A 72,089-nucleotide genomic window follows, 5' to 3' on the forward strand; every position below is an offset into this window, starting at 1 on the left:
GGGGCCAGATCGCCCTGCGCCCCCCCCAGGATCCCGGAGCCCGCCCGCGCCGCCTTGTCCCGCCGGTAAGGTAGGTGGTTTAATTTACGCCGGCGGGACAAGCATTTTAGCGGCGGGACTTCGGCCTATCCGGGCCGGAGAATCGAGCGGGGGGGCCCGCCAACCGGCGCGCCACTATTCCCGCCCCCGCCGAATATCCGGTGCCGGAGACTTCGGCAACCGGCGGGGGCGGGATTCACGCCAGCCCCTGGCGATTCTCCGACGCGGCGGGGGGTCGGAGAATCTTGCCCATTAACTCTGTTTCTCTCCTCAGATGCTGCTGCTGGGCCTGCTGAGTATTTCCAGCATTTATTGGGGGTTTTTTGCCTACAAACTTGTCGACTGATATTCGGGTAAATATTTATTTGACTACACACATGCTGACAATACAGCTACATTCCCACATGATTCCTTTCCACAATCTATCTCTCAAATTGCTAAACAAAAGAGCCCCCCCACTGTTGCGTGGAGAATTAGAAAATCAAAGTTAAAGGAGAAGGTTAAAGTGCAGGTTAATGATGAGGACTTAAAACTAATTAAAGGGGGTGAGGGCTCAGGAGAGGTTAGTAAAGTTTCCAGAACATGTGATAGAACAGATAATACAGAAGGTGGCAGGAATCACTTCAGGTAGAGCACAAAAGGGGATATATATGAGAAGGGATGCTGTCAATGCAGGACTGAGGATGTTGTACCCAAATGCACGCAGTATATGAAACAAGGTAAATGAGCTTGTTGTGCACATTAAATTGGCCGGTACGATGTTGTGGGCATCACAGAGATATGGCTGCAAGGGGACCAAAGCTGGGATCTAAATATCCAAGGATATGTCCTATTGAAAGTTGGGCAAGGGGGTGGGATTGCATTGTTAGTGAGGAATGAAATTAAATCAAAAGCAAGTATAGGATCGGAAGGCATAGAATCTGTGCGGGCAAAGTTGAGGAATGGCAGAGGAAAGAAGACCCTGATGGGAGTCATGTATAGACCCCCGAGTAGTAGACAGAATGTGGGGCAGAAAAGAAATCAGGAGATAGAAACGGCATATAAGAAAGGCAATGTTACAATAATCATGGGGGACTTCATTATGCAGGTGGACTGGGAAAATCAGATTGGTAGCGGACCTCAAGAAAAGGAATTTGTGGAATGCCTACGAGATAGTTTTTTGGAGCAGCTCGTGGTAGAGCGCACGAGGGAACAAGCAATTCTGGATTCAGTGATGTGTAATGAGGAAGACCTGGGGCCGGATTCTCCAATAATGGGGCTATGTCCCCACGCCGCATGAAAACTGGTGCCAACCACTCCAGCGTCAACGGCCTCTGAATGTGAGGAATTCTCCCCTTTCTAGGGAAGTAGGTTGCCACCGGAGTGGTTCCCACAGCTCCAGCCAGTGCCGAACGGCCTGCGCGAGTTTGCACATGCGCCGAACGGCCGGCGTATTTCCGCGCATGCACGGGGGTTTTCCGCGCTGGCCCCCAGGCACTATGGCGGAGCCCAATGGGGCCCGGCACGGAGTAAAGTAGGCCCCCACAGAACCAGCCCGCCATAATATGGTAGAAGTGACCACAATATGGTAGAATTTACCCTGTAGTTTGAGAGGGAGAAGCTGCAATCAGATGTAACGGTTTTACAATTGAATAAAGGAAACTTCAAAGACATGAGGGAGGAGCTGGCCAGAGTTGAATGGAAAGGACGCTTAGCAGGGAAGACAGTGGAACAGCAATGGCAGGGTTTCTGGGGGGTATTTGGGAGGCACAAGAGAAATTCATCCCAAGGAGGAGGAAACATGATAAGGGGAGGACAAGACAACCAAGGCTGACGAGCGAAGTCAGCGGCAGCATAAAAGAAAAAGAAAAAGCACACAAGATGGCGAGGATTAGTGTGAAGCCAGAGGATTGGGAAGCCTTTAAAAGTGAGCAGAAGACAATTAAAAAGCAATAAGGATGGAGAAGGTTGTGATGTTCTTTGTGTTTTTTATTTCAGGATAGTTGGCGTAGTGTTCACAAAGGCCACAAAATAGCTTTCACTTAAATAAAGCTATGATTTTATTTTACACTACTAAACTGGGATTCAACACTCAGTCCTTAAGAAATCACAATTGATCAATAACATCTAACAACACTCATTTACTGCTAATCTCACTACTGGTATAAACTATAATCTAACCTTACTCGCACTATCTGCTCTTATGACCTTCACTAGTTATCTCCTGCATACACATAAAGAAGATAGCAATCATTTTTTTCAATATGTAAAAGGTAAGAGAGAGGCAAGAGTAGACATTGGACCACTGGAAAATGAGGCTGGAGAAGTAGTAATAGAAAACACAAAAATGACAGAAGAACTGAAAATTTACTTTGCATCAGTCTTCAAGGTGGAAGACACCAGTGGGATACCGGAACTTCAGGAGAATCAGGAGGCAGAGTTGAGTGTAGTGACCATCATTAAGGAGACGATTCTGGGGAAACTGTAAGGTCTGAAGGTGGATAACTCACCTGGACCAGATGGACTACACCTCAGGATTCTAAAGGAAGTAGCTGAGGAGATTGTGGCAGCATTGGTGGTGATCTTTCAAGATTCACTGAAGGCAGGGAGGGTCCCAGAGGACTGGAAAATGGCTAATGTAACATCCCTGTTCAAGAAGGGAGGGAGGCAGAAGACAGGAAATTATAGGCCAGTTCCCCAGACTTTGGTCATTGGTAAGATTTTAGAGTCCATTATTAAAGATGAAATCGCGGAGTACTTGGAAGTGCATGATAAAATAGGACTGAGTCAGCACGGCTTCATCAAGGGGAGGTTATAACTGGCAAATTTGTCAGAGTTATTTGAGGAGGTAACAAGGAAGTTAGACAAAGGAGAACCTGTGGACATGATCTATTTAGATTTCCATAAGGCATTTGACAAGGTGCCGTATAGGAGGCTGTTAAATAAGTTAAGAGCCCATGGTGTTAAGGGTAAGAGACTGGCATGGATAGAGGATTGACTGACTGCAGAAGGCAGAGAGTGGGGTAAAGGTGTCTTGTTCAGGATGACAGCCGGTGACTAGTGATTCAGGGGTGGAGTTGGGACCACACTTTTCACAATATACATTAACGATCAGGAAGAAGGAAGTGAGGACACTGTTGCTAAGTTTGCAGATTATACAAAGATATGCAGAGGAAGTATTAAGGAAGCAGGAGGACTGCAGAAGTACTTGGACATGCTAGGAGAGTGGGACAAAGAAGTGGCAGATGGAATACAATGTGGAGGTTATGCACTTTGGTAAGAAAAATGGATGCATAGACTATTTTCTAAATGGGAAAAGGCTTTAGTTAATCAGATGCACAAAGGGACTTAGGAGTCCCAGTTCAAGATTCTCTTCAGGTTAATTTGCAGGTTCAGTCGGCAGTTAGGAAGGCAAATGCAGTATTAGCATTCATGTCGAGAAGGCTAGAATTTAAGAGCAGGGATGTACTGTTGAGGCTGTGTAAGGCTCTGGTCAAACCCCATTTAGAGTATTGTGAGCAGCTTTGGGGCCCGTTTGTCAGGACGGATGTGCTGGCCTTGGAAAGGGTCCAGAGGACGTTTACAAGAATGATCCCTGGGATGAAGAGCTTGTCATATGAGGAACGGTTGAGGACTCTGGGTCTGTACTTATTGAATTTTTGGAAGGGTGAGAGGGGATCTTATTGAAACTTACAGGATACCGAGAATCGTAGATAGAATGGACATGGAGAGGATGTTTCCACTTCTGGGAAAAACTAGAACCCGAGGGCACAGCCTCAGACTGAAGTGAAATGCTTTAAAACTGAGATCAGGAGGAATTTCTTCATTGAGAGGGTGGTGAATCTGTGGAACTCTTTGCCGTCGAAGGCTGTGGAAGACAAATCATTGAGTGTCTTTAAGACAGAGATAGATAGGTTCTTGATTAATAAAGGGATCAGGGGTTATGACGAGAAGGCAGGAGAGTGGGATGAGAACCAAAATTGAATGGCGGAGCAGACTCGATGGGCTGAATGGCCTAATTCTGCTCCTGGTCTTATGGTTCCAAAATTTCACAGAGTGTTGGATCAGACGAAAAATGTTGTGTGAAACGCATCGTCTTTAAAGCCACCTTTTCCCGGCTTATTTAACAGCAATTTCAAAGTGCTTGCGAGGCTCCCTTCGCCAGCTGGAGGGATGTGGCCTAAAGAAGCCGGGAATACCGGGAATCTGAAATTGGGCTATTTAAAGGGCTGAAAGTTTAATTAAAAGACACCATCCCATTGACATCGACCCCCCCATCCCCCTGGCAGAAAAGGGGAACAACCCCCACCCCCCAAACGCAGAAGGGGAACCACACCACCCACACGGCTCCCCCCCTCCCCCATGGATGGGGGGAGGCCCCGACATGCAAAATGGGCACCCTACCTTTCCAATGGAGGAGGGTATCCCCCACCACAACTGCACCTGCCCAGATGGCACTGTCAGGTTGCCAGGGGGAAATGCCCAAGCACGTCTGTCAACCGCTAAGAGCTACAGGAACCTCCGCACCCTCGGCGTGGTCATCACGAGTGGTTTTTGTTTTTGAAAACCAGTTGTGATTTGCGTTGGTGGGGGTCAGGATACATCATGGGCCGCGCCATGGCATCAAGCCTGGTAGTTAGATGTTAATGTTTGCAATTTATGGGAAGCAGGCTCACACCGAGAAAGGGTGAAAACAGTGATATGTCACTGGCGGGGGACGGGAGGTGTGCATCTCAAACTCAGATCGCGCTGGTGCAAATCTCGTTTTTGGCCGCACGCGAGATTTAGCAGTCAGAAAGGGATTTGTGCCCGGTTGGACGGTTGATTCCACCCATTGTAACAAAACTACTCTATCTTTTATATTCTGGTCTGAACACATGGCCAACCGATAGGACTGTTTGTGGCAATAAAAGTGAGAATTGATTGACATCCTCACTTCTAGATCCTGCAATTGGCTATAGTGGCTGGGACTCAGTGGGTGCGATTCAACGGAAAAAAGTAAAAGTGCTGTTTTGGGAGCGTTTGGCGGAGTGTTTCTTGGCGGCTGCAAAACCGAGAATAACCCGACTATAACGGCACTTTACCATTTTTGGGGGCCACGGGGAGTTTCTCCCCATTGAGGCCACTCTTAGGCTGCTGTCCTAAACTGGGGAGCTGAGCTTGGCAGCAGGACTGGCTCCTCGCAGATCGGGATGCCATTTTGGAGACTGTACCGATCTTTAGACCCTCCCACTTCAGTCCTCCCTCCCCCACCAGGTTTGTAGGACCACTCCCCCAACCTTTTCTGGGGTCCTTGAATCACCTTCACCCCCCCGTTCATATAGGCAAGACCCTCAAATCCAACCCCTGGCACTGCCAATCTGGCACCTGGGCACCTTACACTGCCTGGAACACTGGCAGTGCTACCCGAGCACCCTGGAACTGCCAAGTTGGCACTGCCAGGGTACCAAGCTAGCAGTGCCAGGGGAAGTCACCAGGGTGCCACCCTGCCCTGTCCCTGACCACCCGCGGGCCTCTAATCACTCGCCAGACCACCCATGGTGCTATCATGCCTGGTTCAGGATTGTGTGAACAAGTACTGAACGGTGCACGGTTGAGGTTACGCAGGCGCAGTTGTTGTATCTCGGGCGTTGGCTGAATCCAGCAAATGCATGTTTAGATGAGGTTAATAATTGATTTAAATATGCATTTCTGGATCTCGCCCAGCGAAGGCGAGATCCAGATTGCTCCAGGCCTCGCGAGTCCGGTAACTGTTGCGAGGTTTTTCGCATGCCACGAAGGCCGATATTGGCCTCTCCCGGGATTCAACCGACGCCTCCCGACTTCAAGTTGGGCGCAATGAGGATGTGGGATCGCACCCCATATGTTATGCACCACAGTTTCAGGGAACTTGTTAATGCTTTATTTTGTGACACAGCAGCCTCCTTGTCTCATTCACCAACGATTGTCAGCAGCAAATTAGAGATATACTTGAATGACAGAATATTCAACGTCACCAGAGCTTAGGCACAATAGACAACAAAAATGTATTCATTTTAGTCCCCAACGTACTTTATCATTGCCAAACCTCAATAGAAAGGACTTATAGCATAGGATCACATCTCAGAAAAATGCACCTGGATGGATGTATTGCTAGCAATGTTTGAACCAAAGGGACCTGCCTTTAACTCACTTTCAGATTGGGAGATGCAAAGTCCATGCTCCCGATAGCTCATGTGCAGACTTCATCCTATGCTGAGCTGTCTTCATGGTGCTACTTCCTGTCTGATGTTGCGTTAGATCATTCAGTGATGAAGTCAAGTCATAGATCTTAGCGCCCATCAGAAACTAAGGGCTTGAGTTTGAAAATTACGAACATATTTTTTGATTAGAAACAGTTGCTGTTGGAACCATGGGCACACAGGTGAGTAAAGTCGGTTTGATTGTTTATGGAACCAGAGCTTGACAGGATCAGCAGCTGTGGTAAAATGGCCAACGGCCTGAATCTTAGGCCCAAAAAAGAATTGGGCCCTTTAAATTAAAACCACAGTCAGAACCACAAACAGGCCTGATAGAAAGTCAAACAACCAAACTCGAATATACTGGAAAGAGACAGACAGCCGGGCAAACCTGGGCTGGTCTTGTAAACAGGAGATCGGAAGGTAATCCACCTTATGCAAATGGCTTGATTGTTGTGGATTGCCCAGATGAAGCCAGACTTTGTAGCACTTAGATTTCCCGCTGTTACCTTATATGGAATAAGGTTACATGTGGACAATGCACCTGAGGATGGACTCCTGGAGGAGTTCCTGGTGTCCTGCAGAGTTGCCCAGTGACCTCATTGGCTGAAGGTCAGAGAATCTTCTGGAAGGGTGCGAAGAGGGGGATAAGAACAAGACACCTAAGGACCCACCCCAGCGAAGACGCGACACAGTGACAGTGGAGAATACTCAGCAGCAGACCAGAGAACGAACGGAAGAGGCGTATAAGACCCACTTTCGCAGAAGAGGGCGCTGAGATGACTTAGGCTCAGAGGATTGGACCCACAGTGCATCAATGTCGTCGGCACAGATGATATTAGAATCTTGGGCAGATAATATTTGGGATCATTTGGGAGAATTATTGTTTTATTGTGCTGGTGAATAAATTTGGGTTGAATCGTGAACCTGTGTTTGTCCTTTGTTCATCTCGCAAATAAAGGCACCTGGGTAAAACATTTTAATAAACTGGGCGAAGTATCTGATAATTTACAAACACAGCCTAAAGGGGAGGTCAGACCCATTACCTCGGAGGAGAGAGGAGGGCAGAGGGAGGGACGGGAGCGAGTGGGGGAGCATGGGACCATGGTTTAGGATGGAGATTAAGGATAGAAGGGTGTAATTTGGAAGCTAGCGTGGTAGTGGAGCCAGGGGGCAGGGAGGGGGATTGTGGGTTGGCAGCACTGTCGCATCTGGGTCAGGGGAGAAATCCCAGTGGTGGGGGAGGAGTGGAGAGGGTGGAGAAGGTGGAGGGATGAATGCGTGGGGGGGGGGGGGGGGGGGGGGGGGGGGGGAAGGGGGGGGGGGGTGGAGAAGGTGCGGGAGCTCAGAGGGAGGGAAAACCTGAGTGAGTGAATGGAGGCTGAGGAAGAGAGGAAAGAGAGCAAAAGTGAGTGAGTGGGGCAGTGGGACTAATAATTATTTTTTATGCTTCAACTGTATTTGATGTCAGAAGATGGCAATGAGCACTGATGACTAATTCAAAACACATTATAAATAATCTATTTTAGTGCCAACTGATTAGTGATTGTACTTGAGTGCAAAATGTTTTGTGATAAGGTTGGGGAGAAATCAGCTATGTCCTCTTATAATCTATATGAAGTCTATTTCACCTATGGAATGAGTTAGTTTATATTAGTACAATTTAATCCAATGGATGTGTATATCTTTTTAAAATTAAGTTATCAAAATGGATTGCTGTTCACAAGTTAAAAGGATCAAGTTCCAAGGACATTTCTTTCTATAATGTAATCTGACAATTAATGTAAGATGATGAAAGTTGACCTTCATTTTAATTTTCTAATAAAAATCTTTACTGTCACAAGTAGGCTTACATTAACATGGCAATGAAGTTACTGTGAAAAGCCCCTAGCCCCTTTTAACAAGCATAATAGGGTTAATGTGCATAGAGCTTGTTTTTAATGCTTTTTGTTGAGTAGTCTATGGCGGAATACACTTATTCAATTATATGTGAATGTATGACAGTGGAGCATTGTCAGTTTTCCTTCATATTTGGCAAAGAGCACTAAGTTTTTTTTCTGAACCCACTGGTAAAGACAACACTCAGGTCTTAATATTCTTTCACCACTGAGAGTAGGCCAAATGGCCAATCAAGTTTCCTCCACCATTCAAAAAGATCATACCTGAACTTTAACATCAACTCCATTTTGCAGTGTCACATCCCATGATTCAGAGTGCCCAAAGATCTGTCAAACTTAGTCTTGAATATATTTATTGACAGAACAAGCATAGCCCTCTAGTATATATATTTTCAAAGATTCACAACAATCTAAGTGAAGATAGTTCTCACCAATTCAGTTCAAAATAGCCAATCCCTTATTCTGAGACTAAGAAATCTAGTTCTGGAATCTCCAGGCAGAGAGAACCAGCTTCTCAGTATCTACCCCAGCAAAGAAGTTTCAACAAGATTAATTCTAATTCTCCTAAACTTTAGTCATAGACGCATTCCATCAATCTCTCCTCACAGTACAGACCTCTCACATCCAATTAATTTTGTGAACCATTGTTGGATCCCCTCTGTATATCCTTCCAATGTGTGGAATGGACCCCCAGTTATTGAAAAAGAGGCGGTGAAAACACTGGATTTGTCCTGGAAGCAATTAGATACTTGGAGCGGGGGTGGGGGTTGGTGGGGAGATGAACAATGCAGACATTTTCTGGATGGATGATCGAAGCGGGGTTAAAATATCTTTTGTGATCTGATGCAAATTGAGAAGAATGAGGCCTGGTTTTATTTTCAATCTCCTGTGGGGATAAGATCAGTTCAGGCATGTCTGAAAATAGTGCCCTTGGATGGCACCTCAGTGTCCTCGTGCCTCTGGGACACGATGCTCTGTTCAAAACTAGAGCAGCAGTGTTGAGTTGGGAGCCCACTCACCTCCAATTAACTGGCAGTTAAGCTTCTTCAGAAGCTTTTTAACGGGGCTGAGGAGGGAATTCTAAAATCACAAATTGGTGAACCTAAACATGGTGGACATCAGAACACAGCTGCCAGGTGCAATGCCAGAGCCAACAAGTCATGTTAATGCTGAAGAATCCTTTGGGGCAAAAAGAGTTACTCTATTTGAGTGAGTTACTTCTGCTTCACTGGCCATTTGTCTATTTCTCTGTGAGGCTGCGAGTGATTTGGTCATCTGCTCCTTCTGTTTTACAAGGGAGCAGCCACCCCAGCCATGGCTGCCATCTGCCTTTGAGAATCATACTCCAAAGTCAGTTCTCACTAGTTGGGTCCGAACCCACCCCAATCAGGGTATCTCCATTTGAAGATAGCATTGTCGATAGCAATTGGGGTTGGGGGGTTGGTGGGGGCGGTGGTCAGAAGATGGTATTGATCCTGCCGTTGGGTTTCCAAACCCAGAATGAAATTCAAACCCACGATATTTAGAGTTAAGTTGTAGAACCATTTACACCCTGGCTTTTTAATTTTTGTGTATTCTTTCAATGTCGGAGGAGATGGAGGAGGGGGGGAAAGTAAAGAAAGAGGATCAAAGGAGAAGTGAAGAGGAAGGGAGGACAGAAGGAAAAAAGAAAGGTTCAAAGAAGCAATTTCTTATTGGACTGGAGCAGCGAAAGGCACTCATCACGGACTCAACTGTCATTTGAAATGGATTGGGTGGAAAGAAACATCTCCCAGTCCATGAAATATATGCTCCACTTATTCTCCTGCATCTCCCTTTCAAGTTTTAAACATAAACATGGTGAAAACAATTCTAGTCGACAGTATGAATATATCAACATCCTTGCCAGTGGAAAAGTGTCCTCTGACTCTCCATCATCTACCTAGAGAAATATATAATCCAATGAGCTATCCTTTGGGATCAGATTTAGTTCTTGATGCACGATCAATTGCACAAAGACTAAAGTTGGGTACAACTGCGGCTTTATTACAGTTAGATGCGTGGCCTCCTGCTGCAGCTGGTGAAATGGCAGGGCACTGGAGATCATGCATATTTATACAATTCTCTGTGGGCAGAGCCAGCCGGCTGGAGCTACCGGCGAACCTGTAGTGCAGGTCCTACCTTACATCTCCTATTACAGTGGTTCACCACATTCACCCCCTGTTAAAAATGAGTCCGGCGGGGGTGACGTGAAACTACATACAATCAGTGCAATTATGTACAGTGGTAGGGAAAGAAAAGTCCATGTTGACGGTCCGGAGTCCGTCAAAGGTTCAGCCGGTCCGGTGCTTTGGTTCTTCGTTGGGAGTGGCGTAACGGTGGCGGCGAAGTCGGTGCTGGCAGTGGTGAAGGTGGCACCAATGGCGGTGGTGGCGGTGCTGATGCTGGCCAGTCATCGGGGTGCTCCGGGAGCGTGCAGAAGTCCTCTTCGTCCTCTTGTGCGGAAAGGGGGAGGGGGGGTCAATATTGGTGGCGCCGTGGGAGGTGGGGCGCATTGGTGGGGGTTTGCGTTGGGGTGGAACCTGATGGTGCCAGGTCCCTGAGTGAGACAGTATCTTGACGGCTGTCGGGGAACTCAACGCAGGCATATTGAGGGTTGGCGTGGAGCAGGTGAACCCTGTCCACCAAGGGGTCCGCCTTGTGGAGTCGGACGTGCCTACGGAGAAGTGCTGAGGTGGCCTTGATGGTGCTGAGGGCCTTGATGACGGTGGCAGATGTCATATCGGGGCATGGGATGGCGAAGGGGAATCTGGAGTACTCATCGACCACACTGAGAATGTACGTGTTACGATCAGTGGAGGGGAGGGGCCCTTTGAAATCCATGCTGAGGCATTCAAAGGGGCGGGAAGCCTTCACCAGGCGCACACGGTCTGGCCGGTAGAAGTGCGGCTTGCACTCCGCACAGACCTGGCAGTCCCTGGTGACTCTCCTTACTTCCTCGACGGAGTAGGGCAGATTGCGAGCTTTGACCAGATGGTACAACCGAGTGACCCCCGGGTGACAAAGGCTGTCGTGTAGGGCCCGGAGTTGGTCCACTTGTGCACTGGCACATGTACCTCGGGAGAGGGCATCTGGGGGCTCGTTGAGTTTACCGGGGCGATACACATGGGTGGGATTCTCCGACCCCCCGCCGGGTCGGAGAATCGCCGGGGGCTGGCGTGAATCCCGCCGTGTCCCGACGTCTCCGCCACCAGAAATTCGGCAGGGGTGGGAATCGCGTGGCACCGGTCGGCGGGCCCACCCCCACCGATTCTCCGGCCCGCGATGGGCCGAAGTCCCGCTGTCGGAATGCCTGTCCCGCCAGCGTGAATTAAACCACCTTTTGAACGGCGGGACAAGGCGGCGCGGGGCGGGCTCCGGGGTCCTGGGGGGGGGGCGATCTGCCCCAACGGTGGCCTGGCTCGCGATCGGAGCCCACCGATCCGCAGGCAGGCCTGTGTGTTGGGGGGGGCACTCGTTTTCTTCCGCCTTCGCCATGGTCTTCACTATGGCGGAGGCGGAAGAGACCCCCTCCCCTGCACATGCGCGGGGATGACGTCAGCTGCCGCTGACGCTCCCGCCCATGCGCGGACCCGCGTCGCCCGGCGAAGGTCTTTCGGCCCAGGCTGGCGTGGCGCCAAAGGCCTTTCCCGCCAGCCGGTGGAGCGTAAACCGCTCCAGCGCGGGCCTAGCCTCTCAAGGTGAGGGTTTGGTCCCTAAAGGTGTGGAGACGTCCGCATCTTTGGGGCGGCGCGACGCCGGAGTGGTTCCCACCACTCCATTACGCTGGGACCCCCCGCCCCGCCGGGTGACATGAGATTCATCACGGTGCAAACATACATACATACTGATGGACAGATCAATGGACCAATCAATACACACACAACACCACAGCCAATCACAGGCAAGAGCATACACACTATAAAACAGGGAACACGACACTTCCCATTCATTCCAGCAGGAGACAGCTCAGGGCACAGAGCTCACAGCAAGCCACTCAGACATCCACCATGTGCTGAGTGTCTCTCCAAGATAGTGTTAGGGCTGGGTCCACAGATTCTAGGGTTATGATCGAACCTCAGTAACCAGTTTACCACTGTAAATATATGTTAGTAATAAAACTGAGTTGTACCATTCGCAACCGTGTTGGTTCGCGTGTGTAGCAGAGCACCCAACTCATCACCGGGTAGGGGTGAATCCCGCCCAAGATCTTGTAATTATAGGTGGAGAGCTCGATTCGCCACGGCAAGATTTTATCATTTTTGATCTTGCCCCGCTGTGTGTTATTGAACATGAAGGCTACCGACCGTTGGTCCGTAAGGAGAGTGAATCTCTTACTGGACAGGTAATGCCTCCAATGCCGCACAGCATCAACGATAGCTTGGGCATCCTTTTCGACGGCTGAGTGTCGAATTTCAGAGGCATGAAGGATGCGGGAAAAGAATGCCATGGCTCTGCCTGCCTGGTTTAGAGTGGCGGCAAGGGCGACGTCTGAAGCGTCGCTTTCTACTTGGAAAGGCAGTGACTCGTCCACTGCGCGCATCCCAGCCTTGGCGATGTCTGCTCTGATGCGGGCGAAAGCGTGTTGTGCCTCGGCCGTGAGGGGGAATTGAGAGGACTGAATGAGTGGGCGGGCCTTGTCCGCATTGTTTGGGACCCACTGAGCGTAGTAGGAAAAGAATCCCAGGCAGCTTTTGAGGGCCTTGGGGCAGTGGGGGAGGGGAAGTTCCATGAGGGGGCGCATGCGGTCGATGTCGTGTCCGAGAAGTCCGTTTTGGACTACATAGCCGAGAATGGCTAACCGGATCGTGCTGAACACACACTTCTCTTTGTTGTAGGTCAGGTTGAGAAGAGTGGCAGTGCGGAGGAATTTATCGAGGTTGGCATCATGGTCCTGCTGGTCATGGCCGCAGATGGTGACAGTATCTAAGTACGGAAAGGTGGCCCGCAAACCGTACTGGTCAACCATTCGGTCCATCTCCCTTTGGAAGACCAAGACCCCATTTGTGACACCGAAAGGGACCCTAAGGAAGTGGTAGAGGCGACCGTCCGCCTCAAAGGCAGTGTATGGACGGTCCGACTTCCGGACGGGGAGCTGGTGGTAGGCGGGTTTCAGGTCAATTGTTGAGAAGACCCAGTACTGCGCAATCTGATTGACCATATCAGATATGCGTGGGAGGGGGTACGTGTCGAGCTGCGTGTACTGATTGATGGTCTGGCTGTAGTCCATGACCATCCTGTGTTTCTCCCCAGATTTAATCACTACCACTTGGGCTCTCCAGGGGCTGTTGCTGGGCTCGATAATACCCTCCTTAAGCAGCCGCTGGAATTCAGACCTGTTGAAGGTCTTGACCTGGGTGCTGTACCGTCTGCTCCTAGTGGCAACGGGCTTGCAATCCGCAGTTAGATTGGCAAAAAGGGAGGGGGGATCGACCTTGAGGGTCACGAGGCCGCAAACGGTAAGGAAGGGTAAGGGCCCGCCGAATTTGAGGGTGAGGCTCTGGAGGTTGCACTGGATGTCCAGGCCCAACAGGAGTGCAGCGCAGAGATTAGGAAGGACATAGAGGCGGAAGTTACTAAATTCTACGCCCTGGACCGTGAGGGTGACTGTACAAAAACCTCGGATCAGAACGGAGTGGGATCCGAATGCTAGGGAGATCCTTTGATTGGCAGGGTGGACCGCGAGGGAGCAACGCCTTACCGTATCTGGGCGAATAAAGCTTTCAGTGCTCCCGGAGTCCAGCAGGCACGAGGTTGCGTGGGCCTTGATTTTAACCGTCGTCGATGCGGTGGGCAGGTTGTGCGGGCGAGATTGGTCCAGCGTCATCGAAGAGAGCTGCGGGTAGCCATTGGATGCTTCGGGTGGCGAGCGTGTGCGATTCCGATGTCGGGATGTCCAGAGACCCTGTGGGGGACAAGATGGCGGCGCCCATGGTGCGCACATTGCGGGGTCGGGACAAGATGGCGGCACCCATGGTGCGCACATTGCAGGTTCGGGACAAGATGGCGGCACCCATGGGGCGCATGTGGCCGAAGGGAGACAAGATGGCGGCGCCCATTGGTCGCAGATGGACCCGGGAGGAGAAGATGGCGGCTCCCATTGTGCGTCTGGTGTGGGGGAGGGGGCGATAGCGGGCGCGATCGCAGCGACTGCGCAGGCCTGGCACACAGCCGCGAAGTGGCCCTTTTTACTGCAGACTTTACAAACAGTGCAGCGGGCCGGGCAGTGTTGGCGGGGGTGCTTCTGCTGACCGCAGAAGTAGTAGCGGGGACCCCCGGGGTGAGCGGATCGGCGTGCGGTGCAGGCGTATTGGGAAGGCAGGGCCCTGGCTGAGGACGTCATCGGCAGTGTCCAGGAGGGGTAGGAAGGAGTAGAAGGGCGGGCAGCGCGGCGGGATGGGTACGATTGTACGTTACAGGATGCGACCGTCATGTAGAGTGCCAAGGTTTTCGTCTCCGCCAGTTCGAGCGTGGCCCCTTCCAGGAATCGTTCTCGGATGCGGTCCGACGCAATCCCCGTCACGAAGGCATCGCGCATGAGGAGATTCGCGTGTTCGGTGGCCATAACGGCCTGATAGTCACAGTCCCGGATGAGTTGAATTAGGGCCCGCCGGAAGTCTTCGATGGACTCACCAGGTAGTTGCGAGCGGGTGGCAAGTACATGCCTGGCGAAGAGCGTGTTCGCCTCCTGCGCGTAGTGTTCCTTAAGGAGTTCCATTGCTTTTGTGTAATTCGTGGCGTCTTGGATCAACGGGAACACGCTGGAGCTCAGTCTGGAGTACAGGACATTTATCTTCTGAGCCTCCGTTGACTCGAGGACCAGAGCCTTGATGTAGGCCTCAAAACATGCTAGCCAGTGAGTAAAGTCTTTTCTGGCGTCGGGCGAGTACGGATCCAGCTGCAGGCGATCGGGTTTAATTTGGTTATCCATTCTGTGGAAAATCTGACTGTAATAAATTGATGCACGATCAATTGCACAAAGACTAAAGTTGGGTACAACTGTGGCTTTATTACAGTCAGATGCGTGGCCTCCCTGCTGCAGCTGGCGAAATGGCAGGGCACTGGAGGTCATGCATATTTATACAGTTCTCCGTGGGCGGAGCCAGCCGGCAGGAGCTACCGGCGAACCTGTAGTGCAGGTCCTACCTTACATCTCCTATTACAGTGGTTCACCACAGTTCTCAAATCTTTTAAATCCTCAAAGGCATGATTTCCCCTCAGCATAGGCAGATTCTTACTTTCCAGTCAGATCCTTGCTTTCCAGTCAAATTAAATTAGCCAATAAAATGTCATTTGTTCAAATGAGTTGAATCACTACAGCAAGCTGCTTGATGTATCCAATTAAACCCATGTTGTTAACTCTGGATGAAATGGTGTCAAATCAGTGGTGTCACTCAGAGAGCCAGAGCTTCAACAGAAAATTGTGACTATTCCCCTGATTTAATGAAAGAGTTCAAGATATTTTACAGAAGCAAGAGTGTGTCCTGGAACTCAGGTTCTGTATTAGTTCAAGCTACAACATTTCTATATCACATATAGTGGTAACCCTCCTGGTTTGAGTTAGGAGGTTATCAATTCAAGCCGTCATTCAGGGGCTTGAGCCCATAATCCAGACAAACGTGTCAGGGCAGGGAGTGCTGCTCTGTTGGAAGTGCTATCTTTTGAATGCAACATTAAAAAGAGCATAATTTATTCAGGTGGTCATAAAAGATCCAGTGATTATTCAAAGAGGAGCCTTATGATGTCCAAGACAGCATCCTGGAACTGAATTGGACTAGCCATATTAATACTGTGGCTACCAGATCAAGTCAAATTCTAGGTTTCCTAGGACGAGTAACTCACCTCCTGAGCCACCCCCCCTCCCCCTCCCCCACAAAGCCTGTCCACCATCTACAAGGCAAAAGTCAGGAATGTCATGGAATACTCTCCACTTGCCTGGATGGGTATAGCTCCAACAACACTCAAGAAGCTCGACTCCATCCAGGACAAAGCAGCCTGTTTGATTGTTCCCCTTCCACAAACAGTCAATCCCTCTACAACCGATGAACAGTGGCAGCCGTGTATATCATCTACAAGATACACTGCAGAAACTCACTAAGGTTCCTTAGGCAACACCTTCCAAACCCATGACCACTACCATCTAGAAGGGCAAGAGCAGCATATAGCTGGGAACCCTACCACCTGGGGGCTCTCCTCCATGTCACTCACCATCCCGACTTGGGAATATATCGTTGTTCCTTCACTGTTGCTGGGCCAAAATCCTAGAACTTCCTCCCTAACAGCACTTAGGGTGTACCTACACCTCAGGGACTACAGCGGTTCAAGAAGGCAGCTCACCACCACCTTCTGAAGAGCAACTAGGGATGGGCAATAAATGCTGGACTAACCAGCGATGCCCACATTCTGTAAAAGAACTTTAAAATTCTTGTGTCAATCTACAGCAGATAGTTTTGGCTGAAAGTTTAAACAAGGCCTAATCTGCCCTCTCAAGTAGAATTTAAAGAAAGCAGAAGAGTTCTCTTGGTGCAGCAACATGGCTCCTTCAACCAATATCACTGAAATAGATTATCCACGATTGAGATGTATAAAATTATGCGGAGCATAGATAGAGTAGATAGGAAGAATCTTTTCCCCTTGGTGTAGGGATCAATGACTAGAGGGCATAGGTTTAAGGTAAGGGACGGGAAGTTTAGAGGGCATGTGAGGAAAAACCTTTTCACACCGAGTGTGATGGGAGTCTGGAACTCGCTGCCTGAAAGGGTGCCGGAGGCAGAGACCCTCATAACATTTAAGAAGTATTTAGATGTGCACTTGTGATGCCAAGCCATACAAGGCTATTGGTCAAGTGCTGGAAAATTGGATTAGAATAGTTAGGTGGTTGTTTTTGACTGGCACAGACATGATGGGTCGAAGGGCTTTTTCTGTGCGGTAGACTTCAATGACTCTATGACTGTGTCAATGCTGTTTGTGTGGCTTTGCCATGTGCAATTGCATTCATCGCAACAATGACAATACTTTTAACGTTTTCTCTGGCTATTTTCTGCTAACTAACCTCCAGTACAGATTTATTCTGCTGATGACAGCGACGGTTGAGGCAAAATGTAAAATTGTACCTGGGGCATTATACATGAATAGGAAGAAGACTTCTCGCCTGGTTGTAAACATTTCATTGAGTTCCTGGCCTTGAAATTGTGACAAATTAAATTCTTTATCCTTCGACGGAAAATCTGAGCTTTTATGTTGGGGCGAGGTAGGCAGCTCTCTGGAATGCGTACACACATTCACCTTTAGCATCTGGGATACTTAAAAAAAAATAGGCTCAGCGGGACATGAGCCAGGTGCTTTGATATGAAAATCAGCCTGGGACAGAATGATGCTCCCAGGGCTAAGTCAATTATGCCTCTTCAAGACATTAATTGCTTATGTAAAATCTGGAGGACGTGTGAACAATTATTCCATCAAATGCTACTATATTTTAAGATGATGTATATTTGCCTCAAAAAAAATTGGACCGGTCTCTGTTCTATAGATTATGATAAATATAAGAAGTCATTGACCAAATCATTCATTCACTTAGGATAATCATGGGCTGCATTCTCCGCACCCCGACGCCAAAATCTCGTTCGGCGACGGGGCGGAGAATCCAGTTTCACGCATGAAATGAGGACCGGCGCTGGTTCCATTATTCTCTGCCCCCCAAAAAGCGGTATCCGCCACCTGAGGCCTTTGCTTGAGGCCCGCGCCGCTATTCTCCGTCCCCGACCGGCCAAATTCACAACGGCATATTTTGAATGTGGTCCTGCCGTTCGGGAAACTCGCGAGGTGGCTGCGGACTCAGTCCGGGGCCACCACAGTCGGGGTGGGCTGATCGGAAGGCAGGGGGCGGAGTCTCATTCGGGAGTGGGGATATTTTGTGCAGGTGATCCGGGTCGGGCGAGCGGCCAATCGGGGGCACTATTTCCGCGGTCCAGGTCCGCAATCTGAGTCCGCCATGGCACACGGTGCGGGCCGCTGAAGGCCGCCGCCGTACGCATGCGCGGCCTCTGACCCGGAAGTGCGGGGGGCTGTATCGGCAGCTGGAACTGCGATCTCCATGACAGATGCCTGCTAGCCCCCTGCAAGGCTGTGAATCTGTGGCCAGTTTTCCTGGCGTAAAAGACCACAGTTTTCACGACGGCGGAAGAAAGACAAAATACCATGAGCACCAAAGCTCCTGAGCCATCATGAAAAAAAAATCGAAGGATTGGTCAGTGCAGACTTGATGGGCCGAATGGCCTCCTTCTGCACTGTAGGGATTCTAGCGACTATTTTCAAGAATTAAGGTCAGAATCCGCCGCTCCCATTCGCGGTGGGTGCATTTGGTGACATGAGTGGGCAATATGGCAGGAACGCCAAAACTTGGTCTCACACTGGTGTGAAAGAACAGCGGGATGAAGCAATAAATGGTGGATCACTGCTGAAGGCTGGCATGAACCCGATTTGCAACCTGCTAATGGGATGAAAACGAAGTACTGCCCGGTATTTTGTCCCTTCCCCCCATGCCCGATATACCTTTACACTGGTGAGAAAACACATCAACCGAGGACATGCATGCACATGTGTGTCGTGCAAAAGTCAGGGTCTACCTTTTGGGCATTTCTCAGCTCACGAGATTCCAGGAAAGGAAGATGATGGAGGCCTACCACTGACGGTCCCTGGACAAACATGCATCACATGGTAAGTGGAGCCGTAGCCACATGGCTCCTCCTTGAAGCAGATTTCAGAAGGTGGGAGCGTTCCATACAGCTACAATGGCTTCAGGTCTGCTGCAGAAGTTCAGTCACTTCACCATGAACAGGTAGGGGTGACCAGTGAGGGTGGGGGAGAGGAAAAGGTGAACTGAGAGGGCCGGGTTTCTTGGGTAGGGGTGGGAGCAAGCTTAGAGGGGGGGGGGGGGGGGGGAGATGTAAGGAGCGTTCAATGGGGAAGCATAGATATGAGGGTGGAGGAAGGGGTGAAGGAAGGGTAAAGGTGGGAGTACGGAGGGGAAGGGTGTGCAGGTAGAGGAAGGAGTAAGCGAGGGAGTACAGTGGCGGAGGGTGTACAGGTAGATGAAGAAGTCAGGGGAGGTAAGAGTAAGGGGGGAGCAAGGTGTATGTAAGGGAGGGAACGGGTGAGGGGCAAGGAAGGAGTAAAGGGGGAGGTGGAATGTTCAGGTGAACACTGTAGCCATTTAAATTGGCCAACTCCCGATTTAAAACTAGACAACATCGATACCAGCGGCCATCAGCATAACAAAGTGAACAGCCATCTGCATACTGATGAGCAATCCCCGGGAATAATAAGTAACATTTTGACACACAAAGCAAAGCCAGACTCCTCAGCGCCAGCAGGAGCCAAAACAAAGGAGGTGAACGAGCACCTCAAGACCGCCCATCGATCAGGGAACCGCTCCAGTATTAGAGAAAATCGAACCAAGCGATTGGGACAAAGTCCAATCACTTGGGACCAGGTACAGGGTCCGCCCCGAAAGGCGGGAAGCCCCTGGGGACTATAAGAATTGAGCCCCAAGGTCAAATCGCTCTCTTCTTCACTCGTCACCTCTCTTCACCGCTCTCTTGTTCCTGCCCGGGTCACCCAGGAAAAGGAACCAACATTGACCGTAACCGGCGCAGTGACTCCAGTGATCATCGAAGCCAGTAAGTCTTAATTCAATGCTCGCTATGAGATAGGCGCTCCTAGCTACCAATCCGTACCAGCTTCGAATCCCGCAGACTCAGAACCCGAACGAAAGGCCATTTGTTCCCCTGACCTGGTGGGTCAGTTCCAAGTTAAGTATAGGCCTGTTAGTTGCAGAAGTAGCTTAGACGTAGAATTTGTGCATGAGTAGCGATTACTGTGTATAATAAATGTGCTTTGATTTAAATCTTACTAATCGGTGTATTAGATTATTGATCATTACTCGGACTTGAACCTCGTGGCGGTATCATAAATATACCTGGCGACTCAAGAGCAAAGGTAATAAAACAGAGCAATTGAACCAAGGAGAAAATCAGCAACAGCATGCAATGGATATGACTGTCTTGTGAGGAGTGAAGGCAGGGTGGATACGGAAGGAAGAAATGGTGAGGGGCAGAGGAGGCCAGTAGGGTGGGGGGTTGAGAGTTTGGCGATATTGGTAGAAGGCAGCAAGTGTGGTTGGTGGGGACTCTAAGGCAGACCTAGACTCTGGGGTTGGGAAGGAGGAGCTGGAGGAGGTAAATATGGATTGGGGGTGGGATTTTCAGGAAGGTAAGTTCACCTGGACAGTGGAGAAGGAGAAGGCTTTGGGCTGCAGGGTAACAGAGGGTTGAAGGTTATGCCAGAGGTGGGGGCATTATTGGGAAAAAGCACATGAGTGACTGGGGGTTAGGAACAGAGGGGGGAAACAGATGAAAAATGAAACTACCACCATGGTTTCCAGATGGAAAGTGAGCAGAGCCTTGTGTTGGATGGACAGAGGTGCTGCATGAGAGTGGGCGGGTGGGCAAAGAGGTGGGTCAGTTGAGATGGACAACTGAAAAGGAATCCCCACAGGCAGCATTGGAAATGTTTGGAACAGTGAGACAAGTGTGATGGGCGAATGTTCTGCGTGTGCGGGGGAGTGCCTGCATGTGGCTCCAAAAGGCTTTGCCACACACACAGGTCTCCCTCCATATTCACTTGCGATCTGGCTGTGTACATCTGGATTGCTAGTTGGGTGTAAGGGTGTTGGAGACAGGACAGTCGCCGAGGCAGAGGTTAGCATTGTGGAACCAAGTGAGACCCCGCTGAGTTGTGATGTCCCTATGGCACACATGGCACAACCTCCACATCACTCTGTCGCCCTACACAACCCCACCACACCCACCCCAACCATCACCTCCCCACATCACCCCAACCCCACCAGCAACCACTCCCAGACCACCCCACCCGACCACCAACCACCCCCAGACCACCCCAACCCCACCACCAACCACCCCCAGACCACCCCAACCCCACCACCAACCACCCCCAGACCACCCCAACCCCATCACCAACTACCCCCAGCCCACCCCAACCCCACCACCAACCACCCCCAGACCACCCCAACCCCACCACCAACCACCCCCAGACCACCCCAACCCCACCACCAACCACCCCCAGACCACCCCAACCCCACCACCAACCACTCCCAGCCCACCCCAACCCCACCACCAACCACCCCCAGCCCACCCCAACCCCATCACCAACTACCCCCAGCCCACCCCAACCCCACCACCAACCACCCCCAGACCACCCCAACCCCACCACCAACCACTCCCAGACCACACAACCCCCCCCACCCTACCTCCCCCATACCACCACAACCCTACCTTCCCCACACCATCCCACCTCTCCCACACCACCAACCCAACCCACGATCCAACCATGCATCATGAATTGTATCTTGCAGGATCACCTGGCGACAAGGCGGGCCCTTATGGTGTCCCCCACCCCCGGCCTCAATCTCAGGACATGTCCAGCCAGGAGGTGACAACGGACAGCAATGCGATCCCCTTAACGCCAGCCCGCCACACCCCGGAGCATTGGTCCCACAAGGCCTCTGGGCTATGCCCCCAAGATCCCCAGCCACCTCTTCAGGCCTTCGATTCCCCCCAAAGCCACACCCTATTGAGGACTCCAAACTCCCCCTCCACCTCTAATTTCTATCCCAATGACCCGAGGGTCACAGATGACCTAATTGAGTCCCCTCTCCCACTAATGAACACGACCCCCTCTGAGATTCCCCCCCACCCCCCCGTCATAATATACACCAGGATATCATGGTGCAGATACACACACACTGATGGACACACAGCAAGACCAATCAACACACACAACACCGCAGCCAATCACCAGTTAGAGCACACTCACTATAAAGACCGGGGGCATCAGAGTTCCCGCTCTTTTCAGCATGCAGCCTCCTAGAAGGACAGAGCTTACAGCTTACAGCACAGATCCTCACCATGTGCTGAGTGCATAGACAGGTTAGGACAGGCATAGGTCTTTAGTTTAATCTAACATCGTGTTAACCCACAGTGAAAATATGTCCAACAGTTTCTAACTTAATAAAATAGTGTTGCACTGTTTTAAGTGTTGGTGGCCTGCATGTGTTCCACGGATCCAGAGCACCCAATACATCATGGTACCAGGAGTTCAGGGATATTAGAACTTCTTAGACCTACCTGCAAGTGATCTGCCTTCCACCAGCATACAGTCATCCCACAATATGGACAGCATCTGCCCGCGGCCGCCGCTCTGCATCACCGGTAACCTGGGGGCCAACTGGAAGATATTCAAACAACGCTTCCAGCTCTACCTTGAAGCCACAGACTGGGACGATGCCTCAGACACCAGGAAGATCGCTCTCTTCCTCTCCACGGCCGGGGAACATGCCATCCACATTTTAAATTCTCTCACCTTTGCTGATGATGAAGATAAATCAAAATTCAAGACGGTCCTCCTCAAGTTTGACACTCACTGCAGCATAGAGGTGAATGAAAGTTTCGAGCGCGATGTATTCCAACAGCGTTTACAGGGTAAGGACGAACCTTTCCAGTCCTTTCTCACCCACCTCCGCATCCTTGCGCAGTCCTGTAATTACGGGCCCACCTCCGACTCCATGATACGCGACCAGATCGTTTTCGGTATTCAGTCGGACCCCCTACGCCAGCAGCTTCTCAAGGTAAAGCAGCTCACCCTAGCGACCGCCATCGAGACCTGCGTGCTACATGAACACGCCACTAGTCGGAATTCCCACATCCAAGCGGCTGAAACAGCGCGGCAAGGTCCCCATGAGGCAGAACGGGTGCAAGCAATCGAGCAACTCCAGGGCCTCAGCCTGGATGAGGGCGACCATTTCACGTGCTTTTTGCACTTGTGCTCACCGAACGAGGGGACGGCGACGTCGACGAACGTCCTGCGCAGGCGCACACTACGTCCGACCGCACCATGCATGCGCGGTGGCGCAGCGAACGTACTGAAGCTACAACGTGCGGCAACTGTGGCTCCGCCCATTTAAAGCGACAATGCCCTGCCAAATCCCGACGATGCCTGAGATGTGGCAAACTTGGTCACTAAGCTGCTTAATGCAGATCAGCTCAGCCTGCCAACTCTTGTAGCTCCAGCCAGTCTCGCAGGAATGTCCGGGCCATTCAACCCACGGTCACTGAGTCTGATGCGGACCTACTACCCGATATTGACACCGAGGACCCGAAGGCGCATTTTCGAGTCAGTATCGTTACAAAAAACAGGGTGTCCCCGAAGCAAAGAATCCAGCCTCTATCGGTATACAGCATCGATCCGGACGATGAGTGGTGTGCCACCCTGACGGTCAAATACGATTCCGCCTGGACACTGGTGCCTCCGCCAATCTCATTGCGCGGTCTGACCTCCAAAGCCTTCGTGTCAAACCAGCCATCCTCCCATTAGCCTGCCAGCTATTAGATTAGAATGGCAATGCCATTGCTGCCAGCGGTTTGTGCCAACTTGAAGTGACGCATAGGTCACGCAAAGCCATCCTTCCCTTTGAAATCGTGGGCTCCTCGAAAGCCTCCCTGCTTGGCACGCAGGCATGCAAGCTGCTGAACCTAGTTCAGAGAGTTCACTCTCTCTCTCCTGCTGACGCGTCTGCCTTTCAGGACACCGACTTAAGGGCGCAGCTCGACGCCATTATCAACCAGTACCACGACGTCTTCGAGGGCATGGGCACGCTCCCGTACACCTACAAGATTTTATTAAAACCGAATGCCACGCCTGTGGTGCACGCACCTTGCAGGGTCCCAGCACCCCTCAAGGACCGCCTTAAGCAGCAGCTGCAGGACCTCCAGAACCAAGGAGTGATTTCCAAAGTCATGGAACCAACCGATTGGGTCAGTTCCATGGTATGTGTAAAAAAGCCTTCCGGCGAATTGAGAATTTGCATTGATCCCAAGGATCTAAATCGCAATATCATGTGGGAGAATTATCCAATTCCCAAGCGCGAAGAGCTCACATGTGAGATGGCTCGCGCCAAGCTCTTCACCAAACTCAACGCCTCAAAAGGTTTCTGGCAAATCCAGCTCGATAAATCCAGCAGGAAACTTTGCATATTTAATACCCCTTTGGCAGATATTGTTACAACAGGATGCCGTTTAGGATCATATCTGCATCAGAAGTGTTCCATAGGATTATGGAACAAATGATGGAAGGCATTGAAGGTGTTGCGTCTCTGTCAATGACATAATCATTTGGTCCACCACCCCGCAGGAGCATGTTAGTCGCCTCCAGTGTGTATTCAGACGTATACATGAGCATGGCCTCCGCCTCACCGGGGCCAAATGCTCTTTTGGTCAGACAGAACTCAAGTTCCTCGGGGACCACATCTCCCAATTGGGTGTGCAGCCGGATGCGGACAAGGTAGCTGCCATCACAGCTATGAAAACACCAGAGGACAGGAAGGCGATTTCTGGGCATGGTCAATTTTTTAGGGAAACTTATCCCTAACCTCGCCTCTCATACCACGGCTCTCAGGACCCTGGTCAGGAAGATGACAGACTTTGAATGGCTCCCTGCCCACGAGCGCGAATGGAGAGAACTCAAAATAAAACTGACCACCGCCCCGGTCTTAGCTTTCTTTGATCCAGCAAAGGATACCAAAATTTCGACCGATGCCAGTCAATCCGGCATTGGGGCAGTGCTCCTTCAATGTGATGAGGCCTCATCATGGGCCCCCGTTGCATATGCGTCACGTGCGATGACCCCCACGGAGCAGCGCTACGCGCAGATAGAAAAGGAGTACCTGGGCCTTCTGACCGGTGTGGTTAAATTTCACGATTATGTCTACGGACCTCCTCAATTCACCGTCGAGACCGACCATCGCCCGCTGGTCAATATAATACAGAAAGACTTGAACGACATGACGCCTCGCCTCCAGCGTATTCTTCTCAAGCTCCGGCGATATGACTTCCAGCTGGTATACACCCCAGGGAAAGACCTCATCATTGCAGACGCTCTCAGGGCAGTCAACACTCCATGTGACCCAGCGGGATTTGTCTGCCAGGTTGACGCCCATGTGGCATTCGCGGCCTCCAATCTACCTGCCACGGATGAATGCCTCGTCCAAATTCGCCGCGAGACGGCGGCTGACCCCTTGCTACAGCGTGTCATGCGCCACCTAACGGACGGGTGGCTCAAGGGCCAATGCCCTCAGTTCTCTAATGTCAGAGATGATCTGGCGGTAGTAGACGGGGTTCTTCTAAAACTGGACCGCATTGTCATCCCGCATAGCACGCGCCAGCTTGTCCTGGAACAACTACACGAGCGCCACCTTGGCGTGGAAAAGAACCGCCGATGGGCCTGAGAGGCAGTGTACTGGCCCGGCATTAATGAGGACATAGCCAACACAGTGCTCAACTGCCCCACTTGTCAGAGCTTCCAGCCGGCCCAACCACGTGAGACCCTGCAGCCCCATGAGTTGGTCACGTCACCATGGACCAAGGTGGGCATCAACCTGTTCCATGCGCTGGGTAGAGACTATGTCCTGACCGTGGACTACTTTTCGAATTACCCGGAGGTAATACGGTTGCACGACATCACCTCGTCTGCAGTCATTCGTGCATGTAAAGAAACCTTTGCTTGACACTCCATCCCACTCACGGTTATGTCGGATAATGGCCCCTGCTTCGCCAGCCAGGAATGGTCCAACTTTGCCAGGTGGTACAATTTTGCCCATGTGACATCCAGTCCCCTGTACTCCCAATCCAACGGCAAAGCGGAGAAGGGAGTACATATAGTCAAACAGCTCCTATGCAAGGCTGCCGATGCGGGGTTCGATTTCTACCTTGCCTTGCTGGCCTATCGCTCTACCCCACTGTCCACTGGCCTGTCGCCAGCCCAATTACTCATGGGTCGTACCCTGAGGACGACGGAGGTGTCTATCCATGTCCCAGACCTCAACCACGTTCCGGTGCTTCGCCGCATGCAGCTGTCTCGTGCACAGCACAAGGCGGTTCATGACGCCCGTGCAGCTGATCTCCCTGCTCTGGCTCCAGATGACAACGTCCGCGTCCATCTTCCAGATGGTGGCTGGTCTGAAACCGCTGTTGTCCTTCGGCAGGTGGCACCCTGCTCGTTCCTGGTTCGTCTACCGGATGGCTCTATTCTGCGCCGCAATCGACGCGCCTTTCGATTCGTTCCACGCTCGCCACGTGATCCTCCACTGTCGCCTTGCCCTCCTGCTGACCCTGCCACGGACTATGCAGAGCTCCCTGTCACTCTGCATCCCCCTGACTCTGACGCAGTCCAGCCCTCTCCTGAACCGGCGGCTCTCGACCCACCCTTGAGGTGGTCTACTAGAATTCGTCGCCCACCTCAGAGACTTAATATATGAACTTTGCGGACTTATAGACTCTCTGAATTATTTTGTTGCTTTGTTTGATCGTTTCCCTGGTTTGTATATAGTGTTTATCTCGTTATTCTTGTTGCATACTGCTTCTCTGTACCAGGCACCTTCCCATGTAAATAGCTTAGTTCTCATGTACGTAGTCCTGTAAATATGTCTTCGCACACCACAGATAGTTAGAAACATTCTCACCACACATTATTTATTGCCACACACATACATTATTTTATAAAAGGGGGGATGTCATAATATACACCAGTATATCATGGTGCAGATACACACACACTGATGGACACACAGTCGGACCAATCAACATACACAACACCGCAGCCAATCACCAGTTAGAACACACTCACTATAAAGACAGCGGGGAATCAGAGTTCCCGCTCTTTTTGTGATGCAGCCTCCCAGAAGGACAGAGCTTATAGCTTACAGCACAGATATTCACCATGTGCTGAGTGCATAGACTGGTTAGGACAGGCATAGGTCTTTAGTTTAATCTAACATCGTGTTAACCCACAGTGAAAGTATGTACAACAGTTTCTAACTTAATAAAATAGTGTTGCACTATTTTAAGTGTTGGTGGCCTGTATGTGTTCCACGGATCCAGAGCACCCAACACATCATCCCCCTCACCCCCCCCTCCCCCCCCCCCCACAGGAGCTAACCGGTCCTGCAGCCTTCACCGACCAGTCCTCTATCCTAATGGAAGGTTAAAACGTCACAGCGCAAGGGGGAATGGTAACTTGGGTGCCTTGCAACATTCACGACCTCTCACTCCCCTAAGGTTATTTAGCCTGCTGATTCCAAATCATTTTAATCTTCAAACATTTCTGCAGAATCTGCTAAAGCAGATTCACAATATTACACTCTTCACAGCCCAAAGGGCCTCGTCCCCAACCAGCTCCCAGGCCGAGGTTTTTATCCTAGAGAGCTGAGCTCTCAGTTAAGGGGGGGAACTCATATTCAGAGGAGGTCACCTGGAATCTAATTGTCCTTATCTTGTGACCTCCGTGTGGGTTATAACAATTTCCTTGCTCTTTTAACTCTTCATGAAGTCCTGTATACACTTCTGCATTCTTTAATCTGAAAACTCTGAGCTGTTGAGTATTTTTCTCGTCTTCACCACATCATTGGTGGAAGACCATAGTTTAAAAAAAAAAATTTAGAGTACCCAATTATATATTTTCCAATTAAGGGGCAATTTAGCATGGCCAATCCAACTAACCTGCACATCTTTGGGTTGTGGGGGTGAGACCCACGCAGACATGGGGAAAATGTGCAAACTCCACACGGACAGTGACCCTGGGCCGGTATTCGAACCCGGGTCCTCAGCGCCGTAGTCCTAGTGCTAACCACTGCGCCACATGCCGCCCTGTGGAAGAGCATAGCTGTCTCATCCCTAGTCTTTGTAATTGCTTCCCCATATGTTTTTGTGGAATACCCTTCACATTACCCTACCACAGACAGCAGTACCTTCAATCACTTTGGCCCTACTCTGGGAGCATGGCCCTTTTAAGGGGTGATCCTTCGTGGGCCACGTGACCCACCTGGAACATATGGGGAGGGAGTGCTAACATCAGCCATCAGATATTTGTGCTCAGACCTGGCTATTGGGGTATGGTCAGAGTAAGCTTGGGACTCGAGGGGACTAGATTTGTGTTGTAGCTGTACTGTTCTGTATATAAAGGTCTTCTTAGTTCAATAAATCACCATTGTGATTTAACATGCCTCGTCGCTTGTCTCACATGACAATATTGGCGATGAGAATAAATCAATCCAGTCGAAGGAAAGTCATTGACAATTGGAAAGGGGGGGTTGAAGATTGGCTTCTGACTCCTGGAAAGGTAAAAGGCCGTCAGCAGTCGAATCGCTGTGCAACTATTCGCAAAACTGATCACTTGATCTGGAGGCTGGAAGATGGGAGCGATAAGTCGAAAGGCTTTGATACTTTTTCACTGCCAATGAAATCACGGCAAAAGACGAACAGAAAGTAATATTACTCACAAACATGTAACCTTGTACGAAGCCTAACAATCTCCGGAGGCTCCGGACTCTTAAGTCCTTTGATCAATTTGCACAACTAGTGAGGGACCCTGACAATCCCTAGCCTGTACTATTATGCAATGCTATAATAGCCATTAGAGGCCCTGGGAAAACAGTGTCCGTTTCTGTCGCCAGAATTCAACAAATGTTGGAACATTGTGAATTTATATTTTTATCAGTGATATGCTACGTGACTCCGATGAACAAGCTTGAGGAAGACTCTGAGGAGAAATTCAAAGTATATAAGATCAACATGGTGAGATTAAATAAAATATCCTCCCCCCATTGAGATTGTCATTGTCATCAATGACCGTCTACTTAAAATGGAGGTCAATACAGGAGCAGCTCCCACAATAGTGAGTAAGCAAATGATTAGGTTTCTACAGGGAGGGCTGCAACCTATGAATCTCAGCAGTATATCAGCCACCATAGCCACCTATACTGGGACCTCTGTCTTTAACCGTAGTGAAAGAACAAAGGTCTAGCCTCATGGGACGAGACTGTCGAAAGAAAATCAAGTATACTGACTCGAAATATTCAGCATAAAAACTTCTGCATAAATTGTGGTAAACCACTGTTGCACCTGTATTAGGTGATGTAAGGTAGGACCTGTACTATAGGTTCGCCGGTAGTCCCTGCCTGCTGGCTCTGCCCAGTATGCGGAGTATAAATATGCATGTCCTCCATTCAGCAGCCATTTCACCAGCTGCTGTGGGAGGCCACACGTCTCAGAGCAATAAAGCCTCAGTTGTATCCAACTCTAGTCTTTGTTGAATTGATCGTGCCTCAATTTATTGTTCTAAGATTATCTAAAAGATGGACCTCCGAATCAAACCAGATGGCCTGCAGCTGGATCCGTAATCAAGCGACGCCAAAAAGGACTTTAATCACTGGCTACATCAACTCAGCGACCACCCCTGTTCCGGAGGCTCAGAAGATACTGTTCCTGTACTCAAGGTTGAGCGCCAACGTGTTTCCGCTGATCCAGGACGCCCCGAACTATGCCGACGCCATGGCACTTCTCAAAGAAAACTACGCACAGAAAACGAACACGCTCTTCGCCAGGCGCGTACTCGCCACTCGCTCTCAACTCCCTGGTGAGTCCATAGACGACTTCTGGCGGGCCCTAATCCCACTCGTCCGGGACTGTGACTGTCAGGCCGTTACGGCTACCGAACATTCCAACCTTCTTATGCGGGACGCGTTTGTAACGGGGATTGGGTCGGACCTCATACGCCAAAGACTGTTAGAAGGGGCCACGCTCGACCTAGCTGAAACAAAGAAGCTAGCGCTCTCCATGACGGTTGCCTCACATAACATTCAGGCGTTCCCCACCAGCCAAGCGGCCCACCCCTCCTACCGCTCGCGGACCCCACAGACGGCTGCCCCAGTGGGGGCCTTACCCAGCAAGTACGCCTGCACCACACACCAGCCCGCGCACCCCGGGGGTCCCCGATGTTACTTCTGCGGCCAGTAGAAGCACCCTCGCCAACGCTGCCCAGCCCGTGCTGCCCTGTGCAAGGCTAGTGGCAAAAAGGGGCACGTTGCTGCGGTGCGCCAGGCCTGCGCAGTCGCCGCTATCGCTCCCCCCCCCGAGCCCACACACAATGGGCGCCGCCGACGTCATCTCCCCGGATCACGCGCGGCCAGTGGGCGCCGCGATCTTCACCTCCCAGGGACACATGCGGCCAGTGGACTCTGCCATCTTCACCTCCCGGGACCACGCGTGGCCAGTGGGCACTGCCATCTTCTCCCCCTCAGTCCAAGTGCGGCCCATGGGTGCCGCCATCTTGTCCAACCCCCGCAACGTGCGGCCCATGGACGCCGCCATTTTGTCCCCCGCAGGATCTTCAGGCGCCGCCATCTTGTCTCCCCCACGGGACTTGGACACCGACAGCATTCCAGGATCTGGGCCCCCCAGGCTCCCCATCATCCCCAGCGATGACCGACCACGACTCACCTCAGTGAAGACCGACCAGTCTCATCCGCACAACCTGGCCAATGTGAAAATCAACGACCACGTGACCTCTTGCCTGCTGGACTCCGGGAGCACCGAAAGCTTCATACACCTGGATACGGTAAGGCGCTGCTCCCTCGCGGTACACCCCGCCAACGAAAGAATTTCCCTGGCCTCCGGATCCCATTCCTTTGCGATCCAAGGGTTCTGCACGGTCACACTCACGGTCCAGAGCGTAGAATTCAGCGGCTTCCACCTCTCCATCCTCCCTAACCTCTGCACTGCCCTACTACTCGGCCTGGACTTCCAATGTAACCTCCAGAGCCTACCCTCAAATTCGGCGGGCCCCTACCACCCCTCACTGTGTGTGGCCTCGCGACCCTAAAGGTCGATCCGCCTTCCCTCTTCGCCAATCTAACCCCGGATTGCAAACCCGTCGCCACCAGGAGCAGACGGTACAGCACCCAGGACAGGACCTTCATCAGGTCCGAGGTCCAGCGGATGCTTCGGGGGGGCATTATCGAGGCCAGCAACAGCCCCTGGAGAGCCCAAGTGGTAGTCGTTAAAACTGGGGAGAAACACAGAATGGTCGTGGACTACAGCCAGACCATCAATCGGTACACGCAGCTCGACGCGTACCCCCTCCCACGCATATCTGATATGGTCAATCAGATTGCACAGTACCGGGTCTTCTCAACGGTAGACCTCAACTCTGCCTACCACCAGCTCCCCATTCGTACATCAGACCATCCATACACCGCTTTCGAGGCAGACGGTCATCTCTATCACTTCCTCAGGGTTCCCTTCGGCGTCACTAACGGGGTCTCGGTCTTCCAAAAGGAGATGGACTGAATGGTCGACCGGTACGGTTTGCGGGCCACCTTCCCGTACTTAGACAATGTCACCATCTGCGGCCATGACCAGCAGGACCACGATGCCAACCTTGCCAAATTTCTCCACACCGCCACTCTCCTCAACCTCACCTACAACAAGGAGAATTTGTGTTTAGCCACAGAAAGAGTTGAAGCAGCAGTTAGCACTGCCCTTACTTTAGATTCTACCAGTTTGCCTGCCCTCGCTGTGGTCTCGAGTCTGGAGAAGCCAGTTGCTAATTTGAGACACTTAGCAAGAGTTATGAAGTCACCTGACAGACTTACCTTCTGAACTTTACTTGTGCTCCATTACTGTAACTCTCTTTATGTGTATATAATTGTTAATTAGAGTTCTTTGTATTGCAGAGATCTGTAAGGGAACCTAAGGGGGAGGAATGTGGTAGCGTGGCCCCTTTAAGGGGTATCTTTCATGGGCCACACGGGAGCCAATGGGGACAGAGCGCACAAGCATCAGCCTATCGGGCGTTTAGGCATAGACTTGGCTATTGGGTGTGGTCTGAGTAAGCTTGGGAGTCAAGGGGACTAGACCTGTGTTGGAGTTGTACAGTTCAGTACATAAAGTTCTTCTGAGTTCAATAAATCACCATTGCGATTAAACAGTGCCTTGTCACTTGCTTCGTACTACAACACCTACATTACCAAATTCTTTCACTCCACCCGTCTGCCTCATCATTCTTTTCTCTTCACTTAAGACCCTCCTTCAAACCCACCTCTTCGAACAACCTTTTGATCATCACTCCTCATTTCACTTTCTTTGTCTCAGTATCCATTTTGGGTTTATATACACAGACATTATATAAAAACAAGTTGCTGCCTCTCTACTATTCTTACCATCTTTACAAACCTACTTCAAATACATCTTTTTGACAAAGCCTCCAATTGCCACTCTCTCCATGACACAGTATCTAATCATTATGTTCCTCCTCTCCTTGGTAATATTCATTGGGACATCTACTATGTCAGAGATAATAATTAAATGGAACGTATTTTATTTATATGGTAAGCATCCTGTACTATTACTTATAGAAGCCAGTTGTAAAAATGTTGATTCTTAGGGAGGGATTTTCAGATCCCACCTTCCGTAGGACTCATCGGGAGCAGAACGGAATATCTGACTTCCAGCAAAAGTCCGTTGACTTCGGGCGAGTATTTCTGGTCCTGTGATGGGCAGACCCAGAAAATCCGACCCTCAGTGTAGTATGTAGACCCTGGGGCAGCACGGTAGCATAGTAGTTGACACAGTTGCTTCACAGCTTCAGGGTCCCAGGTTCGATTCCCGGCTGGGCCACAGTCTGTGCGGAATTTGCACATTCTCCCCGTGTGTGCGTGGGTTTCCTCCGGGTGCTCCGGTTTCCTCCCACAGTCCAAAGATGTACGGGTTAGGTGGATTGGCCATGCTAAATTCCCTTCGTGTCCAAAAAATATTAAGTGGGGGTTACGGGGATAGGGTAGATATGTGAGCTTCAGTAGGGTGCTCTTTGTAAGGGCCAGTGTAGGCTCGATGGACCGAATGGCCTCCTTCTGCACTGCAAATTCGATGTTCATGTCACACATCAAGTTGAGTTCTGAAAGGCCACCAAACTGAAGTAATAATTTTGTCTCTCTTTCTCTCCACAAGTGCTCCCTAACCTCCTGAGTATTTCCAGCAATTATTTTAATTTGAACTTCATATCTCCAGCATCTGCACTATTTTGCTTTTAAACAGGAAATAGCTTTGTTCAACATGGAATTCCATGTCTGAACTGTAGGAAGTTATGCAGACTGGTCCCACACCGAGGAATGTGACGCTCCACTGAGGAAAGCTGGTTTCGTCAATGTGACTGATCTGGCCATGTTCCAGATTCCTTTCTCCAGACAGCTGTTATGGGCCGGGGTTTAGAGAACCCCAAAGTGTATCATGGAGTTCACCTGACCCACAACTTTTAATAGATTGTGGTATGGGGAGCACACTCCCACTCTACAGGTGTGGTACAACAGAAATGGAAAAGTATGTTTTAAAAGCAAAACAATGTTTATTCTATGAACTCAAGTTAACCATTTTAAAGCATACAGTGAACATCTTAGCAACCATCAATTCAAATATAACCCCCAAAGAATACAACACTAAGTAATCCTTAATAACTTCCCAAACAACATCCAGAAGACAGACGAAACACCTTTCAACAGAAGCACATTGCGTTTACATTCACTACTGAGAACATTTATAATTCTGAATTCACCAAATGATCAAGAGATAGTCTTTTCATGGCAGAGAGATCAACATTGCACCTGCTCTGTCTGGTTTCAGCTCCAACACTGAAAACGAAACTAAAACACACCCTGCAGCAAACAGCTTAAAACGAAAGTAAAAAGCTGACAGAGAACCCAGCTCCACCCACTCTCTGACATCACTGCAGTAGTAAACATCCATTTCTTAAAGGTACTCTCACTACAGATATTTATAGACACACCCATTTATAAACACCCATTTCTTAAAGATACTCTCACATGACACAGCTCAGAACTAAAAATTGTCCGGCCTTTTCTACAATGGCAGGTGGGCAGACAGAAGGAAATATATAACTGTTTCAAACATCACAGACATAAAATACGGATTCCTGGCTTTCAACTCTCACCATAGAGTGTTGCACTGACCAGCATAAATTTTGTTTGAAGATAAAACAAATTATTTGGCCTGCGTGCACAAAATAGATAGCACTTAAGAAATCACAATTAGGCATTAAAAAAAACACTTTTCTCCTCATAATATTCAGCGTGACTTCTGACTCCAATTTAAATTTTGCCTGATAATTGGTAGGATTTCCAATCTTGATAGCGACACAAGATTGCAAGGTGATCTGTGGGTGTTTGATCATGTTGTATATATTATGCCGGTCTGCACAAATATTGATTGTCAAATGTTTTGTCAGCAACACATGGGGATAAGGCAGAATTCTCTTCAATGCTATTGAATGTTGAGAGAAGTTTAATTAAATTGGACAACACTGCCCTAACTGAAGAAAGACCTTGACCTCCACACAGGGTGAGAACACCCAATATCATTCCAATACTGAGTGAATCTTTCATTATGTAAATAATGGCCTAGATATTTCCTCCCTTACCTCCTCCCATATTTGAATTATTATGCTTTCTAGTCCAAAGGTTTTCTTAGTTCCTACTCCTTGCAACTGATCGAGTGTTTTGTGCTCACTTGATATGTTATGCAATCGCACTGGATAACAAACCACTACTTATCTCACTGTTAACCACTTCTAGGAAATAAATAATGACATAATTTGACTTCCATCTTACATTATGTTGATGTTACCTTTAAAAGATCTAGCTTCCTCCTTGTCAGTATTTCCAGCAATTACTTTGATTTTAACTTCAGATCTCCAGCATCTGCACCATTTTGCTTTTATCGCTATGTTACAGAAGTAGATTGTATTACTTTTGTTATGGGCCAGGGTTTAGAAAACCCCAAAGTGTAGCATGGAGTTCACCTGACCCCCAACTTTTAATAGATAGTGGTATAGGGCCCACTCTACAGCTGTGGTACAGCAGAAATGGAAAAGTAATTTTTAAACCAAAACAACGTTTATTCTATGAACTCAAGTTAACCTTTTTGAAACACACAGTGAACATCTTAGCAACCATTAATTCAAATACAACCCCCAAAGAATACAACACTAAGTAATCCATAATAACTTCCCAAACAACATCCAGAAGACAGAAGAAACACCTTTTAACAGAAGCACATTAGGTTTACATTCACGACTGAAAACATTTATAATTCTGAATTCACCAAATGATCAAGCGATAGTCTTTTGATGGCAGAGAGATCAATAGTACACATGCTCTGTCTGGTTTCAGCTCCAACACTGAAAACAAAACTAAAACACACCCTGCAACAAACAACCTAAAACGAAAGTAAAAAGCTGACAGACAGCCCAGCTCCACCCACACTCTGACATCACTAATAAATAGCCATTTCTTAAAGGTACACTTCTTAAACACCCATTTCTTAAAGGTACTCTCACATCGCACCTCCCCCCAAGAAAAAAAAAAAAACCATCAACTTCAAGATGGTTTCATTTTTCACCTTTTCACCATTCTTTAAGAAATGCACACAGTAAATATACTTTTACGTTTCAAAAAACAACACATGCAAACAGGTATAATATAGTCCATTTTTTTTTCGTTCTTCTTCCTCCAACTGAAATCCTTCTCGATTGACAGTCTCTTTGAACAAGAAGGTCCTCGCACGATCCGTCCATTTCACTACGCCTCGGCATTTCTCTTTAAAGTCAGATACTTTAGTTCAATCTGATCACAGAGTGCCTTGTAATTCTCCAACACATGGACATTGGTTATCACAGCATTCAGGCAATCAAATGCCTGTTGAAACTCCGCTGACTATTGAAATTTTCAACGTTTCTTCAGCAAGTCCCTCAGTGGAGCAATCACGCTACAAAACCTTTGCACACTTTGTTCGATCAAATCCACTCATGTCAAGAAATCGCATTATTTCCCTTCGTCTTGAGGGTATCGGAAACTACTCAATAACTGTTGGTTTCACACCCCGTGTGACCATTCAACCCTGTCCGATTGTATGGCCAAGGAAAGTGGCTTGGGCTTTTCCAAATTCACTTTTGGCTAGGTTTATCACCAAACCCACCTCCTGAAGTCGATCGAATAATTCCATCAGATGTTTTAAATGTTCTGTCCATGTTTGCCTAAAAATTACCAGATCGTCGATGTATACCACACAATTGGGTAATCCTGAAACAAATTTGTTAGTTAACCGTTGAAATGTGGCTGGGGCGCTTTTCATGCCAAATGGCATAACTTTGAATTGGTATATACCATCTGGAGTCACAAAAGCTGAAATCTCCTTCGCCCTTTTGGATAAAGGTACCTGCTAGTAACCTGTAAGTAAATCCAGTTTAGAAATAAAAGCTGATTGTCCCACTTTCTCAATGCAATCCTTCAAACGTGGGATAGGATAAGAGTCCATTCTTGTAACTGCATTAACCATTCTATAGTACACACACAACCGTTGGGTACCGTCTGGTTTAGGTACCATCACTATGGGTGAGCTCCATTGGCTGCAACCCACTTCAATTATGCCATTTTTAACCATACTCTCAATCTCTTTATTAACCTCTGCCAATTTTAAAGGGTTAAGTCTATACGGATGTTGTTTGATCGGAACAGCCTTTCCCACATCTACATCATGTATAGCCATTTTAGTACTTCCTAATTTATCTGCACAAAGTTGCCCATGTGATATCAATAACTCTTTCAGGTCAGTCCGTTTTTCCTCTGGAAGGTAACTCAACAATTTATCCCAATTTTTAAGAACATCCTCGTTTTCCAATTTAATTTGAGGTACGTCAAATTCAGTCATCTGGAATTGGTTCGTCACTTTGAGTTAGAATCTTTAAAACCTCCTCCTTTTTCTCTCCTTGCCTTTCAAAGTACCTTTTAAGCATATTCACATGACACACTCGGTGAGTTTTCCTTCTATCTGGCGTTTTTACCACATAATTCACCTCACTTAATTTCCTTTCAATCTGATAAGGTCCACAAAACCTTGCTTTTAAAGGTTCACCTACCACTGGTAACAATACTAAAACTTTATCTCCACTGGCATAACTACAAACTTTGGATTCCTTTTCCGCTACCCGTTTCATCACATTTTGTGCAACTTTTAAATGTTGTCTGGCCAATTCACCTGCTCTATTTCATCGTTCCCTAAAATTTGACATGTAATCCAATAATGTGATTTCCGATTTCTCACTCACCAATTTTTCCTTAATCAATTGAAGCGGTCCTCTTACCTCATGACCAAAAATTAGTTCAAAAGGACTAAATTTGGTTGACTCAATAGGTGCATCCCTAATTACGAACAGTACGAATGGAATTCCTTTATCCCATTCGTCTGGATAATCGTGACAATAAGTCCTCAACATTGTCTTTAATATCTGATGCCACCTTTCTAACGCTCCCTGCGATTCTGGGTGATACGCAGTTGATTTAAATGGTTTTATTCCTAAGCTATCCATAACTTCTTTGAATAGCCTTGAGGTAAAATTTGATCCTTGATCCGATTGTATTTCTGTGGGTAGTCCATATCTAGTAAAGAATTTAAGTAACTCCTCGTCAATCTTTTTAGCTGTAATATTACGTACTGGAATGGCCTCTGGAAACGGAGTAGACACATCCATTATTGTCAAAAGATATTGATTCCCACTTTTTGTTTTAGGAAGCGGTCCTACACAATCAACTAGGAACTTTGTAAAAGATTCCTCAAATGCTGGAATGGGTAAGGGCACTGGTTTTATCACTGCTTGAGGTTTCCCTATCACTTGACATGTGTGACATGATTGACAAAATTTAACTCCATCTTTATGTAATCCAGGCCAATAAAAATGTTTCTGGATTTTAACTTGAGTGTTCCTTATTCCCAAATGACCGCCCACTGGTACCTCATGTGCAATGTGCAAACTGCAACACCTCCTTTCTATACCCTACCGGCAATACTACTTGATGAACTTTTGCCCACTTTTCATCCGCCTGTGTATGTAAAGGTCTCCAATTTCTCAACAAGACGTTACTTTCACGGTAATAACACTCTGATATACACTCAGATTCCTCTTCTGTATATGCTTTATGATACATCCGTTTTATTTATATATCTTTCTGTTGTAACTCCGCCAATTTTCCTGAACTAAAAATATCCGCCTCATCCTCCACCTGTTCTTGTTTTTCATCCATCTGATCAAACATCGTTTCTGATAATGGCACTTCAACTTCATCTTCACTCTTTGATTTCTCCTCTTGTCTTAACCTGTGACTTTGCGACCTTGTTACTACACATTCCGGAAAAATCCAACGATATTCGTCCTTCAACACTTCAGTTGTCTGATTTTCCACTGGCTTATCAACCACAGTAGGCATCGCTCACACCTGTGATCCAGATATATAATTACCCAAGATAAACTGTATCCCTGGACAAGATAGTTTCTCTATTACTCCTACTACCACTTCACCACTCTTCACTAGACTTTCCAACCTTACCTTATATAATTGAACACGACTCCTCTCACCCTGAATTCCACATATCACCACATTTTCTGCCAACATTCTTCCCAAACTACATAACTCCTCATCTCTTACCATTAAAGATTGACTAGCTCCCGTATCTCTTAAAATTGTGACTTCTTTACCTGCTCCTCTTGATACACATGAGTAAACTTTACCCACATAAGTAAATTCTTTAAAGAGATCTGGCACCTTCTTATCAATCACCTCTTGATCAGGCTGTACAATCTTTTGCACCTCCTTCACTTCACTTGGGCTTTCCTTTCCCACTTTAACAAACCCCACTGTCTTATCCTGTTTTACCACATCAGCCTTCCCAGTGCTTTTCTTCAACCACCAACACTGTGACTTTACATGGCCTAGTTTATTACAGTGAAAACATGCTTCACAGCTCCAGGGTCCCAGGTTCGATTCCGGCTTGGTTCACTGTCTGTGCGGAGTCTGCACGTTCTCCCCGTGTGTGCGTGGGTTTCCTCCGGGTGCTCCGGTTTCCTCCCACTGTCCCAAGATGTGCAGGTTAGGTGGATTGGTCATGCTAAATTGCCCTTAGTGTCCAAAATTGCCCTTAGTGTCGGGTTACTGGGTTGGGGGATAGGGTGGATGTATGGGCTTGGGTAGGGTGCTCTTTCAAAGAGCTGTTGCTGACTCGATGGGCCGAATGGCCTCCTTCTGCACTGTAAATTCTATGGTCTATGTTTGACCAAATTCTTTCCTTAAATTTCTAAACCTTTGTCTGTAGGCTTCAGGCACTAGTTCATATGCACCTGAGATGGATTTTTTCACCTCCTCATACATCCCAGATACCTCCTCCGGCAGTGATGCAAACACTTCACGAACCCTACCTACCAGCTTTGTTTGAATCAGTATTACCCACATGTCCTGTGGCCATTTCATTTGTTTAGCTACCTTCTCAAATGAAATGAAAAAGGCTTCCACCTCCTTCTCGTCAAACCTTGGTAATGCTTGCACATACTTGCTGCATAAGATAAAGATGCATGGCATTAAGGGTAAAATAGTAGCATGGATAGAGGATTGGTTAATTAATAGAAAACAAAGAATGGGGATTAATGGGTGTTTCTCTGGTTGGCAATCAGTAGCTAGTGGTGTCCCTCAGGGATCAGTGTTGGGCCAACAATTATTCACAATTTACAAAGGTGAGTTGGAGTTGGGGACCAAGGGCAATGTGTCCAAGTTTGCAGATGACACTAAGATGAATGGTAAAGCAAAAAGTGCAGAGGATACTGGAAGTCTGCAGAGGGATTTGGATAGGTTAAGTGAATGGGCTAGGATCTGGCAGATGGAATATAATGTTGACAAATGTGAGGTTATCCATTTTGGGAGGAATAACAGCAAAAGGGATTATTATTTAAATGATAAAATATTAAAACATGCTGCTGTGCAGAGAGATCTGGGTGTGCTAGTGCATGAGTCGCAAAAAGTTGGTTTACAGGTGCAACAGGTGATTAAGAAAGCAAATGGAATGTTGTCCTTCATTGCAAGAGGGATGGAATTTAAGACTAGGGAGGTTATGCTGCAATTGTATAAGGTGTTAGTGAGGCCACACCTGGCGTATTGTGTTCAGTTTTGGTCTCCTTACCTGAGAAAGGACGTACTGGTGCTGGAGGGTGTGCAGAGGAGATTCACTAGGCTAATCCCAGAGCTGAAGGGGTTGGATTATGAGGAGAGGTTGAGTACACTGGCGGGTGAAAGCAGAACTAGGGAGCATAGCCTCAAAATAAGGGGAAGTAGATTTAGGACAGAGTTTAGGAGGAACTTCTTCACCCAAAGGGTTGTGAATCTATGGAATTCCTTGCCAACTGAAGCAGTTGAGGCTCCTTCATTAAATGTTTTCAAGATAAAGATAGATAGTTTTTTGAAGAATAAAGGGATTAAGGGTTGTGGTGTTCGGGCGGAAAGTGGAGCTGAGTCCACAAAAGATCAGCCATGATCTCATTGAATGGCGGAGCAGGCTCGAGGGGCCAGGTGGCCTACTCCTGCTCCTAGTTCTTATGTTTTTATACTTAAATAGATCCCCTTTGACTTTGACGCTCTTTCTCACTATCCTCATCACTATCATCCAACTGTACGTTTGCCTTTACATCTGCCAATATTACCTGACTGTCATGTTTCACGGCCATTTTCTGAAGTTCAAACTCTCTCTCTTAATCTTTTTCCCTGATCTGTATCTTACTTTCTCTTTCTTTTTGTTCTGCTAGGGCTATTCTTTCTTTTCTCCTTTCTTCTCTCTCCTTTCCCTTCTCCTCTCTCTCTCTTTCGTATTCAAGCTGCTTAAGTTCGTTCTCATGTTCCATTTGTTTAAGTTGTCACTGAATTTGTGCCATTTCCAATGAGTCAAACTGTATCTCAGGCAACTTTAAATTCTTAGCCACCGCCATAATTACCTCATCTTTTCGCATTTTGTCAGGTAATGTTAACTGCAATGTTTCTGCAAAATCTAACAGTCTGTTATTAGTCACTATCCGTAAGGTACTGCGTGTGACCATCTCCGCCCCCAAAAACTTCAGAGCCTCTGAAAGAGCCATTGTCCACAACACACTCACCACTTAAACTGGAGTACCACACCTGAAAAGCAACCACAAATGCTCACCCCTCACTGTCTTTAAGTTCACTAAGCCAATCCAATAAATAGAGTTTTATCCCGGACGAGCACCCAATTTGTTATGAGCTAGGGTTTAGAGAACCCCTAGGTGTAGCATGGAGTTCACCCGATGCACAACTTTTAATAGAGTGTGGTATGGGGAGCATATGGCCCACTCTACAGGTGTGGTACAGCAGAAATGGAATAGTATTTTTAAAAGCAAAACAATGTTTATTCTATGAACTCATGTTAACCTTTTTGAAACATACAGTGAACATCTTAGCAACCATTAATTCAAATACAACCCCTAAAGAATACAACACTAGGTAATCCTTAATAACTTTCCAAACAACATCCAGAAGACAGAAGAAACACCTTTAACAGAAGCACATTAGGTTTACATTCACGACTGAAAACATTTATAATTCTGAAATCACCAAATGATCAAGAGATAGTCTTTTCATGGCAGAGAGATCAACAGTACACCTGCTCTGTCTGGTTTCAGCTCCAACACTGAAAACAAAACTAAAACACACCCTGCAGCAAACAGCCTAAAACAAAAGTAAAAAGCTGACAGAGAGCCCAGCTCCACCCACTCTCTGACATCACTGCAGTAGTAAACACCCATTTCTTAAAGACCTTAAAACTTTGGAAGCATTGGCCCTTCAAGCATTGCTTTCCAATACTCATATTAACATCTACATTAGAGAGATCACACTAATGTGTACCCCAAATGCAAGGCGTTATGGTGAAGTCTCCCATCACTTACCCCATGTGACGGGGCACCGCTGAGGTCCCCCGTGTGGTAGAAACATTGGTCCAGTGCATGCACACAACTGCCCTATGACCTAACACTTGGGTTGGGGGGGGGAATGTTCGGGGGTCAGGCACCACTGAGACTCTCTCAGGTCAACGCGCTTCATCCAGGTGGAGTTGAGAGGAACAACCGATGGGAAATGGCTATTGTATTAAAGGGGAGGCAGTGAGGTTTAGTGGAGAGGCGCTCATTGAGGGGGAAGCAGCTGGGTGGATGTCCTAGAAGTGTAGAAGGCTGAGGGTCAGGGCACTACCAAGAATCCTCATTGTTTACTTTGATGCTCTCTTCCTTTCAAGTTTAGGATTCTGGAGGATCATGGAGACAGTCGAGTTGGCAATTCTGTTGATTGCAATCGACCAGCAGCAGTGACAGTGATGTGCCGCTGCACGTGGTCAGGACCAGCGCCCTTCAGAAGAGGGGGAGGCTGGTCCCTTTGTTCTTCCAGGAGCAGGGCCACAGATGGCGAAGACACGGAGGAGTCTCTACCAGCCAAGGGTCTTCTGACATCGAACATCCAACCTCCAGATGTCAGAGCTGTACTGACGGAGAAGACTGCGTCTGTCCCGGGGGACAATGGACCATCTTTTCCAGGTTATGCAAGAGCAGGCATCACATGGAATGAGAGGCCACCCATTGCCTCTGACCCTTAAAGTTACCACCGCTCTGAACGTCTGTTCCAGAAGCTCATTGCGGGGCAGCATGTGAGGCCTGTATGGCATTTACCAGTCAGCCGCACACATGTACATAAGAGAGGTGATGGATGCGTTATTCATGAGGGCTCACATATACATCAACTTAGATCGGGAACAAGCAAACTAGGATGCCCGAGACATTGGATTTGCCCACTTAACAGGAATGCCCCAGGTTCAGAATGTCATCGACTGCGCCCACTGGCTTTGTGGTCTCCATGGCGGCATGGGGTGCCATTCATGAACCACAAGGGATACCGCTTCCTCAAAGTCTAAATCATCTGTGGCTCATGATATGCATCATGGAGAAGTGTTCCAATTTCCTGGGGAACATCCTTGATAGTTCCATCTTGGGACACTCGCAGATCCCAGCCATTTTTATGGGGAAGGAGTGGCTGGAGGGATGGCTCTTCAGGGCAGGGTATCCCCTCAGGAGGTGACTGATGACGCCAGTGCAGAGGTGACAAACATCCACTGAGGCTCATCATAACGAGGCTCATGCATCAAAGCATGTGCTGGTCGAGCAGGTGATCGGACTGCTGAAGATGTGATTCTGGTGCCTGGACTGGTTGGGAGAAACTCTCCAGTACAGCCCCCAGAGCGTGTTCTGCATCACCGTGGTCTGTTGTGCTCTCCACAATTTTCGCTGTAGCGGGAAATAACAGCTGGACCTCGAGGAGATTGAGGAGCGCCCATCTCCTTGGATGAGGAGGAGGTTGATGAGGGCGGAGGGGGTCAAGATGTGGAGGAGAAGGAAGAACATCAGGCAATGGCCAGGTTCTGCATGGGCTGAAGAGCTGGACGTGCCTTAAAAACTTCTCATTTGCGGGACGACCAGGACTAGGGAGTGAAGAGCTCTCCCACGATGGGGGTCCAACATCAAATCACTAATGTGATGCCAGTGGAAGATCCTCATGATGGTGCCTACATTCATGGACATGGAAATAATGCCAATGGCTAAACTCTGCAGGAGAATGAAGATAAGTTGCACTGAGGGCAGAGAGATGCTCCTCTCATCCTCAGCGATATGTCTGACTCCTGACTGACAGCGAGGTCAGCGAGTCCTGCCAATAAATGGGCTTATCATGAGATTCACATATGCCGGATGACTTATCTCAGCTGCTGTAGCTCTCTCCGAGGTCAGGGGTCCTGATGTTTTCCTCTGACTTACATCCGAGGTTGGCAGCCCTTGTCCTCCTCATCATCTCATCACTTGAGAAGAGTGGCAAACATGAGAGGCCTGAGCGTTGATGCTGGGAGGAGAGACAGATGAGGAGAGTATGGGTGGGTGTCCTGCGAGTTCAGATGGTGATGAAGTCCAGCATGCATGGGACTTGAGTGGGAGCGGGGATGTGAGGAGCAGATTAGCTACTGGGGGAACATGGGGCATTGGGTGGGGCCACGTGATAGGTGTCGGGAACCTGTGATGTGGCTAGTTGAGAGAACCCCGTGGAGGTTTGAAGGGTGTGAGAAGGGGTGCAGCAGGAGACATGAGGAGGCAAACTAACCTTCTTGTGGCACTGTTGTCCCATCCTCTTCTGTAGTGAGCTGGCACTCACTAAGACTGCCAGTGCCTCTGAGGTGGTTTGGTGACCTTGGTGGATGGACTTCTGTGGAAACGAGGGTATAGGATGTCCCGCTTCAGTGCACACAATTCAGGAGTTTGGTCAATGCTCGATCTGAGAATCTTGGCACTGGTTTCCTGGCAGCCACTCCCCTGACTGGATCTGGGCCAAGTGCAGGGGAGTGCTGGGGAGGTGTTCATAAGGAGCACCCCACTTATTGCAGAGATCCAGTTGACCTGGGGCAAGCGAATCATCGGTAGGCCGCCATGAGCATGGCATGATTCCTGTGGTCAAAAATGATTTTGTCAAAGAGGCTCAATATTCCAGGAGATTTCTCAGTGCCCGTGGGTTTTGCACCGGTTTTCTAACCGGAACCCACATTTTGACAAAAAATGGTAAGATTCCGCCCGTTAAGTGAATGGGCGAAGACCTGGCAAATGGAGTATAATTTGGGAAATCGTCTAGTTTAGCAGGAAGAATAAAAAAAGGAGCCTATTTTCTAATTGATGAGAGTTTGCAGAGCTCTGAGATTCAATGATCTTTGGGTCCAGCGCATGAATTACAAAAGGTTAGTGCACAGGTACAGCAAGTTTTATATATGTTTTCCTTCTTCAACATGTTATTTCTTGAATCATCCAAACCACGAGGAACGGCCTTTGCAACTGGGGATAGCCCTTTACTTTGGAAACCAACAGATGAAAAAATTAATTAAATCAATGCAATTAATAGGCTGTTAAAATTTCATTTCAGGAAGTGTGCACCACTTTAACGTTCATGATATTAAAGTCAATTTAGAAATGCATCGTATATATCTCAACGTATAGTCACTGGCACCCAGTGTCTTCCATCTGTCAGTAGCAGAAAATCATGGCTGGGATTCTCCGAGCCTCCGCGCCAAAATCAAGCTGGGCACGAGGACGGATTCTCCGCGGACTGGAGAATCGGCGGCAGTCGCGCGAGCACGGTCCACGCGCCGCCGGTCGGGGGCCATGCGCGGACCCACGGCCGGAAGTGCAGGGCCCCGTATTGACAACCAGAGCTGAGCGGAGCACTCCTCCGCCCTGCTGGCTGTCTTCAGGTAAGTGATCGCTGGGCCAAGTGGCCCATTGACACCGGCGTGAAATGCTCCAGTGTTTACGCCGACGTCAACATTTAGCCGCCATTTCGGAGAATCCCGGCCATACATAGCTAATTGTTCAAGGTGTCGATCCTTGATTTTGGGAAAGTAAATAGAAAACATGCCCATGGCATTAATCTAGGAGTCTGTCACTGACTAACTGATTCTTGTGTACAATGTGCCTTTATTTCGAACCTCTTAACAGAGCAACATGTCCCAAGACACTTCACAGTAGAGTTATCAGGCAAAACTTAGCAGAGCCAAAGAAGGAGGCATTACAAATGGCGGTCGAAAGCTTCATTGAAGTGGTTGGTTTTGAGGAGCATCTTAAATGGAGGTGAGTCAGAGGTTAAGGGAGGGAGTTTCAGAGCTTAGGGCCTAGATAGTGGGAGGCACAGCCTTCCGGGACTTCTTGGAACACTTTGATCTCAACATTTTTGCTGTCAGCACAGGGATATTTGATGCAAATTATGATATGGTGAAGGAAGTCGGGGATAAACAAGAGACAAGAAATGGTGGAATGCAGAGTACTCGGAAGGTTTCAATACTGGAGAAGGTCACAGAGATGGTCATGGAGTGATTTCGACACAGCAATGAGAATTTTAAATTCAAGTTGTTGTCCAACCAATAGCCAATGTAGGTCAGTGAGCACTGGGGTGTTGGGTGAACAGAACTTAGTGCAAGTTAAGAAATGGTCAGCTGGGTTTGGGATGAGGCCGTTTACAAATATCTGGAATAAACCCAGATCATGATATTAACCACTTCCTGTGACGTTGCAATTACTGGCACAGCAACAGGTTGAAATTTTCAATCCTTATGTAAGTCTCCACATAGAGGTCAGTCAGAATTTGCAGCTGAACCTAAATCTCTTGAGGAATTGCCTTCCTGAATCAGCCATATAATTAGTTCTTAGCCAATATATTCTGTTGAGAGTAAGATTTTCTCCCCAGTTCCATCTGCTGATCTGTAGCAACTATTGCCATAATAAACAGTGTTGATGTTCGGAGAGATATTTCTGTACAGAGCGCAAGCTGGACTTCCTGGAACACTTTTATCTAAGCATTGCTGCTGTCAACACAGGGATTATTTGATGCAAATTAAAACTGATTGTTTTTCCTGTCATCAACCTTAATTGCCTGCCTAATGAGTCTTAATAACTCACACAAGAAGCATTAACAAAGAGCAGACATTCTGAACTGCTGACAATTGCAGCATAACATATTTACAAGTATCTTTACCACTGATATCGAAAATCTAGACTTCCAATTTGAGAATGTGTCCTGGACATAGAACTTTGCAGTATACATTTGCAAATTATTTAACAACAGCTCTGCAGTCAGGATAGTGTGCATGTTATTCTGCTCATGCACATTCAAGAACAGGATTGTTCTTAAGTGCTGGTCTCTGAAACAAAGTATGACTTACCATATTGTAATAAACCCCATGAGCCCATGGGGATACCCAGGTTGATCTCCCTGTGGGACTCGTGGAATATGAGCTTCCCCGTTAGTGGGTGGAGACTTGCCCAGCTGGGGCCCACAATAATTTGGTATAAAGACTGGCCTGGAAAGGGACCGGCATGTTGGTTGTCCCAACAGCATTTACACTGTGTGCATTTACTGTCTTAGAACAGATTCTTATGACCGTGAATAAACCAACGTTCTCCCTACCGTTCAGCTTCCTGGATCTTTATTCATATTTAAAATTGAAGCTGTATGTAATTGCAATGACGAACAGGCCCTAGGAATGGTTTCTCAGCTATCATCTACCTTCAGTGTGCCATTAATGGATGTAAATTGCTGAAATTTACTGACAGGTGGTTTGATCTCTCAGATTTGTAATCAAACCCAAGCTTTTTTATGCACAAGAGGAAAACACTGAGAACGCTGGAAATTTGAAATTAAAGCAAAAAATGCTGGAAATACTCAGCAACATGAAGAAACATTCAAAATAAAAACGCAGCCAGTGGCTATGACCTGGAATGCATTCCTGCAAAGGGAGGAGAAACATACTCAGTGGTAACCTTTAAAAGTAAATTGGACAAATGTTTGAAGGAAAAACATTTGCAGGACTGTGGAGAAAAGGCAGGGCAATGGGTCGAATTGGACAATTCTGTCATAGGTGCATGATGGGGCTGAACGGCCTTGATCTGTTCTGTATCATTCTATAATGCTGTGATATTGCTTCTCATCAAAGTGTTCTTTTCCTGCCATAGGATTTTATTTTCGATAGTTCAATTGTTTAAAAAAAATGGAGAGAAGTAGCAAGGTCCCCTGTCACCTTATACTTGATGTGGAGATGCCGGCGTTGGACTGGGGTGAGCACAGTACGAAGTCTTACAACACCAGGTTAAAGTCCAACAGGTTTGTTTCGATGTCACTAGCTTTCGGAGCGCTGCTCCTTCCTCAGGTGAATCCTCACCTGAGGAAGGAGCAGCGCTCCGAAAGCTAGTGACATCGAAACAAACCTGTTGGACTTTAACCTGGTGTTGTAAGACTTCGTACCTTATACTTGTGGAGGAATGGCTGAGTTATAGGCTCTGAGTTCACAAAAAGATTTGATGTAAAATTATCTGTTGCGATGAAAGTCCAATCAGAACAGATTTTTTCGCCATGTGACAGTAAAATATCTGAGGCAACATCATGAAATGAAAATCGCTTATTGTCACAAGTAGGCTTCAAATGAAGTTACTGTGAAAAGCCCCTAGTTGACACATTCCGGCGCCTGTTCGGGGAGGCTGGTACGGGAATTGAACCGGGCTGCTGGCCTGCCTTGGTCTGCTTTAAAAGCCAGCTCTTTAGCCCTGTGCTAAACCAGCCCCTAACATCAAAGGGCTTGTCCGGGATTTGAATCCGGGACCTCTCACATTCCTATGGAGCACAAACCCCCGAAGCGAGAATCTTACCCCTAGACCAAAGAGCCGGTGAGCCGGTCATAAGAGAACCAAAAAGGTTTGTTTTAGTCAATAGAACTATGAAATCCCTTGTGGTCAAAAATTGAATCTCTCCCCCATCCATCACGAATCCTCATCCTTTTGTTGCAACAGTTATGGCATTAAGTGGCACTCACATTGCACCAGTTTTCTTTCGACTTGACTTGTACAAGTCTGAAGGCGCTCAGACAAATGCTAAGATAATATTCCTGTCAGCTACCTTTGATTTGTGCACACAGAACAAGATGTGAGCTGCACATCTTGAACGGGTATCATGCTGCCGTTGTCCAGCTCTTGGTTGGTCTATATCCAATGATCTGGAGGCTGAACTTTCTGCTCTTCCCTCTGTCAGGTCCAACCCCGACTTTGTCATCAAACCTGCCGACAAAGGGGGTGCTGTTGTCGTCTGGCGCACTGACCTCTACCTCGTAGAGGCTGAGTGGCAACTCTCAGACACTTCCTCTTACCTCCCTCTGGACCATGACCAGACCACTGAACATCAAGCTATTATCTCCAACACCGTTAGCGATCTCATTTCCTCTGGATGCCTTCCCCTTATAGCTTCCAACCTCACAGTCTCCCAACCCTGGACAGCCCACTTTTACCTACTTCCCAAAATCCACAAAAAGGATTGTCTGGGCAGGCCCATTGTGTCAGCTTGCTCCTGCCCCACCAAACGTATTTTCTCTTATCTTGACTCGATCCTCACTCCTCTGGTCCATTCCCACCCCACCTACATTCGGGATTCCTCTAATGCACTGCGTCATATTGAGAGCTTCCAGTTTGCGGGCCCTAACCGCATTCTATTCACCATGGATGTGCAATCTCTCTACACCTCCACCCCACACCGGAATGGCCTGAGAGCTCTTTGCTTCTTTCTCAAAAAGAGGCCCAGACAATTCCCATCCACTACCACTCTCCTCCGCCTGGCTGAACTCGTTCTATCTCTCAATAACTTCTCCTTTAACTCATCTCACTTTCTCCAAATCAAAGGTATAGCAATGGGTACTCGCATGGGGCCTAGCTACACTTGCCTTTTTATGGGGTATGTGGAACATTCCTTGTTCCAGGCCTACCCGGATCCCCTCCGACAACTCCTTTACTGATACATTAGTGACTATTTTGGTGCCGCTTCATGTTCTCATCCGGACCTAGAAAAATTCATCAACCTCGCTTTCAGTTTACACCCCTCCATCACTTTCACCTGGTCCATCTCAGACACTTCCCTTCCCTTCCTTGATCTTTCTGTCTCCATTTCTGGCAATAGACTATCTACTAATATCCACTACAAGCCCACGGACTCCCACAGCTATCTGGACTACAGCTCTTCGCAACCTACACCCTGTAAGGACTCCATCGCATTTGTTCCGATGATGCCACTTTCCAAAATAGTGCTTCGAAAATGTGTTCCTTCTTCCTCAACCGTTATTTCCCACCTACAGTTGTTGACAGGGCACTCAACAGTGTGCGGTCCATCTCCCGCACCACTACCCTCGCCGCCTCCCTTCCTCCCAGAACAAGGATAGAGTCCCCCTCCTTCTCACATTTCATCCCACCAGCCTCCGTATGCAAAGTATAATCCTCTGCCATTTTCGCCAACTCCAACGTGATGCCACCACCAAACACATCGTCCCTTCACTTCCTCTGTCAGCATTCCGCAGAGACCGTCCCCTCCGAGTAATCTTGTCTACTCCTCCACCATACCCACTACCTCTCCCATCACCCATGGCACCTTCCCATGCAATCGCAGAAGGTGTAACACCTGCCCCTTTACCTCTCCCATGCTTAACATCTCAGGCCCAAAACACTCATTCCAGGTTAAGCAGCGTTTCACTTGCATCTCTTCCAATTTGGTCTATTGCAATCGCTGCTCCCAATGTGGTCCCCTCTATATCGGAGAGACCAAACGTCGACTGGGTGATTGCTTTGCTGAGCACCTTCGATCTGTGCGCATTCAGGACCCTGACCTTCCCATTGCTTGCCATTTTAACACAAGACCCTGCTCCCATGCCCACATGTCTGTCCTTGGCCTGCTGCAATGTTCCAGTGAAGCAAACTGGAGGAACAACATCTCATCTTCCGGTTAGGCACGCTACAGCCTTCCGGTCTCAACATTGATTTCAACAACTTCAGATGATCAGCTCTACCCCACCTTGGGGCGGGGGTGGGGTGGTGGTGGTGGGGGGGGGGGGGGGGGGGGGGGTACTGCATGGATACCCAGATGATAGTTAGCCACATGATTCTTTTGAACCTGAGAAGACCACTTCCAGCCCTTACAAAAAATACTGTGAAAATTTTCCCTTTTGGTCTTTGTCCCCTTTTCTGTCATTGTTCATTATGCTAAGCAGTCAGGCACATGCTGTACCCAGGATGCTATTGGGTGTGATTTAACCGGACTAAACAGAGTCCCAATTTGAACGCATTTAGCGGGGTGTTTCTTGGCGCCTGTAACACTGAGAACAACACAGCTATTTAACAAGACTTTACCGTTTATTTTGACTTCGACGAGGAATGCCTTGCCGACGCCACACTTACTTCATTTCCTACACTGACGAACTCAACTCTCAAGCGCAGAAAGTGTATTCGCGGATTGGAGCACCATTTTTAAATGCAGCCCCGATCTTTCGACCCGCATCAGCCACTCCACAACAGCCTCCGGAGCCCTTCACTGCATCCAATCTACCTCTTAGGGGGTCCTCGCGCCCTCCCTCACTCCAGATCTTAAGGGCAAGACACCCCCGGACCCGATACCAGGCACGGCAACCTGGCACCCAAGCACCTAGTATTGCCAACTAGCACCCTGGGTGTGCTCCTGCCAGCCTGCCAGTGCAAATGGTGCCAGTGTGCCAGCAAGAGAGCCAGGGTACTACCCTGCCTGGAGCCATATTTCCCGGGTTTCTCTAATAAGGGCCTGGGAGACTCCCCCAGATTCCGTTACACCTAGTCCACGTTTCTGGAAAAAGTGCTAAATATTGTCATGACGAGGTCTCCAGGGCTCATTTAAATATGTTAATCTGGATTTTGCCCAGTTAAAACTATTAAAATTGAAATGATTGGAATGGGAAAGTTGTAATGGTAACATTGAAGTAAAAGCAACAGAATAAAAAAGCAGCAGCGAATAGGAATGAAATGAGGGGCAAAGAAAGGGGGCTGGATTTTCCGCACCCTGACGCCGAAATCACATTCCACGATGGGGCGGAGTATCCAGTTTCCCGCACAAAATCGGAAACGGCGGCAGTTCCACGATTCTCTGCCCCTGAAAAGCAGCGTACTCAGGGAATACGGCGCACTGATTATCCACCACCTCAGGCCATTGCCTGATGTCCGCCCGCTATTCTTTGTCCCCGATCGGCTGAATTCCCGACGGCTTGGACCACTCATGGTCCCACTTTCCGTGATACCTGCGTGGCGGCTGCAGACTCAGTCCGGGACTGCCACGGTTGAGGGAGGTCCGATCGGAGGGCAAGGGGACCTCATTCGGGACTGGGGGCTATGTGTGCAGCCGGTCAGAGTCGGGCGAGCAGCCGATCGGGGGCACTATTTTGTCGGTCCACGACTGCGGGCTGAGTCCGCCATGGAGCATGGTGCAACTGCTGGAGGCCGCCGCCGTGCACATGCACGACCTCTGACCCGGAGGTGCGGGGGGGAGCTGTATAGGCAGCTAGAGCTGCGAGCTCCATGACAGCTGCCTGCTAGCCCCCTGCAAGGCTGTGAATCTGTGGCCTTTTGACGCCAGTTTTCCTGTATTTGCATGAAAAGATTTTTGGTGGATTTTCTTTAACTCATTCTTCAATTCCAAATAATTTTGTGCCACAAATCACTAGAACTACAAGATGATCACAAGTTATATTTATATAGCACATTGAAGTAAAAATGTGCAGGGGGGCGGGGGGCGTCGAGAGATCATGGCACCATTTAAAAGCACTGGGAATGAGCAGCACGATAGCACAGTGGTTAGCACTGTTGCTTCACAGCTCCAGGGTCCCAATTCGATTCCCCGCTTGGGTCACTGTCTGTGAGGAGTCTGCACGTTCTCCCCGTGTCTGCGTGGGTTTCCTCCGGGTGCTCCGGTTTCCCCCCACAGTCCAAAGACATGCAGGTTAGGTGATGGCCATGCTAAATTGTCCCTGAGTGTCCAAAATGGTTGGGTGGGATTGCTGGGTTGCGGGGATAGGGTGGAGGTGTGGCCTTGGTAGAGTGCTCTTTCCAAGGGCCAGTGCAGACTCGATGGGCTGAGTGGCCTCATTCTGTAATGCAGATTCCATGACTCCTCTAATCACACCCAGAATGGACTCTGTTTTTCTTTTCATTAGATCGCGCCCAAGGCCAGATGACCAAAAGCTTTATGTTACAACCCCAGTGAGAAACTGTATACCAAAATAACCAAACTTACCAAATGACACCGAAGTGAAGAAATTACCAACACGTTTCACATTTTTTGTAACTTTGACTTTAACATTAATCCGAACCAATGTAAATGAAACATGACCGAACAGGCAAATGTTCATTCAACTAAAAAAGTTAATTTTATTTTCAATATTCAATACAGCAAAGATCCACGTACATAACTAGAAGCACCCATATCATTCCTTGTACATTTGTGATACCCTGTACAGCTCCAAAGTTCTGAAGCTCAACCTCCAATACGTAGGATTTCTCACTTCCCACTCATTTGCTTTGGTCCTCAAGTCACATTCACCAGCAGTCAAATTTTATCAGAGGTTACCAGATATGGTTAACACTGACGAGATGAAAGTCGCTGAACCCTCACTCACTTGGGTCACATCAGTTCTGATGGCATAGCTTTTCAGAGTCCCTTTTCAACTAACTCGCTAACAATACCCAATTCAAGTTCTAGTCCTCCCATACAAACTCTGAGTTCCTTCTCACGCCTTGAACTATCTACATTGCTTTTTAGGATTCAGCCATTTTAGTTTGCTCATACAATTATTTGCACAGCTTCTGGAATTCTATTTTTCTTCTTACAACCAAACAGTAGATTGACCTTTTCAGGGAGAGTATTGCTGGTTTTCCCCCACATGAATTCTGGGTTCCTCTTTCTCAGGGTGACCAACTCTTGTGGAATAAATTAAAGGACACTCTGGCATCCAATCAGGGGTTGCATGGGCAAGGAGGGTACTGACAGCTGTGAATGTGGGGTTGGGCTTAATGGCTGCAAAATATCGTGAGAGGCCAAAAACGGGATTTGTGCCGTCGAGATTTCCAACCGTGCATTTCCGGGCCCTCCCCAACAACGTGATCAGGTTCACGCCCAGGAAGGATTTGAATCCATTATAATATACTTAGCATGGTTAATGTCACACCTTCAGCCCTCGTTGAATCTTCCCTCCCATCAGGCATGAATTCACCCGAGCGCAAATTAATCCCGCTTTTTAAAAATGGGAAGCAGGACTTCCGAGACAGAGGAAGGAAATGAGCAACACATGTCTCCACCTTGCACCAGGGAGTTCAAGGAGATAGAGCCCGCTGCTCAGTTCCAGTATGTTGGGAATGGGGGGGCAGTTTTGAGATGGGAGGGGCCTCCAGGGTGGGGATCGCAGTGTGGCCCTGAAGCCTGCTGTCTGTGTCATTTACACATCTTTAGAGCTGACTGAGTCAGTCTGCAGCCTCTGTAGTTTACAAAGCTTTGAGAGCACTGTGTCAATCCACTGCCTGTGTTGCTAGTAAAGTTTAATGAGTGCTGAGTTAGTCAGCTGTTAGTTGCAAGGGGGTATGGGGCACCTGCGAGTGTAGGGCCTGTCATGTTAGGTACACTGGTCTAACACTGGCTGCAACTTAGATCAGAAAGATACTCCAGACCTTGAAGTTAGTTCAATCAGGTTTATTGAACTGATAGCACAGTTGGCACAGTTCTCTCTGAGTTCGACTCTCTGCTAACTTAAGTGTGGTTACTCTGTCTGACTGAACCAGACTAGCTCTTACCCACGTGGTGGGGGTGTGAGATTGTAACAACACCCTTGACTGACTCTCTAGATGTTCATCAGTGGAAAGAGGCGGAGTGTGAGTGCATCGTGTCTTTTATAGTTAGATCCCACCCCTGAGTGTCCTGCCTGCTTATTGGTCATGTCCTGTTCTCTGTGTCCATTAGCTGCTTGTCTGTATATCATTATGTGTGTGTCCCCATATCACAAAGGTGCCACACAAAAGGTTGCTGCATAAACTAAAGATGCATGGCATTGAGGGTAAAGTGGTAGCATGGGTAGAGGATTGGTTAACTAACAGAAAGCAGAGAGTGGGGATAAATGGGTGTTTCTCTGGTTGGCAATCTGTAGCTAGTGGGGTCCCTCAATGATCAGTGTTGGGCCCGCAGTTGTTCACAATTTACACAGATGATTTGGAGTTGGGGACCAAATGCAATGTGGCAAAGTTTGCAGACGATACTAAGTTGAGTGGTAAAGCAAAAAGTGCAGAGGATACCGGAAGTCTGCAGAAGGATTTGTATAGGTTAGGTGAATGGGCTAGGGTCTGGCAGATGGAATTCAATGTTGCCAAGTGTGAGGCTATCCATTTTGGGAGGAATAACAGCAGAATGGATTATTATTTAAACGGTAAGATGTTAAAACATGCTGCTGTGCAGAGGGACCTGGGTGTGCTGGTGCACGAGTCACAAAAAGTTGGTGTGCAGGTGCAACAGGTGATTAAGAAGGCTAATCAAGTTTTGTCTTTCATTGCTAGAGGGATGGAGTTCAAGACTAGGGAGGTTATGCTGCAATTGTATAAGGTGTTGGTGAGGCCACATCTGGAGTATTGTGTTCAGTTTTGTTCTCCTTACCTGAGAAAGGACATATTGGTACTGGAGGGAGTGCAGAGGAGATTCACTAGGTTGATCCCAGAGTTGAGGGGATTAGATTATGACGAGAGGTTGAGTAGACTGGGACTGTACTCATTGGAGTTTAGAAGGATGCGGGGGGATCTTATTGAAACATATAAAATTATGAAGGGAATCGATAAGATAGATGCGGGCAGGTTGTTTCCACTGGTCAGGGAAAGCTGAACTAGGGGGCATAGCCTCAAAATAAGGGGAAGTAGATTTAGGACCGAGTTTAGGAGGAACTTCTTCACCCAAAGGGTTGTGAATCTCTGGAATTCCTTGCCCAGTCAAGCAGTTGAGGCTCCTTCTTTAAACGTTTTTAAGAAAAAGATAGATACCTTTCTAAAGAATAAAGGGATTCGGGGAAATGGTGTACGGGCCGGAGAGTGGGGCTGAGTCCACAAAGATCAGCCATGGTCTCATTGAATGGCGGAGCAGGCTCGAGGGGCCAGATGGCCTACTCCTGTTCCTAGTTCTTATGTTCTTATGTTCATGACAGGGCTCATGAGGTTGGGGGCAGGGTGTGATGAGACTGAAGGAGGCCACACTAAGGATCTGGGTGGGTGAGACCCTGAAAGTGAATGCAACATGGTGAGCAGCCTAGATAGGGGGGGGGGGGGGGGGGGGGGGGGAGTGGGGGGAGTGGCGGGGGGGTTATTAAAAATGAACAGAGTGGCATTCCAGGAGTCTTAAGTGTAAAGTCCTAACAGCAATGATAACGCGAGACGATGCAGCCTCAGTAAGAAGGGTGCCTATTAGCCTTGCCTACCCCTGATGCAGAAAAATGCTGTTGCTCGAGCCCTGGATTGAACCCGTGGCATAGAGGTTCAGCGCTAAGGTGACCTTGACGGCCACCTAGAGGGGATGTCCTCCTCCTCTAAGGATGTCATAGGTGCTGTACTATCTCCTTGCTGAGATGGAGCCTCCTGCAGCACATGCTATCTGACTTAGCTCAAATGACCAACCTTGTCTGTATGCTTTTGGCCATCGCCGGCATCTCCCTCTGGGTTCCTCCCTGGCCTGATGGGCGGCCGGGTCCTCAGGGTGTAGGGTGGGTCCCTGCACATGGGCTTCCGCCTCGAGACTCCGTGGACTCTGCTGCCGCCGCCTTCTGCGGCATCTGGCCGCTTGGCCTGCCACCAGGACCACGAGGGCAGATGCTGTGGGATCAACAATCCATCCATATTGCTATATCAGTAAGGAATCTGAGAAGGAGAGAGACAAACAGCTAGGCCATCACCCCGGGACCCTCAAATGCCCAAAGATCCTCCTGCCCTTAGAGGCCCCGCCTTGTCTCAGAGTGCCATCCACTGAGCCAGTTGTGCCCGAGGACCTGACCCTGTACACCCACCCCCGGCCACAGCGGGAGCCACCCAACCCCAGAGCCCAGAACCCAGATCCCTGCCGGGCACACTAGGGGGACCATGCTCATGTACCCTCTCCTGATCCACACACTCACCCTCTGGTTACGGAGATACCCCCAGGGCTGCAGCCCAGTTCTTGGGTGTTTGATTGTTGACTGCTGCCTCTGTGATGTTGACCCCAGGGATCAGGCAAAGTGTCCATTCATAACAGCGTGATTGGAATAATAGGTAGTAACACTCGTCTGAGACCTACAGATAGGCACGTGAGGGTTGAGAAGTGCTCTCGCATAATGGACTGTGCCAATTCCTTATTCGCAATAAAGTAAAGTTGCTGCAGTCCCAAGTGACCATCAGCTGCTTTCCCCTTTGAGGTGGTGATTTAACCTGAGGATCCCCACACGTCAGGTGAGGGGCAAGGTTGAGAAGATGGAACCTTTGTGAATAACCTCAGATGTTACACTATTGGCCTTTCTCCGCATTATAAACTAACTGTCCAGCCAACTGAGGTAACCGCTCCCCCTCCCCCCGCCCCCATTATCAGCAATAGCCTTCAGCTGTGCAGCCAGAGGCTGCACACAGTCAAAGGGAGTTAAAGTGACCTTCAGCATATAACCAAACACAGAGCGTTGTCCTGGATGTGTTTGGTAGGTCAGGCAGGCAGCGGCTGCAGTTGTCCCCAATATGGGTATAGACATTTACGTGGATGGCCTTTATGACTAGTTTTGGGCCTCTCCCATGATCCAACCAGCCGGCACAGGTCCTTGCTGGGAATAACGCAGCTGTCAAATCGCAGCTCACAACTCAGTTCCTCTCTCCACAGATGCTGCAGGCCTTCTTAGTATTTCTGGCATTTCCTGTTCTTATTTCAGATTCCAAGCATCCACGGTATTTTGCTTTTGTAAACATTTCCTTCATGTTCTGACTTCATTATAAAAACAAGCATTTATATTCATAGCCCTACATCAAAGACCTGAGAGCCACTAGAGCTGTCAATCAAACTAAACTGGCAGGGACCCCACTGGGATGCCGATAGAAAATCATGCATGCCGCACAAACCTTGTATTGCTAACCCTCAGGCTTCTGTCACAGACAGAGTGAAATAGCAAGTTCTGATTCATTTTTAAACTGCATTTATTTTTAAATTTAAAAGACAGGAGGTGGAAATGCCAACAGCTTGTACAATCATCTCTACTCTCAACATTCGCCAAAATACCATCACCTCTCCAAAAGAGTAAATTACCTCCCCAAAAAAGGTACCCTTACCTCTCCAGTAGATTTAGACCTCTTCCTGAACGGTATCACATCCACTTGGACATCCCACGAACAAAACTTGGATCGGTTTGAAGGCAGCTGCACTTTTACATGTACAGCTGCGTCCGTGAAATGTGGATGTGCAAACAATATCCCACCCTCATTGCCCCACCACTACCCCGCTGGCAAGAAGGACTCCCAGAATCAGGCCTCTGATCCCATTTTTGTTAAGTCATAGACCCTCCTGTGAAAAATTCAGGCCTGAGTGAATGTTTCAAGTCTGTACTGAATGTTTGCTGCATTTTCCAGTAGTATTTCAGCATTGGAATCGTCATGTTAAGAGATAACAGGGTCAATGGCAATTCACGAGCGAAAAGCAACTGCTGCCTACATAAAAGCTATATATATTTTATAACACTTCACAGTCAAGCGAATTTAATAATATTCTGTCAGCTGGTCAGAAATATTTCTTGCTTGCCAGGAATGTTAAGAGCCGATGCATTCCCAATCATTAATATTTGTATCCATTAAAACACTCTCCAATCTGTATTCTTTTTGTTTCCTTTTAGTTCTACCATCTGGCTGCCTTCACTAATGCTTTTTCTATTTCTCTGAGAAGGATTTACATCCTTATATAATAACCCAGAGCTTAACTTGCATCCTGGTTGCATGTTTTTATAATGGTACGCACAGAACAATTATCATTAATTGCTAACTGGTGTCCTAGTGGAAAGACATTGGAAGCATAAACGACAATAATATCAGGGTCTTTACGCCATGAGACAGCAGCCCTATCTTTCTGTGGTGAGTTTAACTCATTTCATGGTTGACTTCACCCTCCCATTTTTTGCAAAAGCTAACAGTAGAGTGCAAATTGCTGTGTTGATTTGTAACTCAGTCGAGCTCTTTCTTGTCACATGTTGCCAGGGCTTTTTTTGTACGAATAAAAACATTTGCCGCATGTTATTCTGTTGCAAATTCTGAACCAATAAGTTGAACTGTTGAAAACTAAAAGTTTACAGTTTTCTGCGCTTATTTTGGTGAAATGGTGAAAAAGGTACCAAACCAGGATATCAACAAAGGCAGAATTATATTCAACCACAATCTGTAAACTTATGGCCTGGCATATCCCCCACTCTTTGATAACCATGAAGCCAGTGGATCAACACTGGTTCAATGAAAAGTGCAGGAGAACATAGAACAGAATCCCTACAGTGCAGAAGGAGGCCATTCAGCCCATTGAGTCAGCACTGACCCTTTTTGAATGAGCTACCCATTTACACTCCCCCATCCACCCCACCCTGTCCCTGTAACTCCATAGCCTAACCTGCACCTCAAGGGGCAATTTAGCATGGCCAATCCACTTAACCTGCCCATCTTTGGACTGTGGAAGGAAACCGGAGCACAAAGAGGAAACCCATGCAGGCAAGGGGAGAACATACAAACTCCACACAGACAGTTACCCAAGGCGGAAATTGAACCCAGGTCCCTGGTGCTGTGAGACAGCAGTGCTAACCACCGTTCCAACATACCAGGAGGAGCCATCAGACATACCTAAAAAGAAGGCACCAACATCAAAAAAGCCACAACGCAGGATGACTTACATGCCAAATAACAGAAGCAGCATGCAATAGACAGAGTTAAACAATCCCAAAACCAAATGGATCAGATCTAAGCTCTGCAGTCCTGCCAATCCAGTCGTGAATGGTGGTGGATAATTAGACAATTCACTGGAGGAGGAGGCTCCACAAATATCCCCATTCTAAATGCTGGAGAAGCAAAAAACAAGGTGTCATAATATACACCAGTATATCATGGTGCAGACACACACATTGATGGACACACAGTGGGACCAATCAACACACACAACACCGCAGCCAATCACCAGTTAGAGCACACGCACTATAAAGACAGGGGGCATCAGAGTTCCCGCTCATTCGAGTTGCAGCTAGCTAGTAGGACAGAGCTCACAGCCTGCAGCACAGACATTCACCATGTGCTGAGTGCATCGACTGGTTAGGACAAGGCAAAGGTCTTTAGTTAAAGCTAGTATCGTGTTAACCCACAGTAGGAGTATGTTAAACTGTTAATGACTCAATAAAATAGTGTTGCTCTATTTCAAGTGTTGGTGACCTGTATGTGTTCCACGGATCCAGAGCGCCCAACACAACACAAGGCATTTGATATCATGAAACAGCTGAAAGCTCTGGATACTACAAAGACAATGGGCCCTGACAATATTCCTGCAGTAGTGCTGAAGATATGTATCCAGAAATAGCTGCACCCTTGGTACAACGTTTCCAATATCGCTGCAACACTAAGATCTACTTGGCAAAGTGGAAAATTGCCCAGGGGTGTTTTGTCCACAAAAATCAGGATTACTGCAATCCAACTCGAACAGTCTCCTCTTGATAATTGGCAAAATGATGGAAGGAGTTGTCAATCGTCCTGTCAAACAGCACTTGCCCATTAAAGCTTTCGGTTCTGCCAGCGGCCGAGGTTAATGCCCAGGGGACATAGCAGGCGGTGGAATTTGAATTCAGTTAATCAATAAAAAGGAAACTGGAATATGAATCTGGTCTCAGTAATGATGATCATGAACCATCATCGATTGTTGTAAAAAAGCATCTTGTTCACTAAAATTGGGGAAGGAAATCTGCCATCCTTACTTGGTCTGGCCTTCATGTGACTCCAGACCTAATGTGGTTGCCGCTTAACTGCCCTCTGGAGCAGGCTACTCAGCTCAAGGGCAATTAGGGATGGGCAATAAATGCTTGCCTTGCCATCTCCCATGAAAGAATTAAAAAAGGGCCACTCAGCTCCTGATCTCATTAAAACCTTGTCCCAAACATGGGCAAAGGAGCGGAACACAAACAGATAGGTAAGAGTTCCCTCCCCTGAGTACAAGGCAGCATTTGAAAGAGTGTGGCATTAAAGAACCCCAACAAAACTGAAGTCAATGGGAATCAGAGGGAAAACTCCCCACAGGTTGGAGTCATACCTAGCACAAAGAAAGATGATTATGGTTGCTGGAGGTAATTCATCTCAGTCCCAGGGCATAACTGCAGAAGTTCCTCAAGGTAGTCTCCTAAGTCCAACCATCTTCAGCTGCTTTTTCAATGACCTTTCCTCCATCATAAGGTGAGAAGTGGAGATGTTCACTGATGAGTACGACTTCTCAAATTCTGCAGCAGCCCCTGTTCATGTGCAGCAAGACCCGGACAACATACAGGCTTGGGCAGATAAGTAGCAAGTAACATATGCACCACAAAAGTGCCAAATTATGACCATATTCAAGAAGAGAGAATCTACCATCTCCCCTTGACATTCATTGGCATTACCATCACTGAAACCCCACTATTAACATCCAGAGGGTTATCATTGACCAGAAACTTAAATTGATTAGCCAAATAAATACTGTGGCTACAAGTGGGTGAGTAACTCACCTCCTGACTCCCCAAAGCCAGTCCACAACATACAAGGTACGAGTCAGGAGTGTGATGAAATACTTGTCACGTGGCTGGATGATGCAGCTCCAACACTCAAACATCTTTCCAAAATAAAGCAGCCCCTTGTGCAACACCCCATCCGCCATCTTAAACATTCACTCCCTCCACCATCGATGCACCGTGGCAGCGGTGTGTACCATCCACAAGATGCTCTGCGGCAATAAGATGCTCTGCAATGGGAAACAGTGCGGGATTCGCTGGATTCGTAATTGCCACTCAAGAGGCTGACAAACTTCAGCTGCATATCTGCACTCCCCCCATCCCAGCCAACAAGATAGCAGCGAGGAGAGTGGCACCCCGTTTCATGGAGGCCGAGCTGGAGACCCTCCTACCGCAGCCCCCCCCCCCCCCCCCCCCACCCCCACCCACCCGGCCCCCAGAGAAGGCAGCTCATAACTGCCGGGAATGGGAGAAAACTGAAGGATGACCACTGGACCTGCGGCCCCTCACCATGCATAAAAGCAAATTACTGTGGATGTTGGAATCTTAAACCAGAAGAGAAAATCCTGGAAATCTCAGCAGGACTGGCAGCATCTGTGGGGAGAGAAAAGAGCTAACGTTCGAGTCCAGATGACCCTTTGTCAAAGCTAAAAGACATAGAAAGTGAGAGATATTTATACTGTGGGGTGAGGGAATCACAGATGAGTCATAGCTACAGAAACCAAGGGAACATAGTGCTAATGGCAGTCCCCAGAGAGAACAAAAGGTGTGAAAGGCCAAACAGCAGAGAAACTAGAATCAGTGGGTGAGCTGTGACCGATGCAGATGTGGGGGGAGGGGGGCGACATGGGTGGGAGAGAGGGAAAGGGGGGGAAGCAAAGGGCAGAAAAGGTAAGGAAAAAGAGGATGAGATGGGGGGGGGGGATATATGTCAAGACAGACAAGAAAGAAAGAAATGGTAAAAGACAGTTAAAATGAAACAGGATGAAAACAAAGGGATCGAGGTGGGATCGAGCTAATCATCTGAAGTTGTTGAATTCGATGTTGAGAGCGGAAGGCTGCAGCGTGCCTAACTGGAAGATGAGATACTGTTCCTCCAGTTTGCATTGAGCTTCACAGGAATATTGCAGCAGGCCAAGGACAGACATGTGGGCATGGAGCAGGGTCTTGTGTTAAGGGTCAGGGTCCTGAATGCACACAGGCCGAAGGTGCTCAGCAAGCGATCACCCAGTCTGCATTTTGTCTCTCCGATATAGAGGAGACCACATTGGGAGCAGTGAATGCAGTAGACCAAATTGGAAGAGATGCAACTGAAATGCTGCTTAACCGGGAATGAGTGTTTTAGGCCTGGGATGTTAAGCATGGAAGAGGTAAAGGGGCAGGTGTTACACCTTCTGCAATTGCATGGGAAGGTGCCTTGGGTGATGGGAGAGGTGTTGGGTATGGTGGATACCTCTTCCATGAAATGGATGCATTGAGCTGCCTGGGCATATAGGGCCTCCGTGATTACGCCCAGCGAGGGTGTGATCCAGATTGCACTGGGCGGAGCGAGTCGGGTGACTCGCGATCGGCCAGGTGCGAGGTCAGATTTGGGGCTCTCGTGGGATTGACCCGTTGCACATGACTCTGCACCGGGCACAACACGGTGACTGAATCGTGTCCAATGAGAATTTTCTTCTCTCAGAGGATCGTTAGATTGGGACAGGGGAGGTTGGGTAACTTATTCAAGGCAGAATTAGACAGATTTATGAAAGACAGAGAGTGAAGGATGATGGGGGCAGACAGAACAATAGAGTTGAGACCACCTCAGATCAGCCATGGTCTTATTGAGTGGCAGAGTGGGGCTTGAAGTGCCAAATGGCCGACTCCTGCTTCTGATTTCTATGTTCCAAAGTGCTGTTTGAAGCAATTTTCATGGAGCTGTATATGTGGGCCATGCAGCCACTTCTGGTGAAGACTGCAAGGTAGCACAGTGGGCACTTTTCAACATGGCTCAGGGGCTGACAGAGAGAGGGCACGGATTCACAGCTGTGACACGAGAGGTGCTAGAGAAAGAATTTCAGAGAAGGGATATCCGGGCCGGGATTCTCCGTGTTGACGCCGGCGTCAAAAGCGGCGCGAGCGACTCCAGCGTCAACGGGCCTCCAGGCCCAGTTATTTTCCCCTTCCTCGGGGGCTAGAACGGCGCCGGAGTGCTGTGCGCTGCTACATCGCAGAGATCCGGCAATACAAGGCCGGCAGGGGTCCCACATGCGCGCCACGCCCGTCTCCGCGCCGGCCCGCGGGCAACATGGCGGAGTCCTACAGTGGACTGGCGCGGAGGAACATAGGCCCCCCCCTGGAATCAGCATGCCTGCCGATCGGTTGCCCCTGATTGCAGGCCTGGCCACGTGGAGGCCTCCCCCTGGAGTCGGCTCCCCCGCCCCCCCCCGCCCCCCCACCAGGACGGCCCCCGCAGCCAGAACGCCGAGGTCCCACCGGGTAGGACCATAGGCAAATGACGCCTGCAGGACTCGGCGGGCACTCAGCCCGTCGAGCGCGCATAATTGCCACGGGGGCCGCTTTCAACAGCCCCCAACAGCGCTGCGGCAATTGTGCCGGCGCGTTTGGCGCCGATTCTCCGGTCGCTGGAGAATCGGCGGCCCAGTGTCGGAGCGGCGTGGCTGGATGTACGCGCCCTTCCGCCAATTCTCCGTCCCGGCGCGGGCTCGGAGAATCCCGCCCCTGTAAACGCAGCAATGAAGAGTCAACCTTGCCGTCCTGCCCCTCTGTCCTGCAAAATGTGATTCTGCTCTATCTGGCCTCCACCTCCCATTTCACCTGCAAGGCAAATTGGATTCCTAGCAAAATGCAGGTGCCCAAAAACTTCCTTTCTCCTGGTAACACCTACAAGGTGTCCGAGACGACAGCACTCACTCATTTCAAGTTCTCAGGGAATTTCTGGAATATGTGTTGATACAGTGTTGATTAAGTCTTGGCAAACTATGCCATAAAATCTCTTCTTGTGTTTCAAAACTCCTGTTCAAACTCCAGCAGCAAGTGAATGCTAATAGATGAATATTTCTAAGTAATGCTCAAAATCCTCAGCCAGTGCAGTGAGTCACGAGGCTATGCTCCTTTATTTCTTAAGTTATGCAGCGGGATTCTCCACTAATGGGATTCTCCATAGCGCTGGCAGCGATGGCACCCAGTGCCGTGGCATGGTTACAATGGGAAAAACCATTGGCAAGTAGCAGGAATGCAGAATCCCACTGCTGGCGAGGGCACGTCGCCCGGGAACATTCGGATGGCGGACCGGAGAATCCCGATGATGATTTTTCATCTTTCAAATGACTGGAAATATTGTAATTTGAACTGAGACAGAGGAAACTGCTTAAAAATGCAAGACGACATTCCATGATAAAAGTGAGAAACCAACAAATCACCCTCTGTGGAATGTGAAGAAAGAGATGTTTCCTACAGTCCAGCCACCCATTGAAACTTGTAACTGACTACTGAAGAGACATTAAAAATATAAAGTGTGAGATATTGAAACAATAGTTACCACAGACAGACACACCCAAAACCTCATGGAAATACACACAAATGAAGTATTTCCAAGCAAGGCTCCCAGTCACTGGAGGGAGATTGCAAGTGACACATGTGGTGTCAAGAATGTCGCCAACAGAGGAAACAAGCTGAGGGCTGCTCTCTCTCCCTCTCTGGTTTGGAATAAGGGTGTCACCTAGTTTGTGAAGGCGACTGTACCAGAAACCTACCAGCGAGTCGAGATCTTAAAACAATGACAACATCTTATACATATGACCACATCCAAAACCAGCAAACCTAAATCAGCCACAATGTTTAAAATCTATACATCAAAGACAATCAAAGGATACTTAGCCATATATTTTCTTTACCTTTTTGGGGGGCTTTAACCTCCCTTAGCTCTGATGTGTATATACGTGTGTGTGTTTGTGTGCATGTTTCTGTGTATGCACACGTGTATGCGCTCAAGTGTGTGTGTGTTTATGTGCATTTTTGAGTCTGTGTGCATGTATATGCGTGCTTGTGTGCATGTGTTTGAGTGTGTGTGTGCATGTGTGTGTTTGTGCCTGCATGCCCTAATAGCTACATGGCAGCCAAATACTTGACATTGGGCGGGATTCTCCATTGGCAGGATCCTCCACTTCGCTGGCAGCGCATTCAGGCCCGCGGATTTCCCGGAGGTGTGTGAGTGGCCACAATGGGAAACCCCATTGGCCAGCTGCCTCGACAGAGGATCCCGCTGTCGGCGGGGGAGCACCACGGCAGAAAATGGGTCTGGCAGGACGGAGAATCCCGCCCATTGTGTTTTTATTATTTTTCTCAGATTTAATGGTTAATAAATTTTCTCTTTCTTTGACCCAAGAAAACTTTGTTCAATTGGCTGCTTCTTGTTCGCAGTTGAAACAGTAAATTAAATTCTGATTTGGAAAATACATATCCTCATGTAAGGAACTTGATAAAATCCTGGTCGGTTTTGTGTTTCTCGTTTAATGTCTGTCTTGCTGGCTGGTTTTAAAATCACAGATTTTTGGTTTTGAACTGAAACCGCCCCCCACTGCATGCTGCTATGCTATGTGGACTGATCTGGCAAATCCCCTCTGATTCAGTATGTTCTGTGGCATAGCCCGTAATGTCATGATGATGGACTTGACAGGCAACCAGTCAGCCGTTTGAAATCCAGGCCTTGGACAGATTCTCGTTTGGGATTTGTGGAGCTTTTCAGAAACTTCTTGAACAGAAGAAGTGAGCCCCATTTTGTCAGTTCCATGAAAGATTCAGGCCTGAAGCAGCTTTAAGACACTCTCCTTCTTTGCTAGGCGATTTAAGAGGCTGCCAGCCAGACCTGTGGAAGGCACTCCTATTTAAAAGACTGCAGGCCAGACCACTGAAGGGAACCACTGGTTTGAAAGGCTGCAAACAGTTTCGCCCACCAGGTTTGTAACAGTTTAATCCTCTGTCTGAATGGCTGGGAACAGCGCAGTCTGAGAACTCTCTTCACGATACATCAGGAATCTCTGCACAAGGAGTGACAAGGTATTGGAAGTGTTGGCAGGCTTAAAAGTGGACAAATCTCCAGGTCTAGATGAATTCTGTCTCAGAATGATGTGGGAAGCAAGGGAGGATTTTGCAGGGGCTCTGACCCAAACTATTAATTCTTTTCTGGCCTCGGGGAAGGTGTAAAGGATTGGAGAACAGCTAATGTGGTTCCACTATTTAAGAAAGTGTGTAGAGATAAGCCAGAGAACTACAAACCAATGAATCTCATATCAGTGGTAGGGAAAATATTTGGGACAATTTTGAAGGAGAGAATCTATCTCCACTTGGAGAGGCAAGGTTTGATCAGGAATAGTCAGCATGGGTTTGTCAGAGGGAGGTCATGCGTAACAAATCTGATTGATTTTTTGAGCATTTGACCAGGTTTGTCGATGAAGGTAGTACAGTTGATGTAGTTTACATGGATTTCAGCAAAGCCATTGACAAGGTCCCAAATGGGAGACTTATAAAGAAGGAAAATGTACATAGGATACAGGATAACTTCATAAGGTGGATTCAAAATTGGCTGAGCTATAGGAAACAGAGGGTGATGACAGATGGCTACTTTAGTGACTGGATGCCAGTGTCCAGTGGCATACCACACGGATCAGTGCTGGGTCACCTATTGTTTGTCATTTATGTAAATTAAATAAATGACTACGTGGGGGGTAGGATCAGTATGTTCGTGAATGACACAAAGATTGGCCGGGTGGTTAACAGTGAGGCGTAGGGCGGCATGTGGCGCAGTGGCTAGCACTGGGACTTAAAAGCTGAGGACCCGGGTTCGAATCCTGGCCCTGGGTCACAGTCCATGTGGAGTTTGCACATTCTCCCCGTGGCTGCGTGGGTTTCACCCCCACAACCCAAAGATATGCAGGTTAGGTGGATTGGCCATGCTAAATTGCCCCTTAATTGGAAAACAAATAAATAATTGGGTACTCTAAATTTATATTAAAAAAACCAGTGAGGTTGAGTGCCTTGGGTTACAGGATGATAGGATAGGATGGTCAAATGGGCAGAAAAGTGGCAGATAGAATTTAACCCTGAAAAGTGTGAGGTGATACACTTTGGAAGGAATAATGTGACAAGAAAGTATTCAATGAATGGCTTGACACTGGGAAGTTCCAAGGAACAAAGGGACCTTGGCATGTTTGTACATGTGGGTGGCACGGTAGCACAGTGGTTAGTACTGTTGCTTCACAGCACCAGGGTCCTTGGTTCGATTCCCGCTTGAGTCACTGTCTGTGCGGAGTCTGCTCCGGTTTCCTCCCACAAGTCCCGAAAGACGTGCTGCTAGGTGAATTGGACATTCTGAATTCTTCCTCTGCATACCCGAAAATGCGGCAGTCTAGGGAATTTTCACAGTAACTTCATAGCAGTGTTAATGTAAGCCTACTTGTAACAATATTAAAGATATTTAAAAATAATAAAGATTATTACATAGATCTCTGAAGGCAGAAGGGCAGGTTAATAGGGTGGTGAAAAAGGCATATGGGACACATGCCGTTATCCATCGAGACATAGATTACAAAAGCAGAGTGGTCATGTTGAAGTTGAATCGAACTTTGGTGACGCCACAGCTGGAGTAATGTGTGCAATTCTGGTCACCACATTACAGGGAGGATGTGATTGCACTGGAGGGGGTGCAGAGGCGATTCACCAGGATGTTGCCTGAGATGGAACATTTAAGTTATGAAGAGAGGTTGGATAGGCTTGGGGTGTTTTCACCGGAGCAGAAAAGACTGAGGGGCAACCTGATCGAGGTGTACAAGATTATGATTATGAGGGACATAGACAGGGTGGATAGGGAGCAGCTGTTCCCTTAGTTGAAGGGTAAATTACGAGGGGACAGAAGTTCAAGGTGAGGGGAAGGAGGTTTTGGGGGGCGGATTTGAGGAAACATGTTTTACCCAGGGGGTGGTGAAGGTCTGGAATGCACTGCCTGGGAGGGTGGTAGAGGCCTCACATCCTTTTAAAAGTACCTGGATGAACACTTGGCACATCATAACATTCAAGGCTATGGGCCAAGTACTGGCAAGTGGGATCAGGTAGGCAGGTCAGGTGTTTGTCACGCATCGGTGCATGCCCAATCGGCCGAAGAGCCTCATCTGCATGTATTATTGTGTGATTCTGTGATTCACAGAGACCAGGCAAGCAGTTTAGAGGCAGAGTGGTGTCAACAGGGGCTGGTTTAGCACACTGGGCTAAATCGCTGGCTTTTAAAGCAGACCAAGGCAGGCCAGCAGCACGGTTCGATTCCCGTACCAGCCACCTCGAACAGGTGCCAGAATGTGGCGACTAAGGGCTTTTCACAGTAACTTCATTGAAGCCTTCTCGTGACAATAAGCGATTTTCAATTTCATTTCATTTCAATTCTGGTAGAGATCTCCAGTATTATCTCAGAGAGACTGAGAGTCCATCTGGTGGTTGCAAGATAGAATTGCGCAGACCTGAATCTCCTGTGTGAAGGTGATTCCCCAGAAGAAGATCTATACCTGGGAGTTCTAATGGATGGTAGTCCTTAAAAGATCCAATCTCAATGATGATTTGCAACACTTTGCATTCTGAATAGATTACCACCTACAAGGACCTCAACCTCAGTAGTGAAGATCCTCAAACTTCCATACCCTTTTAATCCCTGTTATTTTAAATCCTATCCCTAACACTAGCATATGTTTGTCTTTTGTGTGTCTGGGTGGAGAATGGAACTGGGTTTTGGGAATAGATAGACTAGTAGACCGTTGTTCTAGTATTTCCATTATATGTTAATCTTTTGTTTGTGTTATAAATAAACAGTTTGTTAATGTTTTACTGATAAATCTGGTGCCTGTAACTCATTGGAGCAGTCAAGGGCTAAAAATCTCAGGAAAATACTGAAATTATTGGTTAATTCAATTATGTTGGGACTCTGGGGTCTGTGGGGCTGTAACTGATCGTGCACTCGCCTAGGGTGCACTCATGAAAACTTAAACCATTGTTGTATCTAACTGAAGAGGTTGATTAGAGGGGAACCAGTTCATCTATTCTCACCTGGTCTGAACAATTGATAATCAGCTAGCTGCTATTAGGTGAAGGAGAGGGCGATAGTTGGGTAACCACCAACCATTAAAATGGTGTTGAGTCTCTTTAGAGAGCACCAGTGGGCAATTTAATTGTCAATCAATACCTTAATGATCCTCCAGACTGCCCTTCCTAGTACAGGTGTTATCTCCTTTACCAAGATGATGCCATGTGTTTCTGAGCATGTGCAAAAACCAAACATAACTGGAATTGCAAATCAAGACCCCATCTTAGCCTCCTCGGAGGCTGTTTAGTGCCAAAGGATGCTGGGAAAATTGCATCACAGTCTTTATTTTCATTATACTGGATTGGATTTGGGGAGTAGATGAGGTCAAATCTTTAAATGCAGGAGGACAGTCATTTTCTGGATCTGTCGATGGGCTAAATCCCAAATCTGCCTTCATTTTTAAAAATAGATTTAGAGTACCCAATTCATTTTTTCCAATTAAGGGGCAATTTAGCTTTGCCAATTTACCTACCCTGCACATCTTTGGGTTGTGGGGGCGAAACCCACGCAAACACGGGGAGAATGTGTGAACTCCACATGAACAGTGACCCAGAGCCGGGATCGAACCTGGGACCTCCACGCCGTGAGGCAGCAGTGCTACCCACTGTGCCACTGTGCTGTCCTCAAACCTGCCTTCATAAACAATTTGCATATATGCATGTCAGATACAGTGCTGTGATTTACATTTTGTACCATGACTAATTTTATTACCATATTAGATCTCTGAAAGCAGAGATACAATGAACAGATGGATTAATCATGTCTCTTTCAAAGGGTAGTAAGGTAGCATTCTTGGATGAGTTGACAGCAATCAACACTGTACAAATTTAGTAGCTGTGGTTCTTTCCTACAATGTTCACAGATGTAACCCAGACCTGGTATGAATTCCTACCTCCCTCAGAAGCCACAAGAAATACCCAATTTGAAAATTTCCCCAAACGGTGTCATAGAGATTAATTTGTATTGGGAGCATTATGAATTCAGTCATAAATCAGGTACTGTAGTACTCCATTGTGGAATCAAATCCAGATTTTATTGATGCATTATTTGGAACTATGACTACAAAATGAAAAAGCAATCAAACAATATTCTTAGCGTGATGTCTGAAACAATTGTTTCTACATGATCGCTAATATTATAAAAACATGCATCACACATATGACATTCACGAACACATTCATGTATAATTAAATATGCCTGCATAGACATAGACCTGAATTTAACATTACTCCTCCAGGTAATGTGCCGGGGACTAGGAGACCCCGATGACCAACCCACAAAGACATGTTCTGAATGTGCTTCCACCTTGGTGTTTCCATCAAGACCCCACAATACCCCTTAGGTCGTGCCTGCCTTCTCAGTCGTGACATCCCATACTTACCTGGAGTATTAAATGGGTGCAGGACAGGCAGTTATCAGAGGGGATATATTCCCTGCTGGTTCTCCCAATGGCTGGGCAGGAAATCTGCAAAATCCTGTCCATACAGAATGAGATAAGACAGAGATGTAAAAATAGCAGACACAGAGATTAAACCAATGCTGTTATGTTTTTCTGTGAAAGCCAAAAAAGTGACATTATCAGGTCTTTGCTATGATATATGTGTGTGCCAGTGGAAAATATTTTTGAGTAATGTGGAAGAATATTTGTTGAGATAGGTAGTAAAATGTTTATATTTATCTACCTTCGAGCAAGATTTGGAGAATTTGGATGTTTCTGTAAAGATAACATTTTCCAAAGACTATTAATGACCAAGGCAGTTACACCAAGCAGGCCAGGGGGAAGGGTCAAACAAAGAAAATCATCACATGGAACACTCTCCCTCCTTACCTTTGATCCTCGCAGGAAAACAGACACTCCAGTAGTACAGAGGGAATGTAATAATTCACCAGTCATCTCTTTGATTTTAAAGAAATCGTTCTTTCCTCAGTGCCTATGTTTTAAAAAGGCACATCACCTACTGATCTGAGAGAAAAAATAATCTCCTCATCGCTGTCTTAATAGGGAAATCTCATGCTTAAACTATGTTCCCTCGTTCTAGTTTCCCCTGAACAGGAAACATCCTCCCGGTATCCACCCCATCAAGCCCCCTCAGGATATTTTATGTATTTTTCCTAACAGACTGTGAATTCCACCACCGCAACTGCAACCCCCCCACCCCCCAACCCCCGCCACATTCCACCCATTCATTACCAGGCTCTGATCTCCCTCCTACCACCAAGCATCCATCCATCACTCCCAACCAGGCCATGATCTCTGCAACCACCTCCCCCACCAACCCTCCCAACGTCACCCCCCCACAAAAAAAAATCCCATCAGCAACAATAGACCTCAATTCACTTCACCCTCTATTCCAAAGCCTCCACCCGCTCAGACTCTTGGTTGACCCTCTGCTCACTCCATTTCCAGCATAAATGTACCTGCTGCTGGGATCAAGCGGACTCTCCGAATGGGGAACAAATCCATGATATCAGAAACATGCTGTAGAGTTAAAGCTGTCTGTCAGTTGGGTCAATAAAAAAATTCACTCGGGTTTTTGTAGCTTTCATCTTGAATTTGATCTTGTTGCTGGTTTGATGAGTGACATTGCTAAAAACATGCATCTTATTTGAACCTAACTTTATTACCAACAGCCTTTGAACAAATGATTAGGTCATAGTTTGGTTCATTGGTGCTAAAATTCATATGATCCCTTATTTCTCTGCAATACCACACTTTACTATTCTCCAATGAAACATATTTGGTTCCTATATTGTGCAGCTCAATGAACAGTAGCCGTCGAAAAATGATGGAGTATCTCTGTTTTCAGTTTCA

This window comes from Scyliorhinus torazame, chromosome 13 (genome assembly GCF_047496885.1).
Source record: "Scyliorhinus torazame isolate Kashiwa2021f chromosome 13, sScyTor2.1, whole genome shotgun sequence".
NCBI lineage: Eukaryota > Metazoa > Chordata > Chondrichthyes > Carcharhiniformes > Scyliorhinidae > Scyliorhinus > Scyliorhinus torazame.